The 71,493-nt window shown below is 47.2% G+C and overlaps 1 protein-coding gene across 1 annotated transcript; it reads right to left on the bottom strand.

Moving 5' to 3' along the window:
- Positions 1-33,739: 33,739 nt before the first annotated feature.
- LOC118716724 (spermatogenesis-associated protein 31D1) lies at positions 33,740-46,311 on the bottom strand. The gene is made up of 6 exons (XM_036434265.1): positions 46,183-46,311; positions 42,667-42,722; positions 38,816-39,002; positions 38,124-38,169; positions 37,522-37,582; positions 33,740-37,253 (listed from the first exon to the last, which is right to left on the bottom strand). The coding sequence occupies exons 1-6, from the start codon at positions 46,309-46,311 to the stop codon at positions 33,740-33,742; spliced, it is 3,993 nt and encodes a 1,330-aa protein (XP_036290158.1).
- Positions 46,312-71,493: the final 25,182 nt, after the last annotated feature.

Here is a 71,493-nt window from a genome sequence, read left to right as displayed (position 1 = left end):
GAGGGAACCAGCTGGGATGAAGAATGTGGAAGTATCCGGCACATGGCACGTGGCCAGGGAAGTCTTGTTTCTCAGGCAGAGAAGCACAGCATGTCTCCCTGACCTCTTGGGCCGAGCACTGAGCCTTTGACCCCTGACCACAGTCTCCTCTGCCTGTGGTGCCCCTCTTCCCATAGGCTGCTGGGAACCGGTGAGGTTTGCTGGTGTGGGGTCTTGGGTGGAGAGAACAGAGGTGTAAGGTTCAGGGAGCTGGGTTGTGTGACTAGAGGAGACCTAGAGGGCTGGTCTGAGACCTCAGATGCTGAGGCCCCAGGTGCCCAGACCAGGTGCAAACCCACACCTGGCCTCACACCTTCACTGTCACACTTCAGTGGCGCACTTATTTCCATGCAGGCTCCGGAGCCCCGCTCTGAAGAGCAGATTTGGGAGGACAGGCTATGTGGGCCTGGGACAGGAAGGCAGTCCAGGTCAGTATGAAACAGATCCTGTCTCAAACCTCTCAGCCCCATGACACTCTCCTCAGGCTGGTCCTGCTGGAGGCCTGGGAAGGGGCAGCTTGAACACAGCAAGGCTCTCTTCCAAAATCTCCACTCTCAGACGATGCATCTTATAATGCCCGGCCCTCTTTCCACACCCAAAGGGGCACCAAGGTTCTGGGGACACAAGACCTGACAGGACTGAGTAAGGGGAAATTGTGGACTAAGTGCTGGAAGGGGAGTAAGACAAGTGGGATCTAGACAATTCTTGTTGTCATGGGACTATCCAGGACTCACTTGAGCTTGGGCTCAATGTTGCATTTTTCCCTCCTGGAGGGTGGTGAGGGTAGCTCACTGCTTGCTCCTGTCTGTGGTGCTGGCCCCACCCCAGCTTTCTGACCACGCAGAGTTCCTGGTCAGGGAACAGTCACCCAAAAGATCAGCTGTCACAGACTCAGCTTCATCTATTCCCATGCACTTGCACCCTGAAGACGAGAGTGCCTAGCCAAGAGTTGATGACTCCATTTCTCTTCTCTTCTTCCAGGGCAAGGCAAATACCTCCTCCAGGAAGCCTTCCCTGGTTACTCTGTCCTCTAACGCCCCCTTGTGCCTCAGTTTACCAACCAGGTCAATCTGCCTTGTGTCATGCTTTTCTCCCCTAAATGCCCCCTGCCCCTGTCCTGAGCCAGGAAGGAGGCCAGGTAGTGATGTGGAAATTAAGAGTTTGGTTTTGGGGTCTGAGAGATGTGGAGATAAATCCAGTTCTGATAATGGGTAACCCTGGGGCAATCATTTAACCTCACCGAGCCTCAGTTTCCCCATCTGCACAAGTGGAAGCAATGTTGACTCTTGCCACACATGATTTGTTGAGAGGATTATATGAGAGATAAAGAGATGACACTTGTAATGTATCAGGGCTTTACACCGAAACACACAGAAAATGCTAGTGCTCTATAAGCCTGACTTCCTGTCATTAATGATTCACTCTCCCCACCCCTCCAAGGTTGCATGTCTGCCATCTGCCAGGTGCTGAGCCAGGTGCTGGGGACAGCAGGGTGAAGGAGAGACCTCCCTGTCACAGGAAAAGTTATGTGACAAGTGTTGGGAGGAAGTACTGGTCCCAACACATTAGCGGGGAAGGCGATGAGAGAGGGGCACCCTTTCCTACCTGTCTCGTCAGAGCGCGAAACCAACCTCTGGAATGTTGATGAAAGGCTGTGCCTGGGACCCCATGAAGTGTCAGGTGAGGGTCCAGGAAGTTCCTAGACCATGCCTAAACCTACTGAGAGGTGGGTCCCAGAAGACCCCTTTCCCCCCACAAATATCTTCAAGGAGCTGGGCTCTCAGCACAGCGGCCCTGACTCTGGAGCTTTCAGACAATTAGATAGAGAGACAGAGACCATCCATGGACTCCTAGAAGAATGGCAGGGGAGGCCCAGGTGACACTTGGGGGACTGGACTGTGCCCCTCTGGCCCTATGGGCCGAGACTGGCTCTACGGGAAGCTGGCGGCGGCCACAGACATGCCAGGCACTGGGAGGAGCGGTGCCCTCCCCATCCCCAGAGCATGTCTTATTATTAAAACTCATACATCACACACTGAAGCAAATACCTGGCGTGGGGGAATTGGAATCCTTCAGCGTGGACCAGATCCATCACCTTCTAAATCAGGTACATCAGCCCGTGAATCAAACACATACCTCTGGATTCGATGGGCTCCCAGTCGGATTAGATGCATCACCTATTGAATCAAATGCCCCTCTGATTGAATCAGAAACTGCGGCTCACCTAGTAAATCATCTAAATATTACCCACATTACAAGTTTGGAATGGCTGTCTCACCAATACGTTTTAACAGACGACATGTTAAAGCCGCTATAACATTTAAACAATTACCTGCAGAAACGAGCGCCATACATCACCCGGGCTGGCCGATCAACATTTCGAGCGGGAGAAACCGCCACCCAGATGCATGGGCTTTCCATTTCCTTCTCTCCCGACCACCCTCCTTCCCCACGGGTCCTTTCTCCTCACACACATGCTGAGGTGAGGCAGGCGGGAGTAGCGGGGGCCCCAATTACCACTTGGGGGGGGGGGGGAAGGAAGGGGGCGAGGCCCGCCTGAAACCTAACGCAAGGGACCAGATGTGGGCCCTTCCTGCGGCAGACCTATTTTGCTTAACCTACACAGGGCTTAAAAACAGGGAGTGTACCCTGACCGGTGTGGCTCAGTGGATAGAGCATCGGCCTGCGGACTCAAGGGTCCCAAGTTCGATTCCGTTCAAGAGCATGAACCTTGGCTGTGGGCACATCCCCCAGTAGGAGGTGTGTAGGAGGCAGCTGATCGATGTTTCTAACTCTCCGTAAAAAATGAACTATATATATATATATATATATATAGTTCATATATATATGAATGTTTCAAAAATCGAAAATCCACATTCAAATCCAGGATTTTTGGTTTCTCTTAATAAAGTGAGATTTGGCAATAATAGACCTTATTAACAGAGAAGTCAAGTAATAGTAACTGCTGCCAGGTGTGGCCCAGGCCTCTTCTGTACTACGTCATCTAATGCTTATAGCAACTCTAATATAGGGTTCAACCATAAACTATTATTGTTTCCAGTTGGGGAAACTCAGGGCACAGAGAGGGCAAGCAACTTGCCCAAATCATACAGCCAGGGCAGTGGTGGAGGCAGGCCCAACTAACCTGAGATATCTCCAAGTGGGGAACCCGCCCCGGCCAGGTGGCTTTCTAACCTCATCCTGACAATGGCATGTGGATGTAATGGACCAATCAGAGAGGGCCTCAGCTCCAGGCCTGAGTAGTGCCTACAAAATTGTTAATGGGACTACAGAGCTGCCCGGGCAGGACTGGAAGAGATGTTCATTATGCTATTTTAGAGTTACACCCCATTTACTATATTATGCTGACTACAGTGCCCTATCAATCAATATGTAATTTTTAAAATAAATCCTGTAATTGCATTGCAAATTACATAATTATGCTCTATTGTATTTGTGTGCATGTGTCAAAAGTGTTAATTTCTTAAAAGTAAATGCTAAAATACAGCAGTTTTGAAACTCTGCTTTGGTCTTTCTCATTTATTAATGTATCAGAAGCTTCGTGCTGGGCAGGTAGCAGTCAAGGCTTCCACCCAAGGGCCTTTGGGCTAAACCAGGCCGGCTTCTTCTGTCAGCAGCAGTCTGTCCCCCTGCCTTTGGACTATAACCAAGCCAAGTGACATAGAGGAGCAGCTCTGCATCGCATGGTCTTTGCATGCCACCTGGCTCATGGAAAAGCTTAGTAAAGACAACAGATGCGTTTTCAAAGGAGGACCTGGGGAAGGCCAGGCTCAGGTCTGCATAAGCTCAGGAGCGTCTGGAGGCTCTGTGGGCGGGGCCACCCACACTACCAACAAGTCAGGATGGGGTAGGATGCAGCCCCTGCACTGTGAGCCCAGCCCGAGGCTTCTCTTGACCCATAGGAAGCCAAAGAAAAAGCTCAGGAATTCTTAGAGGGAAGCTGGGAGCATGCTCACCAGGAGCCACATGGCCCTGCCCTTCCTTCTTACTCACCTTGCAGTTGGCCGATTTACCAGCCCAGACACTCAGAACCCAGCCTCCCAAGATGAGCGGGTCACACAGCACCTGCCTGGGTGCTGCTGGTGAGAATAGGCACATGGCAGCTCCTTTTTATTAGTTGGAGACCCCAAACCTAGAATCTTCCTTGAGAGTGAGTGTAGAATAGCTCTTTGAAATGTTTATTTTCCACATGGCACCCCTCCTAGTCAAAGGAGCCTGAAAAACTCACAGTGCCATCTTTCATAACCAGCCCATTTCCCCCTCCTACCACGTTGCCTACATTTCCTTGGGTTTGGGAGCAGTATACAGTATACATAGTAGAGGCCCGGTGCATGAATTCGTGCACGGGTGGGGTTTGGCCAGCCTGACCAGGGGGAGGGGACATGTCTGCTGGTCTGGCCTGCCTGCTGGTTGAACTCTTGGTCAAGGGGACAATTTGTATATTGGCCTTTTATTATACAGGATATATACTGAGTGGCCAGATTATTATGTGTTCAGAGATCATCATAATCTGGCCACTCAGTGTATGTCCTCTTCTACATTTTTCCTGGGTAGTAGCTGGGTGTGACTGCGTGGGCCTGTGAAGGCTCCACTGTCCCCATGTGTTCAGAGGAATGGCTCGGCCTGGGCTGGAGGCAGAGAATGAGAAAATGCCTCAGGTCTCAGGATGGAGGCCTCACACATTGGGTGTCTTGCATGCAGAGATGATAGGCACCCAGAGGTCTGGCTGTCCCTGTGGGCTGCCTTGAGAGGTAGCCTGGCTTCCACCAGGTCACTGCTCAAACCTGACACTGGGTTTCGGTTGGTGTCTGGTCCTCAGCCCAGTGCTGCTCCCTCCAGGTCCCTAAAGGAGAGGGCTGCTCCAGAAACCTGCAGAAGCCTCCCAGACCTGCCCCCCAGTGGATGGAAGACCCAGCAGCGGGGACAGGGGGAGAAGTGACAGTCAGGACAGACAGCTGTGGGGGTCCCAGCACTGGGCTGAAGGCTGGGGTGGACAGGAGACACCTGACATGCCACTGGCCACCATCCGTGAGGAAGAAAGAGACGCAGGGAGCACCCAAATCATCACCTGGATGCTTTCACTATTGGAGTCAGGCATGTCCTAGCTAGGCGCTTTCTTCCCATGCTTTATCTTACGGCATTGTGTTTATTTCTACTTTTATGTATGAGAGAACTGAAGGACAACAGTTTAAATAACTCATCCCCATGGTGCAGAGTAACGGAAGCTCAGAGTCATTCACTTGCCCAAGAAAAGTTCAGAGGTAGCAGGGGGCTGAGTTGGGGGTTAAATCCAAGCATGTCTCATTCCCCAGTCTGTGCCTTCAAGACCCGGGACATGAGAGTGAGGTTGTGGGGTGGGTCCTCCGTGAGCCACGGACATGGCCCCTGGGGTGCGGGAAGCCTGTGCCCAGTGTCCAGGAGGGTCGGGTCCCCGTCCAGGAAGAGACTGTGCTGCTCCCATCGCCTTCACTCCACCCCGAACACACCCGTTCGTACCTGGAACAAGGGATTCCTGCCTTCGGGGGACTGACATGACTCTGGTTGGCTTCTGGACCAACAGGGTGACTCTGGCATCTTTCCGAGTCCCCTTCTGGCCAGCCCTCTGCAAGGCTGTAGCTGGTGCCTCTGGAGCTGGGACCGGGGTCTGCCTGAAGCCCGGCTAGTGCCACAGAGCCCCTGCCCTTCCTCCCGCCGCCCTCTCTGCAATTAGCAGCCTCACCAGCCCAGACCTCAGCTGACAGCCTGAACTTTTCTATCCAAAGTAGCTTTCGATGTCGAGGTCCCTGGGGAGCCTCAAAGGTCACGGGAAGAGAGATGCTTCTGTGAGCTCCCTCTCACTGGACTGGAAGGTGCCTGGCTTAACATCGCCAGCCTGTATTCAAGGAGCCTCCCTCTCTGAGACCACACGCGGGTGATCGGAGGGACATTAAACCACCGCCAGGTTCTATCTGAAGTACCCACTTGGCACTGCCATAGGTTAAGTAGTTTCCTTAACTTTCATTGGCTGCAAGATCTTTTTTTCAAATGATATCTTATGAAGAAGCTCAGCTGGAAAAATAAAGGAGTAGAATATCTCTGTCTGAAGCAGGGAAGAAGTTGGGGCACCCGGGGCCTTATCTGCTGGGCCTCCCTCAGCCCAGTGGCAGGACCCACGGTCCCTCATTGGGGCTTCTCAGCCCAGTTTGAAAACCACTGGTCATTCAGGTCCTTTGATTTACCAGAAAGGAAACGGGAGTTCAGAGAGGTTTTGTGGCTTGTCTGCTCTTTCAACAGAACGTTTATCGCTGGCTGGATTATCACGGTGTTGTACCCTCAAGTTCGTTTTGTAGCAGGCGGTAGTCTAGTTGGAATTCGTTGCACTCTTTCCTTGTATGTGCTCATCACCAACCGTTGAAAACACAGCTTCAGTCCAATCGCACAGCGGCTTTAAGCTTAATAAAAGGTTACTAAGTGCCTTATGCCATGTATGAGGCACTGTGCAGTGGCCACGGTAGGGGGAAGCCCAGTGGTTGTTCTTGGGGGGCTGGGGAGGAGACTCCAAACAGGTCATTTCAGTGTCTGTGAGGTGCCACATGCTCACAGGACAGCCACTCAGTCCCGCCTAACCTGAGGGGGCCATGGAGGATGTCAGGACTCAGCTGGCGAGGTCAGGAGACAAAGGCCAAACATGTGTGCGCTGTAGCGGACCAACGACACTGCAGAAGAGGGAATGCGCTGTGGGGGAGGCAGGAAGGGTGCGGGGCCTTGGGTGACGTATTAAAGAGCTTGGGCTTCATCCCCAGCCAAAAGGATGACAAGTTTTTAGACGGAGCATGCCATGTTTAGGAAGGGGCATGCTGGATTCTGTGCAATGGCAGATTTGGGGGCGAGGAGGGGAGGGCATGCAATCGTAAACACAAATCAGACATTATTACAGTGGGTTAGATGAGCCTGGGACACAGCTGTCTTGATAGAAATTCCAGAAATACTTGTGTGGTGTTTAGAGAAGTGAGCAATTGGGTTTCCAGAAGGGGTGCCATGGGAAAGGGGGACTGGGGATATTTTGCAGTGACTCAGAAGGGCTTGGCAAGATCAGGACGTGGCTAGGCCTGTGCTTGTGAGAGAGGAGGTCTGGGACACAGCATGTCGGGGGAAGTATGTGGTTGGGGCCGGGTGCCACCAGGAGTGGCTCAGTGTGGCTGTGCATCCCCAGGCAATGGTACACCCCCTGTCCACCCCCTCCTCCTGGCTTTCCTGCGGAGGCTCTCAAGCTTAGGCAGCCTTTCTTTCTCCAACAGCGGGAACCGGCGGGCAGCTCTGTGCTCATCACCTCGGCATCTCCTAAGAGATGCTCCCTTTGGTCCCAGATGGTGCCAGCATGTGTGTCTCCCGGAGCAAGCAGAGCAAGAGCGAGCCCAGGCCCCGGAGCCAGCTGCCATGCAGGAGGCAGCCCAGCCGCCCGGCCAAGAAACTGCTAACTCAGGTCACTTTGCCCCTGACCGACCTCTCGAAGCAAGGGGTTAAATATTTCCTTAAAAACCCTGCAGCGCCTGGGAAATCCGCTGAATGGCCTTTCCGTGCAGCTCCTGAGGTCCCGGGTGCACTACCTGGCGTTCTGACGAGACATAAACGGCGGGTTTTATGGGCGGCAGCATGGGCCAGTGGGCTAAGGACAGGCCGGGGAGCCGGCAAGGACGCAGCCCCGGTGCCTCGTGGCCGCTTGACTCGAGGTGTGACCTTGGGCCGGTTGCTTAACCTGTTTACACCTTAGTTTCCTCGGCTGAAAAATGGGAGTCCTGGCACCGCTGGGCCTCACAGAGGGGCCGTGAGCGGGAGCTAATTGATGGCTGAAGTGCACCCCGGGTGTCTCCTGCGCTAGTAAATGGCGAAGTAATTGCGCGGCGCCGCAGCGCTGGCAGCCCGCACGCCGGGCGCCGCTCCCGGGCCTGCGGGCCGGGCAGCGGCCGGGAATGCCTGCTGGCTCAGCTAAATGCCAGCCGTTCACCTCGCCGAGCACCTCCCGGGCGAGCCCCTCTGCAAGGTCATTCTTCATCTGGAGGTCTTGCTCCTCGGGGCTCTGACATCGCTCTCACTCAGACCTGCTTTTAACCTTATTTTCTGCAAGTTGTGGCTTTTCCTCTCACAGACAGCCCAGTGAACAATAGGTCGTTGGAGCGGCCAGGCCACTCTGCGCTGGGCCACTCTGCCGGGTGCCTTCTGAGCTGTCTGTCTGTCCTGACCACATTCCCACGGGTATAACCCAGGGGGCTCTATGGCTCCACTTCACAGATGTGGCCACTGAGGCTCGGGAAAGGGAGGCTTTCTTTAAAGGTAGGCTTCCAGGGAGGCCTCTCTGTCGCAGGGCCCCTGAGAGGGCTGAGCCTGCAGAGTCCTGAGGGCGAGAAGGAGGATTCAAACCCAGGACCCTCTAGCTTCAAAGCTCAGGCCTCCCTTTTCACCACTGGATGCTGCCTTCCCTGTTGGCTTTTCATTGCATGTGGGGCCTGGAGGTGACGGGTGGGGTGTAAGAGCACTCTGCTGGGAGCAGGGAACCTGGGTAAGTTCGCCGGTCTCTGCCACAACCCTCCTGTGTGGTGTGGCCTCGCTGAATCCATTCTATCCCACTGATACCCCTTTATCTGTCCGGTGCTCGGACTCTGGCCCAGGGCTGTGGATTATGGTAATGGATGTCTGGCCGCTGTGTGCCTAACGCAGTGGTCGCCAACCTTTCGGATCTCAGGGACCACCAGCTGGCAACCGCTGTCCTAATGTGCAAACGTTATCACTAGATCTGCTATGCTCAGCGCAGTGACTGAATGTATTCCCCCGAAACTCCTATGCTGAGGTCTTAACCCCCAAGGTGATAGTATTTGCAGGTGGGGCCTTTGCATAGTAATTAGGTCCAGAGGGTGTGGCCGCATGGAAGGGCTTGGGGTCCTTATAAGAGGACCCCTGGAGGCTCTCTAGCCCCTCCTCCATGGGAGGACACATCGGGAGATGGCTGTTTATGAACCAGGAGATGGTCCCTCGTCAGACACCGAACAACATGCTGGTGCTTTGATCTGGGACCTCCCATCCCCCAGATCTGTGAGAAGTAAATTCTGTTACTTAGAAGTCACCCAGTCCATGGCGTTCCCTTATAGCAGCTCAAATAGACTAGGGCCAGGTAGGGCAAATAGTCCCTGTGGCCAGGGACTGTGCCGTACACCCGATTCTCTGTAACAAGTTGCACACTAGATGTGCGGGCCCTGTGTGTGCCCCGCCGCGGGGAGCAGGGCCCAGGGGACAAGACAGACGCAGGAGTGGGGCATTTGGGTAAAGTGGCCTGGGCTCTCACACAGTGGCCTTCCTTTCCCTTGGCCCGAGTTGTCAGTGGGCAAGAGGTGCTGGCCTGGGATCCCGGGGGCTGCTCCTTGAGAAACCTAGTGATTCCCACCAGCCCACGTGGGCAGCAGCTGGTGGGAGGGGAGAAAGTTGAGCCTGCCTTGGACTCTGGCCTTGTATCACCTTGTGGGGGGTTTGCCTCTGGCTCTGGGGCTGCCTCATCAGGTGCATAGGATCCTTGAGCAAGTCAGTGCTCTCACTCCTGGGACAGAACAATGACACCAAGTGTCCCTGCTGCCCCTGAAGGGCCTGGATGGGTCCCCCGAAATCCTGAGCCACACCGTCACCAATGGCAGCTAACAAAGTGATGGCGACCCTGTTTCATTCTGTGCTCCCGGTGCTGGTGACGAAGCTGTGGGAGGTTTTAGATGTCCAGACATCACACTGTCCCTGATAAGTGCCCCTAGAACAGTGGTCAGCAAACTCATTAGTCAACAGAGCCAACTATCAACAGTACAACGATTGAGATTGCTTTGGAGAGCCCAATTTTTTAAAACTTAAACTTCTTCTAATGCCACTTTTTAAAAATAGACTCGCCCAGGCCATTTTGTGGAAGAGCCACACTCAAGGGCCAAAGAGCCGCATGTGGCTCGCCAGCTGCAGTTTGCCGACCACGGGCCTAGGATAATAGCACTGAGACCCAAAGTGCCTGCACTCCCCATCTCTGGAGAGTCCTTTTCATCCTTTCCCAAGTATTCCATCTTTCCCCCTTCCCAGCCTGAATAAAGGGTTTGTAGAAATGGCACAATCCTTGTGACCAGCGGGGCCTGGGCAGGACCTGCCCCGCCCTCCTCTCCTCTGCCTCACACCCACCATGAGGCCCTGCTGCATTCCAGGCCATGCTTCTTGCCCTGTGCCTGCGCTCCCTGGAGAAGGCCTGTAGGAATGTGAGCCTCTTTTTAAATCCTGCTTTCCTGGATGTTTCTAACTAAATGGGATCAACCATCACTTCCTATTAGCACAACGTGGCCTTTCCAGCAGCGACGGGAGCCTCAGGCTGCTCTGTGGATCACTTAGAGCCATAAAACCAGCTCTGTGGGCTGCCCCTGCAGCCTGCGGGCTCAGGGGAGCCACAGGAGAAGGGCGGGCAATGGAGCACAGAAAGCTCTGAATCTTCCTCGAAATGCCTTCTCTGGGCAAGCCTCCCCGCCCCGCTCTGCCCTACTCACTCACTGGCACCCAGACTCTCCAGTGACAAGGACATGGGGGGCACAGCTGGTCAGCCCAGGAGCTGCCTCCTTTGTTATCTGTGCCAGGAGCTGCTCTCAGATCTCATTCAATCCTGCCAGCAAGTCTAAGATACATCAGAATGTGGGACCTAGAGAAATTAAGTGACTCGCTCAAGGTCATGGGCTGGGCAGAACTGGGGTTGGAAGTCACGATCTTGGCCCCTCTGCAAGGTGCCTTGGAGAAGCCACCTCCATTCTGCCTGCCCTGGACCATCCTCCAGAGCAACTCAGGTCAGAGCCAGCTGTGCCCACTCCCTCCAAAAGGTCCACATCAGGAACCACTCCAGTGTCAGCAACGCTGTCTCCAGAGTCTACCCCACACTCAGCGATTAAGAGGCAGCACACAGGCTTTACCCCTCGGCTCCAGGTGAGTGGGGCACCGCTCTCCTCCCCCCTCCTGAGGAAACCAGGGTTGACATTCCCATCTCGGGAAGCTCATATGGCCCCCCTGCACGCACCATGCTGTATTTACAAAAATGAAACCAAAATACCAAAATTCTTGATATCAAGCTGCCATGGACCCGAATGAAAGCAAGCACGTGATGACTGGATGGGAGCTTGGTCCCCTCTGGGCCCGGACACGGCCCCTCATTAATGTTTCTCAGGGTGATGCTGGCAGGGCCCTGCGGCAGGAGTGCACAGAGGCCGAGGAGCCTTCCCAGCTTGTCCTGCATCCCATCCTTCCCAGAAGGATCCTTTCCTCCTTCATTCTTTTGGTACAAGTTTCTGCCAAAGAAACACAGGTTTAGGACAAAAAAATCAGGGCTGGGTTTAGATGGGGGGCCATTCTCAGAATGGCGTTATGTTCATCTTGGAAAAAACTTAAAGAGAAACCAGGTCATCTTCGGGTTTTTGTGGGATCGCACACACGCACACACCCCCACACGCAGAAGGCTGTTTCGTTCTCATCTTCTGTATCTGTGAGCTGGTACCACTACAGCGCGGGGCAGAGGTGCGGGGCTAACCTTGAGGCTGTTCTTCCCTCCCAGTCCTGGGCAGCCCCTCTTGGACCTCTTCCTTCCTGTTTCGCTTTCTCCTGAAAGCACTGCCCCCTTTTCCTCTCTGTCTCCCTTGTCCCCAAGCTCTCCTTTCCCAACCCGACCAAAACTAGCTCTGCGCCAACACTCTGTTACTCAGATGACAGGGACAGTGATGGGTACAGCTTAGTGTGCTCCCTTCCTGGAGTGTTTGCCTTCTCAGGGACAAATGGCTGTGAATGTGTGGGATCTCTTGACTCAGGGAGTTGATGAAGAGCACTGGGTGGGGGCCTGGCTGGTGTGGCTCAGTGACTGAGCGTCAGCCTATGAATCCAGAGGTCACAATTAGATTCCCAGTCAGAGCATATGCCATATGCCTGCATTGCAGGCTCAATTCCCAGTATGGGGCATACAGGAAGCAGCTAATCAATGATTCTCTCTCATCACCATCCTCTCTCTCTCTCTCTCTCTCTTTCTCTCTCTCTCTCTCTCTCCTTCTTCCTTACTCTCTGAAATCAATAATATATATATATATTTTTTTTTCTTTTTTTTAAAGAGCACTGAGTGAGGCAGACAGGGTCCCTGGGATCCTCAAAAGCACCCCACATGGCAGGCTGCTAAGCACTTACCCAAAAGGCTACTCTGAGTATGAAGATGCTCCTTGCTCTCTGAGATCTCTCCTTAAGTCTATGTAGGTTCTTGGTTGGGTAGAAGTCCTTAGCACTGGTTCCTTCTTCACATTGCAAAAAACAACTTCACCTCCAAAAGAGGCCTACTGTGAACAGGCCTGGGTCTGGCTGTGGTTAGCTGTGTTTGCGGGGAGCAGGCACACCGGCCTGGCAGAGAGCTGCCTGGCACGGCAGCTGCTGTCCGGGAGGTGCCGGGGCCGGGCTGGGGACCTTGGCTGATAAACAATGCTCCGGCAGCAGCACAAAGGGTAGGGGGGAGGCGAAAGCCAGACGCTGAGAGAAGCTGACAGAAGGAGCATGCCTTTGCCCTTTCCGCTCTTAAGTGACTGGCGCCTGGAGTTTGAAAGCCCCCAGATGTGGCACGGCCTGACCTTTGACATCTGGGTGATGGCAACCGCCAAAATGACTGGAGACGTGGCTCAGACTGAGAAGCGTTATAGCGTGGACAAAGCGTTTCTCACATGCTCTCCTTGGCTCCTCCAGGTTGGTGTGGGCAGAATCACTCCGTTTTCAGAGCAGCAAGCTTTTCTTTCGGGGAAATGAGGATGAGTGTCATTGCCAAGGTCACAACATGTGGAGGTGATAGGACCAGGACGAGGAACCAGGCCTTCTGACTCGCAAAGGCATGCTCCACAAATTTTTTCCAGAGGTGTGGGAAGTAATCCGAAAGGTCAGGACAAAGTTTGACAACAAAGAGCACGCAGGCCAAAGGTATGCAGACATTTTCTCAACTGCTTCTACTTAACCTCCCTGCTAGCCAGCAGCTGCTCCTCAGCCGCTTCCTGAAACTTACTGACTGATGCTCAGGGCACAGAAAACGGCTCTGGCTAGTTTCTCCTCTCCAGGATGCTCTTTCCCAGCACACCAGAAGGCCCAGCCCTGAGCAGCATTCTCCAGAATATTCCTCCCCAAAATGCCCTTCCCCCATCTACCCTTCTCCATTCAGCACTCTGCTCCCACTAGAGGTGTGTCTGTGTGTGTGTGTGTGTGTGTGTGTGCGTGCTTGCCAAGAGTCAGTGGGTCTTTGTTCCCAAGCCTGTGTCCTGCTTACTTTGTGAGTCTTTGATTAAAAAAATAAAAAAAATAAAAAAGCCTTATTGCAATTAAGTAATTTAATGAAATGTTATGCAAACAGATGGTATAGTGAGAATGGAAAGAAAAGAAATCCTTATTCCTATGCAAATAAAGTTAAATACGTTAAGAGATCAATGACAATGGGTTGTTAGAAAGCACTGCTAATGAGCTAGATGTGGGTAAGCTCACATGAAAGATGAGGGGGAAACTAAACACATCTAGAATGATTCTTCAGAGTACTTGGCAAGTGTCAGTTCTCCACCACTTTAAAGAAACGGAAACTGCCAACGGTGGATGATGCATGATTGGGTGTGGTTTACTCAGGAAAGATGGCTGGATACGCCCATCCAGGGACGTGTACTCAAAGGAAAGGCCTTGGACCTACATCAAAGAACGGTGAATAGATGTACATTTATATGCTCAGGTTAAAAATAAAATGTTGAAGGTGTGTATAATTTTCTCTTATTTCCCTTTTCAACCAACTTTTTCCATTCACCGACCAAAACCTGTCCATAGCGCCAGATAAAAGGGACCCTCCTCTAATAGCTAACAGTGATTGAGCAATTATTTGGTGCCAGACACTATCCTAAGTGCCTTTATGTAGCATCTCTTTTAACCCTCACAGTCTGCCCACGAGTGGGACACCAACATTATCCTGCAGTGGCACACAAGCCAGTTTGTGCAGATCCCAGTCGCTTCAGCCTCCACCCCTCTTCCTCTCTTTGGCCATAGCCATTCCTGAATGGCATCTCTGTAAACCAGCACCCTGCCTCCTCACAGCCAGAGTTCTCTGCGAAGACTGACCTGCCCCTGTGGGAAGTGCAGTGGGGAAGGGAGTGGCTTCAAAATAGGTCAACTCTGGGTCCAGGTTTCCTCATGGATGTGAAGTGGACAGGTGACCATGCATGAACAGGCATGGGAGCTGTGAACACAGAAAGCTGGTGGTAAGTGCTCAGGAAAACTGAGCCCAGCACGAGGCCCTGTGAGGTGGGGTGATAGGTCAGGGGGGTACTCTTAGGAGCAAAACACTGGAGAAGCCCACTGGAGGCACTCAGGTGAAAGGGGGCAGGGTGGGGAAGGGGAGGGTGGAAAATGTCCCTGCCAGCATGCAGGGCAGGAGACAGAGCTTCCTGGTTTAAACCAGAGTCTATAAATGGGCATAACAGTCACAGGGGCAGCAAGAACCACCATCCGAAAGAGCAAAGAGGAGCGCCCCTTATGGTTGGTCTCATTGTGGAATCTGTGACTTTTGCAACTCACGTGCTTGCAGTAGAAATGGTGTTGGTGGACTTGGTTGGTGTTGAAGCAGAAATCTGATTTTCCTGAGGCTCAGTAAGATAAGGCCGAGCAGGAAGAGGCAGAAAGGGGAGTGTAAGGAGCCACAGATTGGGAGATGGTATTTGCTACACACGTACGTGCGATGGTATTTGCTACACACGTACGTGAAAAAGGACTGATATGTAAAGAGCTCCAACTGCACAATAAGAAGGCAAATAGCCCAAGGAAAAATGGGCAAAAGATTTAAACTGTCACTTTAAGAAGGCAAATGAACCGCCAATAAATTCAACGTCATCAGTCACCAGGAAAAGGCAAATCCAAACCACTGTAAGGTACTGCCACATTGCCCTAATCATTTTTGGCTCAGTGGATAGAGCCTGCAGGCTGAAGGGTCCCAGGTTCGATTCTGGTCAAGGACATGTACCTGAGTTGCAGACACATCCCCAGTGGGGGAGAAGGGCGGTGCAGGAGGCAATTGATCCATGTTTCTCTCTCATCGATGGTTCTAACTCTCTATTCCCCTCCCTTCCACTCTGTAAAAATTCAATAAAATATATATATTAAAGATACTACCACACAGGCACTGAGGCAGCTACGATGAAAAAGACTGGCCACACTAGGTGTCGTCAAGCAGTTTTGTACCAAGGTCAGGTGGTACAAGCAGTCTGTATGGGCAGGGAACCAGGGTGGGTGCATCGTCTACAGAGAATTTAAAAACAATGACAAAACCACGCAAAGTTGTCTGCTTTTTATTATCACCATGCATCAGCAATTCTAAACACTGTCAGCGATAAGATATTCCTCTCCAGCCCGGGAAACCCTCCCCCCAGCCACCTCCCCTAAGACCCCCGTCTTGGCCAAAATGTGGAGCTACAGTGAGAGTGGGGATGGCATGTGGCACAACCACCGTGGAGCACTGCCTGGCAGTTCCTTTCAAAATTAAAAGTTGCACTTCTACATGTTTACCCAGGAGAAATGAAAACACATGATGTGACTGTCTCTAGCAGCTTGCTTTATAATAACCCCCAAATGGAAACCATGCAAATGTTCATCAGCAGAGTTAATGGATAAACAATATGTGGTGAATCCATACAATACAATGCTACTCGGCAACTGAAAACGAACCAAGTGCCAATACACACAGCAAAACAATGGATCTTAAAAACATTATGCTGAGCAAAAGAAGCCAGACATGAAAGAATACACACTGTTTGATTTAATTTATTTGAAGACCAAGAACAGGCAAATCTAATCTATAGTGACAGAAAGCAGAACAGTGGTTGCCTGGGGCCCGGGCTGAGGTGGGTATGAACTTAGAAAGGGGTACTTTCTGGGGTGGGTAATATTCATTATCTTGATTGTCTTGGCTACATGAGTGAGCATATTTGTCCAAGTTCATCAAACCTGCACACCAAAATGTGTGCATTTTGTTGAGCGTAAATTGTGCTTGAATCAGGCTGACACAAAACAAACGTTGAAAACAAAGGGGGGAAAAACCCATAGAGTCAGAACCAGAACAGATATTGATTAATTTGAGGATGTGTCTCGGATTCTATGGGGTCATTCCTGAGTGGGACTCCGTAGGCATTCCAGACACATTCCTGTAGACCACACTACAACCTCCGATCTGGGTGTATTTCCGTTAGCCATTGTGCAAAGCTGTGCATAGTTTAATCTGTAGAAGTTTTTATTTCTTCCCTCTAAAGTGTTTTTATGCTTCTGTCAAGTTCCAATCATTTTCATTTCTTCAGATGTAGGCACAAACTACAATTTGGATTAAAATGATCATCGTCCTGACAGCTATCATTTATTGAACATTGACTGGGACCAGATACTATTTTTTAAAATATATATTTTTGTTAATTTCAGAGAGGAAGGGAGAGGGAGAGAGAGGAAAACAAACAAACAAACAAAACATCAATGATGAGAGAGAATCATTGACCAACTGCCTCCTGCACTCCCCACACTGGGAGTCCAGCCCCAAACCCGTGCATGTGCCATGAATCTAACCGTGACCTCCTGGTTCATTGGTCTATACTCAACCAGTGAGCCACACAGGCTGGGCAGCCAAGATGCTATTTTATGTAATCTTCATATAACCCTGATCCTGTGAGGTTCCCCTCCCCCCCCATTTTTCAGATCAAGAAGACTGAACATTCACAGAGATACAGACTCTTATTGAGGGTGCTCTCAGCTAGTCAGGTCAAGACTGGTGGTCTGTTTGATTTGGACTCTGTGTCTCTCATTACACTCCCGGACCTCCAACACTGGCCTAGCTGACCTAATGTTGCCAGCACATTCTGGTAAACCAGACCACATGGTGGCCCAGAAGGGGGCACTATACATCCTGCCACTGGGGAGCACATACTACATTCCTTATTTAGGCTGCCAACCTCTTCCGGGATGAACCTTCTTTGCCTTAGGCTTTCCTGAAGTCACGGTGGTGCCTGGCAAACAGGTTCATGGTTGATGAGTTCCTGTAGCTCCATTTATGGGCTGCAGCCACAGACAGAGTTGAATTGCCTTGTCCCCCTGGGCCCTGACCTTCCACTCCTGCCCAGAGCATTTCCCCCTCTCCATCCTCCCTTAGGATTCCGTGAAGCTTATTCTTTTGATCTGTGACCGTGACCGCATATATCTCTGGGTGTATTCTAACAGGAACCTGCGTTCCTTCCACTGCAGGCCTGGCGGAGGAAGTTATGCAGGGCTCAGGGGAATCCTGGAGGAATTTGCTCCAGTCTGCTGGGGTCTGTATCCTGACACACAAGTGCATAAGTGCGGCCAGGCCTGTTTGACAATCAAACCCAGGCATGAACAAAAGGGGCGGGGGCATGGGGCCCCGCTATGGACTCTAAGCTGAGCCAGGCTCCTGTCTGGAGGCCTGAGGGTTGGGGGGGGGGGGGGGGGCGGGGAGTGGGGGGGAGATAGGATGGGAGGAAGGGGGCCCCAGCTCCCCAGCTCAGGAGGGGGTGCATCCACAGAAGAAGAGAGGAGCAGATAATGGAATCCAATAGAGCTCCCGAAAACGTGTCATCCTGCTGCCGCCGAAATCCTTTGAATACGTTAAATCCTTAAGCAGAGAAGCCTAAGACTGCAATGACTACGTGGAGACATGTTAGTCCGGGTAAATCCTTGCAGGTTTCAAAGATCTGAAGGGCCCCGAACTTCCCAGTGCAGCGGCTGCCCTCTGCCCTCTCCTGCGTGATGTCATTATTGAAGTTTCGCTCTCACCACGCATGGCCTAAGTTGACATTGACAGTTGCAGCACTCGCACACCGCCTCTGGAGGATTATTAGCTTTGAAGCTATTTGGCCTTGAGCGGTGAATTCTTTTTTGAGCTCACACTGGCTTACAATATCTGAGAAGGCCTGCTCCACTCCGGCCCCAGCTCAAATGAGGAGAGAAGGCCGCTTTCCAACTTAGAACGGATGCCAGCAGGAGCAGAATGGGGAATATTATCCATCTCTGGTGGGCGACGGAGTGAGTGCTCTCGAGTCCTCCCCGCCGGAGACCTTCACGCCGAGTTTCCATTTTAACATCTGAGTTGGAGCCACGGCCTGGGCTGTCTCAGCCTGTAATCGCCTGCCGCGCGGCCTCGCAGCTGGATGCGGGGAAGGACCGAGGAGTACATGGTCCTCTGGCCTCTAATCTGTTTGTTATTAGGCGGTTGGAAACCCCTCCGTGGGGCTGGAAGCTGATGTCAGAAGAGCATAATTCAAGTATATGTTTAAAAAAAAAAATAGTAGGGGGAGGGGGAGAGCTCCCTTCTGTGATAATCTGCATGTGGTGAATGCTAGTGTCTGGGGGGATTAATTAGCTGAGCAAAGCTGGGGAAGGGGCTGCCAGCGCATTGGCAAAAATCGTGACCTGAAGCGCATCTGAGCTGCTTGCTCTTAACTTGCTCTCGGGATTGAAGCAAATGTCTTGCAAAACTTATTCCAGAGAAAAGGGGAGCCCCCGCCCGCAGGCCCAGCCTCCACCTTGGGCTTATTCGTGAAGAAAACTTGTGTTGATCACTCTCCACAAACTACGCCACTGTATACAAGGAAGCTTGGAAAGTGAGCGTTGTGGTCTCAATTCCACTAAACCACTTTCTCTGGTAAATGATGGGTCTGCGGAGAGATGCTGGAAAGCTTTCTCCTGAAGGAAGTAAGGATCTTCCAAGTTTTCAGGTTGCTGATTTAGGGAGAAGGAAAGTTTCTTGAGATTATCACTTATTTATCTACATGTTCTTATTTGTCTCGCTGTTATCACTTATTTATCTGTCTGTGCGAAGGTCAATCTTCCCCAATACTATTGATGTCCATAATTTATGGGCCGCATCTCTCCTGACACAATTGATTTTCAGGATGTACCAGCCTTGGAGCTTGCAGAAACCCAATGAGACACCCTCAGGTTCGAGCTGGCCTGAGTTTTTTGTGTTTTTTTTTTTTTTTGGTTTCCTGGAATAAACTCAGCACCACTGTGAAATGGCAAATCTGAAGAAGTAGACATGCCCAGGAGGAGATGCTAACCAAGGGGAAAGTACAACATTGGTGAGAAGGTGGTGGTGATGGCAGGGGTTGGGGGAGACCGCTGGAGAACAGCTGGAGGGAATGGGTAGGTTAGAGAAGGAAAGCACACCCAAACAAACCCAAACCATTTCTCTGCGCGATGGTTTAGTTGAAAACAAAACAAAACAAAACAAAACAAAAAAACCTACTGGGTTTATGTCTCTGATACTCAGGAAAGTAAACTATTTATTTTCTTAAGTCTGAGAGATGCTCCCCACCTCCCCTCACCATTTCTGAGATTGGGACATCTCACAGCTGCCACGCCCACTAAATGTATCAGAGCCACCAAAATACCAAAAGGTTGTATTAACACAATGGCCTGACTTACAGCCAGTGCGCTTGCAACAGGGAAATATGGTAGGAAGGACAGTATTGAATCTTTAAAAAATCCCAGGGAGCCAAAATCGGTTTGCTCAGCGGATAGAGTGTAGGTCTGCAGACTGAGGGGTCCCAGGGTCGATTCCAGTCAAGGGCATGTACATTGGTTGTGGGCACATCTCTGCTAGGGGGTGTGCAGGAGGGAGCTGATCAATGTTTTTCTCTCATCAATGTTTCTAGCTCTCTAGCCCTCTCCTTTCCTCTCTGTAAAAAATCAACAAAATATATTTTAAAAATAAAAAATGCCAGGGAGCCCTGTAACCGTTTGCTCTCAGAGAAAGCCTGCACACAGCTATGAGTATGCACATAGATAAATTGGCTCTTTACTGACGTGAGAGTCTATGAACCGGCCGGGTCTACAGTATCCGGACCATGAACCTGTGGAGCCCATGCTGACATTCCCGTTTTTAACTTAACTTAAGCAATTGATGGGTGCTCCCCTCATCAAGGCTTACTTATTTTGGCAAAATGATAAATTGCACTCATATTTTTTTCCTGCCCCAAGGCAAATTGGTGAGCTTTAAAAAAACATAAAACTCTTTGGGTCTGTTAATAATTTCCAAAGAAAAGAGCAGCCAATGGTTGAATAAATAAACCATTCTTGATGACAATTTAAGAACCACAGTAACAAATGTGTGCATATGTGTGCTTGTGTGTGCATGTGAACACACGACAATGCAATCAACTTCTAATTAATCCTATTAATTTGAGAAGTACTATACTGGCTGATTCTGTTCGAATGTGTGCATTTCTTTATACACTTATAATATTTTTTAGAGAAGACTAAAAAAAAAAAATTAGCTAATGTCCAGGGTTAAATTATACTTTGTTAACAAAACATAAGTAATTCCTAAGAATAATTTAGTAATTTACAACCATAATTTCAAAGATGGAACAGGCTGCTTTAGGAGGTAGTGAGTTCTTGGTCGCTAGAAGTGTTTGAGTAGCAAGTGTTGAAGGACCACTTGATGGAAATGTTTTGGTTGGAGTCCTTTTGTCCATTGTGGAGAATTGGAAGTGGTGTATTTTTAAGTCCCTTCTAATGACATAGAATCAGCAATAACGTCTTAAATGAGAGCATAGTGAAGGCAAGGTTACATTTTCTTTATTTTTATTTTTAAATTTATTTATTTTTAAAATATATTTTATTGATTTTTCACAGAGAGGAAGAGAGAGGGATAGAGAGTTAGAAACATCGATGAGAGAGAATCATCGATCAGCTGCCTCTTGCACACCCCCTACCGGGGATGTGCCTGCAACCAAGGTACATGCCCTTGACCGGAATCGAACCCGGGACCTTTCAGTCTGCAGGCCGACTCTCTATCCACTGAGCCAAACCGGTCCTGGCGCAAGGTTACATCTTTAGCACAGTTCATAGGACATACAACCAATGTGGATGGAAGCATGAATAAGTTGGACTAGATGATTTCTGATACTCTCCCAGCACAAAGATGGAAGTTGATGAATTAACTGCATTAGTCAGGCCTCTCCATGTACTGGGCATGACCTTCAGACTTAGTATAAGAAACTGACTCATGCAATTGTGGAACCTGAGAAGTGCCCTCTACAAGCTGGAAACTCACTGGGTGGTGTAATTCAGTTGGAGTCAGGAGGCCTTAGAACAAGGATTGCCAGTAGTATAATCCCAGTTCAAGGGTAGGAAAGCCGATATCCCAACCAAATCAGACAGGCAGGAAGGAGAAGGGGTGAATTCCTCTGACCTCCACCTTTCCTTTTAGTCAGGCCCTCAACAGATTGGAGGGCATCCACATTGGGGAAGGCTATCTACTTTTTGGAGTCCATCAGTTCAAATGATAATCGCATCTGGAAACACTCTCACAGACATACCCAGAAATAATATTTAATCTGGACACCCAATGGCAGAGTCAAGTTGACATGTAAATTAACCATCATATTAATGAGTGTCAGCCTATGACAATAATGTATGTGGGATGCATGACTTTCTTCCTCAGGGCTGTATTTCCAAACAAAGGAGCTCTTCCCTTCTGTAGTCCATGCTCTTTAAATCTATGAATCTTTGGTAGTACTTCTGATGGGAATGAGTTATATGCACAGTTACCTCACTGTTTACTTGCCTGTCCTTCAGCATTGAGTTGCCCTTGAATATAATTCTGGACCACCTTGACCACACAGTGTTATAGGCTCCTAAGGAAAGTTCTCCCAGTTCCAGCCAATACTGGTTCAACCTGAGCACTGGCTTCTTGCTATGGGCACCTCTTACACTTTCTCCCTGACAAGTGGACCCCACCCCACACTCCTGTGTGACTGGCTTGGCTCTATCTGCTAGACATCACCCAAACAGTATGCATCTCTGTCTTAACAAAACATGAATTTTACTTGCTGGCTGGAATTTGGTGGCATATGGGCGACAGGTAAGAGAACCATTGTTCTAAGTCTCTCTGTGTTGTTGAACATCTGATGGTCAGCAATAAAACAGACCAGGTCATACTTTAATCTAGAGGGCTCAAGTCTGCTGGGAACCTTTAGTTGATGCTTCTGAAGCTCTGTGTGCTTTGAAAGAAGTCAGGTGTCTCTGTGACCAAGGCATGATATTCAGAAACTTTGCTAAAAATCAACAAGGGCTGGCAGAGGCAGGGCAGCGTGTCTTCTCAGTATGGGCAACCTCATAAAACAGCCTATGACAATAAAGTCAGCAGTCAGTAATAAGCATCTTGGAGATGACACAACATGTGCAAACATTTTCCTGACTCTGCCTCCCAGATCCAGCTTTGCTCTTGAACTTCAGCTTTTAGGCATCCTGAAAGGGTCCTGGGTTCTGCCTGAATCACACAGACATGTGCATACAGCACATAAGCAAAGCCCTGCACAGCTCCAGGGTGGAGGGAGCAGTGATGTCGATGTGAATGGAGCCCGGCTCGCTAATCGTTGCTAGCTGCCTCTTATCACACATCTCAGCCTTTCTTTCCTGTGCAAACCTGAGTCTGTGTAGTTTGCTTCAACACATCATGGGTTCAGTTGAGACGTTTTCAGGGAGAAGGACTCCTGTGATTTTTCATTCCACATCTCCCACTTCCTCCCAACCGTTGGCAGCACTCTTCTTCTCCCCCGCTCGCAAAGAATGCTGACCTCCACTTTTACAGAGAGCACAGTGGGGTTTAGCAAGTCTCCCAGCAGCTTTGATTTTAATTCAAGTGATGTGAGCATCGAGGACTTCTCAAGAGGATATATTGCAAACTTCAAATTGCTATTGCCTTTCTGGGACATTAAAGAAAGTTTCTCGTGCCCCTAGGCTTCCCGGAGGACACTTCCAAACACCAAATTTGCTTTGACTTCAAGGAAGATGACATGTATGGTAAGGAGCAGCGAGGAATAAAGATGTAGCAGGGTTGAAAAATTCACTCACACTCCACTCAGATGTGCAATATCAAATAGTTTCTGTCCTTCCCAAAGCTGGTGTGATCTTCTTTTGACACCCCCTACTCGCCAATTAACAATATCTGAGTCTCTTCCAATTTAAAAGTCCTCATTTAAATTAAATATTTTATTTATTAGGAATTCAGTTTCTTTCTGGGGCTGATTTAAAATTTCCCTATCAGACATCTTGTCCTCTGTAGGTAAAAGTGCATTCTCCATCCCAAGGTGGTTTCAGGGTGATTAAAGAGGCTTCCGTGTTATTTCGTAGGAGAGGGGAAAAAAGGGGGAGGCTATCTGGGATCCTGTTATGGCCCCTTTATCCTGATCATGGTTTTCATCTTCCCACCTTCACATCCCTGTACCTTGGAATCTCATACATGTCATTGCAAGAGCCTTGCGGACCTAGAGAGCTGCCTTAGACCTCCAAGCCGGGTACCATTAGCTTCCACTGTTGTCCCCGTGCCTTACATTTCTTTGGAAGTGACCATACAAGTGACTTCTTGAGGCTTTGTAACCTCCCCAGAGAATCCCTATGGAAGTGTGACAAGAAGTGAGTCTCTACTCTCCTGATGTTGTCAGCCTTCCCTTCAGTCTATCTATGATGCCCCCCTGTTCTAGGACTTAGGACCTCAGAGGAAGGTTCAGGACCCACCTGCCTTCCCTTGTCCACCTGCCTCTTTGCCTTCTTCGTCCAGCCCCTCAGGCGAAAGCAGCCAGCTTTCCACTCCTCTGAGTGCCATCCCGATGGCATAGAGTAAATCTCTAGGATCTATTCCACCAGGTATGGCTCTTGATACACTAATGGAGCTAAAGGAATTTAGAAAATCCCTTTCCTTCTCAACAATGCCAGGCTTTGAAGACGATTTTCCTGCTTAAGAGGTCAAGAAAGTCAGCTTTGAGATTCAAACTGATCAATGGTCTCTTTGTTCTAGGCAGTATCCCAGGGGCCAGAAGCCTCATGCCTCCGCCTTGGAGGTGGAAGACTGCAGAGGAAGGTGATTTAAGAGGAAACCAAAAAAGTTAGAAGTGTAATATTTGCAAAATATTATCCCTGTTACAGAAATATGATTCTGAGATTCCAAGAAGCACAGTTAAACACTCCCTTTTAGGAAATGTCCATTTATATGATTTTCCTGTTTGAAGCATCCATAATTTTCAACTTCCTTCCTAAAACACTTTCCCCAGAGTCCTATGTACTTTGAAAGACTGTCTTTGAAGAATTTTATTCCATGTTCTTTCTCTATATTTCTGGTTAACAAACAACACTGAAGTGATAATAAATGTTACCTCTAGCAGTTGCTCTTTCTCTACTCAGGAGTCTTCCCTCACTCGGTACTCCCTTCCCTTTCTCAGAAACTACTAAGTCACAAGGGCTTTCTACAGAACAGAATTACAATCCTTGTGACTGGAAGTAGGATGGTTTGATAGTAACATGCTGGGTGGTTGCTGTGGTAATTACTAAGAAATAATTGGCAACTTGGTTATCATTAGAGGCATAAACTTGAGTTCTTTTATGTTGTCTCCACAGCAATGACCATGACCCCAAATAAAATGAACATGGCCCAGAGAGGAGTAAGTTTTTCTCATGTTTGTCAAAGCATGTCAGTGTTCTCCCACGAAGTGTGGGTACAAGTCTCCTAATGCAATTAAGCAGCACCTTCTTTTACCATGACAATGCACTTAGAAATGTCAGTCTGGCTTGTGGTCACCAGGCTGGGAAGAACTGTGTTATGGAACTTGAAACCTGTCCTGATTATATATGTTTTGCAACAGAACCCCAAAGTTCACATGAACTTTTCAACTGGTGAGTATGGCTTGGGGGTTCATCGTGGATTCACTTGGATTTTTGGACAGAAGATTTTGATTCGATGTGCTTAGTAAGGTGCTTGTCATTTCTCTCCAACCTTCTGGGAAGCACTCTCATCCCTATTGACTTCTCCACAAGCCTCTACGAATTGGATGGACTCTTCATGAGAGGCTTGAAGTAGAGAGCAGCTGGTCTCTGCTGATCAACAAGCCAACAGCCCTGCTAATTGGTTCCTCCATGACTGATTCAATCTGGGAGGCAACAACAGTTTTACCTGTCATTGGGCATGTGTGTGTGATGAAAGTCACAATTCCTTCTATGAGTATAGATATATAACAGTTACTCAGCATGTTCATTTAATTCTCATAGTTACCTAGTAAGAGAGGTAATGGTGGTCAATATAGTCCTTCAAACCAATGTACATGCAGTAGTTTTGGAAATGGACTTGTCTTGGGGATGTGATACAGTGTAGCAGCTAATGATGCCAGATTTAGAACATTCCTTCTTAGGCCATTTACAATTGTGGGGTCCAAAATAATGAAAACATTATTCATTTTGTCCCTCGTTCAAAAAGCAGGGGGAAAATGTCACAAAAAATGGTTCAGTGGTTGAGCATCTATCTATGAACCAGGAGGTCATGGTTCAATTCCCAGTCTAGGCCCAGGCCTGGGTTGTGGGCTCAATCCCCAGGATGGGGCATGCAGGCGGTAGCCAATTGGTGATTCTCTGTCATCATTTATATTTCTGTCTCTCTCCCTCTCCCTTCCTCTCTGAAATCAATAAAAATATATTTTTAAAAGTACTAAAATATAAAGCTTTTTCTTTCCTCTATGGTTTCTCTTTTGACTCATCATGTGTGTGTGTTTTTTAATTTCCTACTTAATATTTTATTTAATGTTATTCTACATAAGGAGAAATTAAAATATTAAATTATTAGCATACTTTTTACCATTCAACTTTATGTTGTGGAATGCCAGTTTTAAATGCAACCATAAGAGTACTCATGCAATTAATCAAGTACTTAACTCCAAAATTCATATTTTGTGCCTCATACATGTATTTATTATTACTAGAATAGTGAAGACATTGCACAAAACTAACTCATCTGTTTTATTTCACTTCTTGATATGAACACATTCTACCAATGCTCCCTACCTTTGGCTAACTGCTGAGTAAGGAAGGAGTAAAAAGAAATACTAATTTTATCTAAGTAATATTATACAACATTTCATCCAATAATGCAATACACATTCTTATTAAGCTCACATGAAACATTCACCAAGAGAGATCATATTCTGGTTAGAAGACACACATTAACAAATACAAAAGAATAGAAATCAAACAAAGTATGTTTTCAGACCATAATAGAATTGAACTAAAAATAAATTATAGATAGCTGGCATATTCTAAAATGTTTGTAAATTAAACAATACACTATTCACATATGGGTCCAGGAAGTTGTCTCAAATTAAAAGAAAAAGAATTTTAAACTAAGTAAAAATTAAAATGCAACTTAAAGTTTGTAAGATTCAGCAAAAGCAGTACTTAGAGGGCAATTGATAGCATTGAAGGGATCTATGTATAAAGAAAGATTTAATATCTCTCAGGGACTCTGATTCACTTATTTAATTGATATCCCTGTTTCCAAAGTAATGGGAAACATGGATTCCTTTCTAGGTAGCACAGTGACAGAAGGAGAAGCCCCACCTCACAACAAGGCTAGGAATACCTAGAAATTTGAGCTGCGATTCAGCCATGGTACAATAAAGCACCTCAGTCAAAACCTTCTTTGTGGTTTTTGCATCTTCAAAAGTACATTAGTACCTTAGGCAGATAAGACATTGAGAGCATTGTCTAAAGCAGATTTTCAGGCCCATATCACAGAGCTGTAACAGAAACCTCAAAAGTTCTTGAGGGTGGGTTAGGGGACAACTCAGGGACAGTGGACTCACAACCCATTTTTCCACCATCTAGTCCAGCAGATCTGTCCATCCCTATAGGTATGGCCCTTTATATTTCTCCAACATAACTTCCAACTTCACCCATTCAACACACCACGTATTTTAACTTAGTGAAATTTTCTATTTATCCCACCTCTTACCCAGAGCCCCTTTACTGCATGTGGTGACCTCCTTTTGGACTCCAATTACTCTTTGAAAACCTGCTGTACTCTGTCCTCAACTGCAGCTTCCCCTTGAACGTTAATAACGTGTTCTTACTTGCCTGAAACCAGAGATACACTTACTTGTAGGAAACCAGAAATATACTTAGCAGCAGCTCCCACCTCTATATCTCCCCCAAAGAATCCACATTTACTGAAAAGCATAAGAGAGCAGAGCAGCCTGTACCAATGAACAGAAAGTGTGACAGAGAGGCGAGGGCATGGCACACTCATGCACCAATGGCAAACATGCCAAAATCTTTAGTAATTCTTTTTCTGCCAGATCCCATTTAGGCTATTCACCCCCTATTAGCCTATTTAGCCCCGAGGTTCTCAAACCTCATCCTCTTCACACAGTGTCTATCCCTGCTGTTGTTCCCTTTTTTCTTTGTTAAATTCCTTCTCTCCTCACATTTTTAAATTCTTTATTTTACACAGCGATTGTGCTAGCCCCCAACACACAGGACAAACTTATCTTGATTAGGAAGTGGGCTTCTCAAGTGCATGACTGTGATTATATATAGTAATACATTTCTTAGTTTTTAAATCACACTGATGGTTACTTCTTCTATGAAAAGCTAATGGTTTTACTTTTTAATTTTTCACCAACATTCCTAAGTAATTATCCTTTGATGATTTTGTATATGTATTCATTTCCTCTCCCCATGCCAGCTAATCCTTGAATAGTTACAACCACTACAGCTTCCCTGTTTAGCTTATAAACTGCTGAAATGAAACCATGTCATTTCCTTACCTTTCTTGCCTGAATTCCCTCCCTGTGTCTGAGGAATCAGGCTTGGCCTCCGTCCTCTACCCTTTCCCTCCCACTGAGGATGTTCACCAGCAATGACAGCTCCATTCTGTGTGTGTCTTCTCCTGCATCCACAGCCTCACCATTGTCTCCATCCAAAAGCAAGGTGCACTCTTAGCCCCACCTCCCCCACATTCTTCCTTGACTGCTGGAGGTGTCTCTTCAGAAAAACCCCTCCACTTACCTTTGTACTTCTGGAATCACGTTCTTATAGCAAGACTGTCCCTGAAGGTCCTTAAGGTCGCTAGAACTGAGAGCTGTAAAAACATCCTTTAGAGATCTGCACAAGATAAGCTACATCCAAATTTTTTCTAGGTGAGAAGACATTATGAAAACGGCACGTGGAATATGTTCTTTAAAACAGCCTTGCCATCAAAAGGAAAGGCTGAGAACCTGAGACAGATTCCAGGAGAATAAAGACACATGACAACTCAATGCAGTATGTGCTTCTAAACTGAAACCTGTAATGGAGGTTTTTAAGAAAGCCACAAAGGGACTACTCAATACATTGACAAAAATAGACTATGAATGGGACATTAATTAGAAATTTTATGCCAATTGTTAAATTATTGACGGGGATAACTGTATTGTATGTAAGAGAATCTTTTAAAGAAATATACAATATTGAAAGAGAACATGCACAATACAGGAACTCAAGAATATAGGAATGCATGCATATTTTCCATATGTGTGTTTGTTCATATATAGGGAGAAAGGGGAGGGAAGGAAGGAGACAGAAACAGAGACATATCAGAGAGGAGAAAAGTCACAAATGCGCCAAAATGTTAGTGGGTAAATCCGGATAAAGGGATTATGGTTTTACCATGCATCCAACTCTTCAAAACATTTAATTTTCAAATAAGTACATTTTTTAAATGGACCAATTATTGTTTTTCCTGAATTTTACCTGACCTTTGAGATTTCTAGCTTTGATTTCTGTAGCTACCACCATCACCACCACACCCAGACCCCAGAAGTGTGCAATGCCAACTTTAAAACAATGATCTGATTCTGTCCCAGGCAAGAAATCTGACAACCACTGCACATATGAAGCACACTAACTTCTCAAAAGGATTTTACAAATTACTGGAGAACTTGCAACCCATCTCGCCATGATCCAGCCCAGCAGATCTGACCATCCCTACAGGGCCCTTTAGATTTCTTGAACATAACTTCCAACTTCACCCATTCACCATATCATATATTTTCACTTCGTGAAATTACCCCCACCAAAGAATAATTTTTTTTTTTAATTATACATAGCCAAAACCAGTTTGGCTCAGTGGAGAGAGCTTCGGCTTGTGAACTGAAAGGTTCCAGGTTCGATTCTGGTCAAGGGCATGTACCTTGGTTGTGGGTACATCCCCAGTCGGGGGTGTGCAAGAGGCAGCTGATTGATGATTTTTTCTCATTGATGTTTCTAACTCTCTATCCCTCTCTAAAAAATCAATAAAATATATATATATTTTAAATTATACATAATATAAAACAATAGCAGAACAAAAATTCAAGATGTTTACCAAATGGAACCCTTCATTTCTTGTCTGGTGCCATCAGGTCATTCGTCTCCTGGGGTTTTGTGCTGTTATGGGTCTGCCAGCACTTCCCCTGCTCTGCTAGTCACTTACCACTCCTCACCTGGATTCCCATGTCCCAGAAATGTGTTGACATCTTTTGTCTTCTCCTTTCCCCTATTTGTTCTTCTCAAGTACTTACTCTTCTTAAATATTTTACTTATTGAACTTTAAATATAGCTCACATACCATACTCATTAAAGTGTATAATTTTATGATTTTTAATATATTCACAGATATGTGCATCCCTAGTGAATTTTTAAACATTTTCATGACTTCAAAAAGAAACCTTATCATCTCTAGTTATCATCTCTCTCCTTCCCTTTCTTCCCCCACCTCCATCCCTAAGCAACCACTAATGTATTTTCTATTTCTCTAGTTCTCTCTGTTTGGGACATTACATATGAATGGGATGATATGTGATCATTTGTGGCTGGCTTTATTCAGTTAGCATAATGCTTTCAGAGTTCATCCATGTTATAGCATGTATTATTTTATTGCCAAAATATATTACATTGCATGGATATACCACATTTTATTTACCATTCATTAGTTGATGGACATTTGGGCTGTTTCCACCTTTTGAGTATTATGAATACTGAATACTACTGCTGTGAGCATTTGTTTACAAGTTTAGTGTGGACATGTGTTTTCATTTCGCATGAGTGTATACTTAGAGGTGGAGTTGCTGGGTCATATGGAAACTCTCTGTTTGACATTTTGAGGAAGGGCCAGACTATTTGTCAAAGTGGCTGAACCATTTTTCATTCCTGCCGGCTGTGTGTGAGGGTTCCACCTTCTCTACATTCTCAGCGAGACTTACCTGACTTTGTGATTCTAGCCTTTGTGTGTGTGTGTGTGTGTGTGTGTGTGTGTGTGTGTGTGTTGCTATCTCCCAGTGCTTGTGATTTGCATTTTTTTTCTGGTGGCTAGTGATATTGAGCATTTTTTCACCTAATGTTTTACTTTTAATGGCATTTTAGAAAGAAAGATAAACAAATGTGTCTGATCTGTGTTTGTCATTTTCATGCATAACAGGAAAAATTCTTCTAAATATTTGAAAATATATAGCAATGCCAATTCTTTAGTTTTCTACTTCTATACATTTAGCATGTTAGTATAGTTATTGTGTGATTAAGGAACAGCAATGCTGTGCACTGGATTTACTCTGTAAGATTACTTCTTGTATGGAGTTGAGAGAAGAATTCACTCAACTGACTCCTCAGTGCTGACTAAAAGGCAGATCAGAACTGATTGCCAGAGCCTCTAAAGCTCCATGCTGTTTACATCTGTGGTGCATAAGTGATTTCCATATATGAGGAATATAGAAGAAAAAGGGGAACTTGGACATGGGCACATAGCATATGTCTGAGAGATGAATGACAAGATGTTTCAATGGGCTTTTTCACTTTATTGTCAAAATAGGATGTATTACCCATGCCAAATGATAATTGTGAAAGTTGGGTGGGGTACATGGAAATATATAATGTTCTATCTGCACTTATGTATGTGTAAAAATTTGTTGTTAAGAAACTTAAAAAAATAAAAGACATTGGGTACCTCATAAGGAGCAGGAGGGAGGCAAAGAATACCTGGCAAGGGGGCATCAGTCCATCAAGATGGGAATTTAGCTCTCTCACAACATTCCATTGAGGTTGGGAAGAAAACCTCTTTCCATAGAAAACAAGAAGGAAAAAGGAAAGAAGGATGTGAAAGTTTTTTTGTTTTGTTTTGTTTTGTTTTGTTGAAAAGTCCCCATCTCATGGCTTCTTGCTCCTTGTGTCCAGCACATCTGTTGAGCAAGTGGAGATGGCCTCAGTTTGAGAAAAGTGATTTGCCATGGATTTGAGCAGCTTTGGGGAGAAAATGGACAAAGAAACATGGAACTAAGCTCCATTTGTTTTGTTCACATGTTCGCATGAGAGCATTGTTTGTGGAATGAAGGAATGATTTCCAGGTAGTTTTTTGGAACCAGTAGAATCAATTGTGAGATCTAATCCAGTAGTGATCAGTTAGGTCAGTTACTTATAGGAAGACATTTCTGGAAAAACACAGAGTTGAAATTTCGCCAGACAGGAAGGATTCAAGGGGACTGGAAGGGGCCCATTGTAGTGGAGCTTTTTAAATGTGAGTCACTAGATAGACCATCTAGTCTACCTTAGTGAGGGAGGAAGCCAAGAGCTTTGTGGATTGACAGGAAATGAGTAGAAAAATGAACGACCTGGAATTGAAAAATTAACAATGGGCATCTATGCTGGAAGGATAGGGGATGAGGCCAAAGGGTAAAAGGTCAGACTATATAATTCCAGAGGCAGAGGCGTTCCTGGTAATAAGGTCTGCAGTGTGTCAGTGACTGCACTGGAGTGGAAGTAAAGGACACTGAGATGAGATGGGGTAGGAACTGGGAGGCTGCGTTATTGGCTGTTTGTCCATGTGGATGTTAGAGCCCTCTGCTGCCTGCTCACCTCTTCATGTTCCCCGTCTCAGGCTCCATTCCACCTTTAGTTCCTCTTTGGTCTGCGTTTTTCTGTGATCCCTAGCTACAGACACTGTTAAGGCCAATATATACAAGTGTGGTAGTGAGAGGGGCTCTGTATTTTGTTCTTGTTTTGCTTTTTCTCTTTATACTCGGGATTGGCCTTACTGGGAAAGCTACCTGAAGTGCTCATGAGAATGCTCATTCCATTTTTGTGTTTCAGTCTGTACAGTTCTAGAAAGGGTGGATATGTATGTGGATTTGCCTCCCCCCATCCCACACCCACCCCCAAAAAACATTTCATGGAAGTCCATGGTGAGTCCTCAGCTATCTGTAAACCTGGTGCAGTGTCTAGAACGCATCTCTGGTTCATGAGCTGAAGGTGTTCTGGGGAGATTATAGCTCTACTAACACCAGGCCTTTTTGGTACGAGGCATCAGCGTGCCGTGGGGTGCTCTGACCAGCCTCAGCAGGCGGAGTTTAGGTCACTTTTAGGAAGCTGGGAGCAAGAGAGTTCCCAATGAGGGGCTGATGAGGCATAAATCTTTGTTTCACCAGCAATGTTATTCTTTTCCCTCTTCATTTGTTCTTACTTTCTCACTCACTCGAAGGTATCTTTTCCTTACTTTCAGCTTTATTTTACTTGGGAGGTAAGTGGTTAACATTGCTAACACTGATAGATGAGTGGTGCTTTTGCTCAGCAAAAAGTAAATATGAAATAAAAATAAAAATAATCAATCCCTCAGCCTGAAGAAATACCCAGAGGTGGGAACCCCATCCCCAAGGTGACTTTCAGTAGGCATACTTCAGCATCAAGGTTCAAGTATGCTTTTCCAACATGTTAACATGACTCATAGAAAGATTTTTGAGCAGTCTATGCTTTTCCTAGTCCCTACCCCAATGCAGCAATATCCCCCCAAACACTCCCATTTGGGGTTCACCCACCTGTGGGATCATCTGATCACTGATTCTAAATAATGATTGAGCCACTGTCTCTTTTTTACTGATATTTTCTGAAAAAAATATACCCACTCTGGCCTGTTTTTCTCAGTGGTGAGAGCATTGGCCTATGGACTGAAGGGTCTTGGGTTTGATTCCTGGTATGTACCTTGGTTGCAGGGTCCCCAGTCCTGGTAGGGGCACACACAGGAGGCAACCAATCAATGTGTTTCTCTCACATCAATGTTTCTCTCTCTTACTTTCTCCACCTCTCCACCCTCACTTCAAGTCTCTCCAGAAATTAATGGAGAAATATCCTCAGGTATCATATATATATAATCTGTCCTTGATGATCTTGAGATGTAGAAGGCCTGTCTTCTCTGCAGCCTTAAAGGACATAAAGCATTCCCTGAAGGGAAGGTGTGGGCTGCTCTCCATGTTCCTTAAGGCTAAGCTATGGGGGGAGACAGAGCCCATCTCCTCCAACCTCATCAGGGAGGAAGTGGGCTTTTGGGGAGGGCACATGATATATATTTCTCATCTGCCCTCTGGCTCTAGGCAATGGTCACTTTTTTGTGTGTGTGTGTTTTTAATATATATTTTTATTTATTTCAGAGAGGAATGAGAGAGAGATAGAAAGATCTCTGATGAGAGAGACTCATTAATCAGCTTCTTCCTGCATACCCTCCCACTGGGGATTGAGCCTACAACCTGAGCACGTGCCCTTGATCAAACCTGGAACCCTTCAGTCCACAGGCTGACGCTCTATCCACTGAGCCAAACCAGCGAGGGCAGGAATTCGTCACTTTTGGAAGCCAAAGGAAGCCATCAGTTGGAGCTGAACTTCTTTCTTTCCCTAAGCACAAGCCCTGAGAAACCTTAAACCCATTCCCCCAACACAGGACACAGAGAAGACATCACTATTATTTTAGAGTCATTTATTAGGCAAGCCCATACTCCTCTCCAGGGGGGGATTATTTGGGGGAGGGAAATGGTTCCCGCTGGAAATTTTGGAGAAGCATTGTGTGTCTAAATCGAGGAGACTGATGTCTGCACGCAGTGCCTCCAGCAGTGGTGGGAACAGCCGGAGGCCCCTTGGCCACTTGAAGCCTGCAGGTGGGGCTTGGAGGAGGCACAGTCTCCTTGAGGGCCACAGATTGGGGGTCCTTCTGATGTGGCTTTAATGCCACGTTTTGGGGGTGTTTGTCCTCGTTTATGGTATCTCTAGAACCCTGGCCAGCCAAGATAGCTGCGTGGCGGCTGGACATGGCATTTATAATTGTGGGAGTTCTGCGGTGAGAAGGATGCCCCTGGCCTGGCTCTGCCTGGGCCTGCACTGCTTCCTTCTGCACAGGCTTCCCAGGCTGCGCTGCCGAGGGAAGGGACTCCTGAGGGCAGTTGGTAGCTCCTGCCTGCTGACGCCCCAGTTTCTCTCTTGAAGACTTCCCGATGTCTGACACGACATGTGCTGCCCCAGTAAAGGCAGCTGTGCTTTTCACTGGGCTTCTGCTCTGTGCAGATGATAGGGGGATGCCTTTTTCCTGGGGGGGTTCTGGCATTTTCTGTTTTATTCCTGGCTGAAGCCGTTGGAAAAAGTTCTTCATTTTACCAAGGAAATTGCTATCTGCCTTGCCCACAAATGAGGAGGTAGGGAGAGGTGGTGGCACCTGTCCCGTCTGTGATATGGTTTGGGGAGACTTGCTCCCAAGTATGTCCTCTAAACCTTTATCCTGAGAAGGAAATGTCTTCCCTCCAGGTTGGGAAAGTCTCATTCTTGTATCTCCTCCACCACGCTCTACTGATTTGGAGCCTGTAAGCTTTGGAGGAGAGTGCATGGTATCTTTCTTTACATCTGCTGGTAAATTCTGGCAGGTTCTTAATTCATGCCTGTGAAGCCAAGGTTCCTGTTGCTTCTCTATACGAACTGCACTGTCCTTTGAATGGACATGCAGCCCCTGGAGCACTCCTGCATCAGCAATGGAGACATCCTGAGCAGGAGACGGGGAGGATTTGTATGTCCAGCTGTCTGAGTCACTGGAATTGTCCCAGGGTTGGCCGTGCGCCTGCTTATACTTTTTCTTTAACTTCACCATTAACTCAGCCATTACTTGCGTTTTAAGTTCTGATAAGTTAGGAGCTTGAACTGAAAATTTAGATGGTGGGTTTTCAATGGTCATAGTTGTTTCTGGGTTTATTCTTTGGGAGATTCCTGGCTTGCTGGTTGTCAAAACGTCACTCCTTTTCAGTTGCAGAGCATTGAGCTCCTCAGGCCTGACTATCTCCCTGGACACACTGGATATGAAAGCAGGTTCTGATTTCTCCCTGTTTTTGCCCATGTCATTAGAATTCATCGGTGGGTGGGCATTCTTTGTCTCCTGTCCGGTCCCTGCTATCCTTGCAGGCATCTTTGGGGGTTGAATGTTGGATATCAAAGAATGACTCTGACTTTTATTGTCACTGATGGTGTTTTTGATAGGTTTGGTTTTCAAAAATTTCTGGATTTCCTCTGAGAGTGTGTGTTGGATATTAGCAGGTGAATGTCCTTTCTTGCTCACCGGTGAGGTGGCAGGGAGAGGAAAATTCAGGTCATCAGCTGAACTTTCTGTTCCCGCTTTGTCCCCAATAAGAGATTCAGAGTTTCCTCTCAGAGGCATGAAGGCCTCCGATTTAGTGTTTACCTTGGAAATCAGTTTGGTTGAAGAAGAATAGTTGGGATTAATCAAAGAATATGATGCAGTATCTTGAGATTGGAAGTATTCTTTGGATTCAAGAGCTTTGGTGGGATGGCCTGACATCCTCATCTGAACCTTGGGAATGTGGGGTTTCTGCATCTGCTGTGTGCCATTCTCAAGCAAGGGACACTTTTGGGATGTGTCCAGGTGGTAGTGCCCACCCACCGATGATGGCACACTGATTTGCTCTACTATGGTGTGGGATTTTACAGGATTCTGCTTGATAGAGGGCTGTGAACTGTGCACAGTCCCAGGAAGCTGACCCTCACTGATTTTCTCAAATTTTTTTTTCAAATGTATTTTCCAGACATTTTCCAGTTGTCTCTGAGAAAATATTGTGTTTTCTCTTGACAGGCTCATCACCTCAGAGCCACTTCCCACATTCTTATCTGAATGTCTCAACAGGTAAACTTTGGGATCATTCTCTTGACTGTGTACCTTATCCTTCCTTTCATACTCCTCTAGTTGAGACTTCTCTGAGCTTCTCTCATAGGGGCTTCCTGGTTGGCTCAATCTATCATTTGGATTTTCACTACTCTGGTCCTTAATCACAGGAACCCAGGAGAGATCAGAACTGCTCTTTGACTCAAGAGGTGAGAGAGACCAATGGGTCCTGCAGGGCTGGCCTTTGTGGTATTGAATGAGCCTCACTCTAAGGTGACTCTCAAATTTCTCTCGAAATTCAGTCCTAAAAGGAAACTCTACAGGATCGATGGATATTGCAACATGGGCCTTAGATCTTTGAACCACAGAGGTTAAGCCCCTCAAACTTTCCTGTTCCTTTGGCAACACATTGGATTCCAGATGCTTAGTTTCAGATGAGGTGAGACATTCTGATTCATTCTTGGGTCTGTGGGAAAACACTTCACAGACCTTCTTCTGGGTAATGGGACTGGATGGTAGGATTGGGAGTGGAGATTGAAGGTGGGCCTGGGGTTGGATCTGAGTAAGATCTAAGTGCTGGGATTGAGGCAGGGTTTGAGGCAAGGGTTGAGGTTGAACCTCAGGCAAGGATGGAGGTAGGCAATAAGGAGGTCCTGGGGACTTTTGGCCTGTGAAGGTAGTTGAAATGCTATTAAAGAACACTGCACAGTCACCTGAGGCATGAACAGCAGAGGACAAAGACTCACTGTGTAGAGATGGAAGACCCCAAAAAAGCTGGGTAAGTTTTTGCTTTACATGATTATCCCAGGTCTTAGGATGTATGTGCTGCTGGGCTGAGTCATGCTCATCAGGGCTGAGAAATAAGAGGTGTCTAGGATCTATAAATTTGGCTGCAGGGTCTGCCCCAAAAGAGGTTTTTGTAGAACGCAGGGCAAGCAACCCTTGATGGAAATCAGATTGTGACAAGGTCGAAGAGAATAAGTCTTTGCGCCGGGGTGAAGAATGGTGCACTGGCGCTGGAGGCATAGTTTGATCGGGTGGTGAAGATGATAAAAAATCACCCATGGGGGTCATTGAGTTATGGGATAGAACAGAGGGAGGTGGTGGAGAAGGCTCAGGCAGAGGAGTGGTTGTTAGTTCTTCTTCAGAGATTGTTGACCAGGCAGATGACTGATTGAATGATGGTTCAGGCACTGGAGCTGTCACAGGAGCTGTGAAAGCCACAGGGTCCACAGGGGCTACAGAGGGAGTAGACTTTTCCTGGGCCTCTGAGGACACCATTTGATTAATTTCAGCAGCTGCATTATTACAGAACTCACAGGAGGGGTCTGGACATAAAAGTTGGCGAAAGCGGGTGATATCATAATTCTGGCTGCAGGAGACATGAGGTAAAAAGATGTAGCCAGGACCAAAACAAGGAAAAGAGGACCTACTGGCCTGGTGAGGGTGGGGCACCTGAAGCCTGCTGCCCTTCACACTGCTCCATATTCATGACTTCACAATGCACTCATCCCAAGCATTCACTCATATTTCCGTTCCTATGGCAACCCCTCCCATGACTAGGGAAGGTTCCACTGAATCCATGGAAATGCATAGACCATGATAAAGAGAGCTCAGAAAGAAGGGGAAAGACTAGTTACCTTTTTAGGAAAGAAATCAGCTCTCTTTTCTCCTCCGCTTGGCTGTGGTAATATCTCGAACCTGAGAACCAGGAGAGTGAATTACATGTAATGAAGGTAGACACATAGGCATTACAAAGGAATCCCTTAATGGGAGACCATTGGGATATTAGACTCTGAAAGCCCCAAGAATTAGGTCAAATGGTCAATGATGATATTAATAAGGTCCCCATATGTATGACACTTCATTTATAAAATAATCGCATTTGATGCTCAAAACCACTCTGTGAAGCAGAGGGGTCAATGGTTACAACAAAGAGGAATCTGATAATCCTGAAGCCAAAGCACTTTCTCAAAGTCAGGAGATAGAACTTCTGACTTTTGACAGCTATTGTGCAATACCCATTTCCCATGTCCATCACTGCTTCTTACCCAAGGACAGCAGAGCAGGGAATCTGAGCAGTATCTCAGGTTCTGAATTTCCATGAGCCTCTTCTATGAGGGCTCTGTCTCCTGATAGGTTGTGTTTACCAACTGACAGAGATCATGGACCTGGTACCTCATGGAAAGGAGAGAGGAAGGGTCACCCTTGGGGAGCTCAGGGGGAATAGGCAGAACCTTACCTTTCCGTGTCCCACCTTTCCTTCTCCTCTTGGCTCTGTTCTGACGCTGAGAACAAAAAGGAAAGAATGGGTCATTGGGACTCATTTCTCTCCTCCTCTTCCTAGAAAACTTAGACATATACTATCTAAGAATAATGTTTCTTTGAGTCACCCAAATACATTTTAACTGATAGAACTTTGTGTTTCTTTTATCATTTTTAAAGCTTTAACATGTTTTTCTTAAATATATTTTATTGATTTTTATACAGAGAAAGGGAGAGAGATAGAGAGCTAGAAACATCGATGAGAGAGAGTCATCGATCAGCTGCCTCTTGCACACCCCCTACTGGGGATATGCCCGCAACCAAGGTACATGCCCTTGACCGGAATCGAACCCGGGACCCTTCAGTCCCCAAGCCGATGCTCTTTCCATTGAGCCAAACTGGTCCCGGCTAAAGCTTTAACATGTTTTTAATTTTTCCTTTTTGAAAATCTCAAAGAAGGACTATGTTTACGGGGTCCACACTTGGTTTTCTCAGCATATAATCTGAGGCCTACTGTCCATCTCTGTCCCTTCAGATAGGACCCAGTAACTTAATATGCTCAGGCTGCAGCTTCTGCTCACTCAGAGGTTCTCAGAGGCTCAGCACTGCTCTGCTTTCAGGCCAACACAAAGGCTTGGTTCCACTAAACTCTCACTCAGGGTTCCTTACCTTTTCTGTATGTTCATTTTTCCGGAAGTTTGGGATTGATGGAATTCCCACAAAGGAAATGAAGAAGAGGAACAAGCTCAACACCAAGATGGAAATTGTGTTGAGATTGTCATATAAATATTCTAAGCCGAAGCTCAGATTGTCATATAAATGTTCTAAGCTGAAGCTCAGATAAAACTCTAGTAGGCTATTCAGAAATAGACTGAGATCCATTTTCCAAATCGCAATGCTTCTCGAAGCAACTGAGCTCTGAGAGCTCAGACTCCTGCCTTTATAGCCAGGCCTGCATCACAGAGCATTGTGGAGTCACAAAGGGTTTCTGTGAGTTGGGGCAGGTACAGCTTCAAGAGGGTGTGTCCACAGCCCCCCCCCCCCCCCCCCCCTCCAATCAGCCCAGCACATTCCCTCCACCTCTCTTGGACCTCTAGGTCCTGCTCCCCTACTCTCCTGTTTTCCAATTTGCCTTTTAACATATTATATGTTCACCTTAATGAATGCTGTGCTTGTTTCACCTGTAACCGAGATATTAGTGGGTTCCCCTTTAATATTTGGAGACCTTGACTTTGGTCTCACCAGGTTTACTACCTTGCAAGTCTGAAATACTCCCTGGAAAGTTTGCTTGTGCCCAGACATTTACACTGAATATCCTCAAATACAACTTACACAAACCCAGATACAGAACTTAAAGTTCTTTTAGACTTACTTGTAGATGGTAAATAGCAAATCTTAGTTTTTTTCAGTAAGTTATAAATGAATAATAAAGTTTAAAATATTATCCTTCCCAGGAATACATCTCACATATTTTACGTATATCCAACCCCTAAGTTCTGTTATAAAGCTCTCCACAGGACATTTCAGGCTGCCATGGAGGTGACCGAGTTGGTGTGTGGCAGAGTGTGATCCCCACAGAACTTCACAACTTCTCAGTTGAGGTACATCCCCACACAGAAGTCCGGTCCCAGATTTCAGGCTGCACTTGGTTATATTGTCTAAAAGGAGGAGTGTTTGCCAGAATCTCTATTGGACTAACGTGCTGCTATTTGAGGAGGCTCATTGGCTGTAAGTCATTAGTTTAGGACTTTCAATGTTTTTAGTTTCCTGGGGACAATCCTCAGTGCTCTCTCACTCCCATCCCTGTTACTGTCCCTGGGCTGAGCCACACTCCTACAACTGTTCTCAGTCCCCAAAAGTCAACTGATTCAAATGAAAAGCATGTAGCCTCTCAGGGCATTGAGCACCCCCACTTACTTAGTGGTAGACAGAGCAACCTTGTACTCATGTTGAGCCTCACTGAACTCTCACCATCATGAATCCACACAAATTCTGTGCCATGGGGGTTCCCAAATGCTGTTTGTGAAGGGAAGGGCAGGTACTCACATTGTGAATATGCTCTCTGCTGATGCCCTCTGCTCATTGTCTCCTCAGACTTCACTTACAAAGCCAAGTTTTAAGGTAAAATTGTTATGAGTCTCAAAACAATGGCAATACAGCATTAAACCCAGCACTGAGTGCTCCTAAGAGTGTCCCCTGAGTGACGGCACAAGTTGTCATCCTGTGACCTGCTCTGCAGCTTCCTTACTTGCCTCGGTTCACACCCTGGTCTTATCACACTTGACTGTGTGAACATGAGGTTCCTCTTGGGATCTCAGCTTTCTCATTGGTAAGATAGGAATGCATATAATGCTTATTTTCAGCATTGTTGTAAAGCATTTGTTCAGTGTCTATCATAGTACTGATCAATAGAAATATAATGTGAGTCAAGAAAGCCAGTGTCATATGTACTTTTACATTTTTCACTAGTCTTTTCCCAGGTGTTTGCTTCAAAAGTAACCAGCATGCAAAGCCCTTCTCTAGACATCTGTCTCTCATCAGGAACCTTCTAAGGTGGCTCCCATGAGCTAGACCCCTAGGTATACTGTCCTGAGCAGGTGGAACCTGTGATTCAGTGGGACCCAATTTCCATGATTATGTTACTAATGCTTGACTCTGAATGGAGATTACCTGGGCCTGACCCAATCAGAGTAGCCCTTAGAAGAGAAAGAAGAAGTTGCAAACATTTTCCTTCTGCCTCCACAAGTTCTACAACTGTAGGCACTGAATTATGCCAACAAACGTGTTTAGAAGAGAACCCCAAGCCTTGGATTCAACTCAGCCCTGGCTGATCCTTTGACTACCATCTTGTCTTAAGCAGAGATTTAAGCAGAGAACCATAGGCCTTGATTCCTTACCTTGAATAATGGGATATGATACATGTGTGTTGCCTTAAACCACTGAGTTTGTGGTGATTTGCTATGCAGCAATAGAAAATTGATATGTTTAAAATACACTCTCTACCAGCATTCTCTGTTCCTCTTTCCTGTATTATTTTCCCTCAGAGCAGTTTGCTACCTGAAATTATATTATGCAGTTATTTCCTTGTTTAGTCTGACTGTCCCACTGGATTATAGTTTCCACAAGGGAAGGGACTCTGGCTTGTTTACTACCGAATTCCCAGCTCCTTACAGCAGTGCTTGGCACACAACAGGCACTCGGGCCATATTTGTTGAATGAACTCATAAACAAATGTGTGTGTGATCAGTGTTTACGTAATTTAAAAACAATTCCGATAGGTATAATTCTCTTCAAGCAAACTTGGCATTTATGTATTAAAAAAGAGTTTAGTGTTGGTTTTTATTTTTTTTTAATATAAAATACAAAACTATTTACTAAAAATGCTAATTTGGTTCTGACTAATATTTAAAATTACTTACAAAATATATTTCAGTGATGGCAGTGCCCAGAACAATGTAATGGGTTACTTAAAGTTGTTAAAAATAATGGTGAATAGCTTTGTGAATTAAAAGTTATATCCAAATGAAAATGGACAAAATAAATGTGCTAATACGCAGTGTTCTCCCCTAGGTGTTCATTTGTGATGTTCAGTGATACACTGGGACACTCATTTTCATTTATTTTCATGAGGAGCAATATAACAGTTAAAACTACAAACAAGATAAAGAAGAAAGGTTTGCATTGTTTTCCATTGTGATGTAGGCAAGAGAGTGTCTGTCAGGGAGGAGCCTCTTGGCATCCTTGCCGTTGGCCTGGGGTGAGGACTCACAGGTGGGTGCCTTCTACTGGCCACACAACTATGTCCCCTTCACCTCCTGCAGCGTCCCAGCAGAAGTGCTGTGACAGCACAGATATGTCTGGAAATTCTGAGACATTTCTCACACCAGAGGTGAAGCTTACAGTTCCACTTCCGGTCCAGACACAGCCCAGGTTACAGGCTTGATCTCTGGTAGGGGCAGTATAGGAGGCAGCTGATCAATATTTATTTTCCTCTTAATGTTTTTTTTTTTCTTTCTCTCTCTCTCTCTTTCCCTCTTTTTTCCTCTCTCTCAAAAATCAATTTAAAAAAAACCATGTCTTACTTCCTGTGCTACCTGGTTTAGGTAGGTGTTTGTCACACCTCCAGTAGGGGGAGCATAGTGTCTGGGAGGCAGCCCTAGGGTGGAGAAGAGCATCTGAGGGAGCCTTGACTAGGAACACTCATTCCTGTTTTCATACATGAAATGAAATGATTTGTTGTCTCCTGTATGCACCCAAACCAAAGACTGAACCCACAACCTAGATAGGTACCCTGACTAGGAATCGAACCCACAAGCTTTTGGTGTATGGGAGGACACTCTAATCAAATGAGCCACCTGTCTAGGGCACGGCCTCTTCTTTTTAGCAATGCCACTTTGCCCTAAAATTCTAAGTGGCAGCCTTCTTAACTAGAAGGTAGAGAATAATCCCAGCCTCTGCCCACTAGGGTTGCTGTGACGACTGAATATGAAACTCACAGATGAAACCTAGTTGGCACCCACCTAAACGTTATTGCTTGGGTCTCCTGAGTCTCCATGTCTAATTCTTCTCGGGACTTCTGTGGCCAGGGAAACGAAGGGCTAGATGGTGACAGTACAGAGATTGGGCTTGATAGAGACTTGGAGCTCAGGTCTCAGTCTGATCAAGATGGCCCACAGAGGGAGGGGAACTTGGAACCATAGTCATCCTGAGGGCAGCTGATAATGGGCTGAGGGACCAATCCTGCCCTCAGCTGCCCAGCAGTCACCCATGGCTTCCTTGCTTGGCAGCTGAGAATGCCACGGAGGTGGACAGAGGTCACACCTGAGCATTGCTGCTCCATCTGTGGGCTGTTACCTGGGTTTGCGGAAGCTGGCCTTCTAATTTTTGCAAATTGCACTTAGAGCAGCGTCAGCCAAGCGTGTGGCCCCCACCCCCTCTGCATTTGGTACCTTGTATAAGTTGAGATCGGCAGATCCCCCACAGCTCCTGTGGCCCTCTGCTCAGGGGGCTTTAAAACGCTATTGCTCTCAGCAAACCCTGATCTTCAGTAATAAGAGACTTTGAAACTGCCATTCTGAAACCTAAACCCAGCCCAGATCTGTGTGTTAGGCCAAGCGCATGGGAGAGGTTGGCCAAGGTTCGAAAACTCTGGACTGGGTTTGGAGGGCACTTCCTCAGCTTGGGTTCCTTTAGGGCCTGAGTCTGTTTCAGCACATGGCAGTCTGGGTGGTAAGTGAAGAGACCGATTTCCTGAGCTTCAGCAGAAAACGTTGAGGTTGTGGGGAAAATGATTGAATCTCTGGCTCACCTCTGGAGGGAGTCTGCCCCTTTCTTCCCAACCTCATTCCAAGAAGGCTCCTATAGTTCTTTCACCCACTGCCCCACCCTTCAAGAGTCAGGGAGCCAGTGAACAGAGCTACTTTGAACAGAGTGGCTTTTCAATAATTTGGACATGGAAACCACAGAGGGAATGGTTTTTGTTTTAATATGTTTTTTAATGTTAGGCTCATGACAACACAGGTCAGTACTCTAGAAGGTAGTATTAGGATCTCCTTTCTTACTTGGAACAAACTATGATAAATGACGTCTGGGTTGCCGCTGCTGGCTGGAGCCCGGGAAGACCCAGTCAACTGTTAGCTTCTACATCCAAGCAGGTGGGTAAAGGGCTGGGAATGGTCTGATAAGCAAAATCCCAAGAAAGGAACGCCTGGGGCCCCCTTTACACCACGTCCCGTGTGTGTGTGTGTGTGTGTGTGTGTGTGTGTGTGTGTGTGTATGTGTGTGTGTAGTGCCAGTCAGGAGATTGAAAAGAGGTTAGTGGAAGGCCATTTTCAGGTATGTGGGCAGGGGCTATGGGGCATTAAAAAGGGGTGCTGAAGGAGCACCTAGGCCAGTGGTGGGCAAACTCATTAGTCCGCAGAGCCAAATATCAACAGTACGATTGAAATTTCTTTTGAGAGCCAAATTTTTTAAACTTAAGCTTCTTCTAACGCCACTTCTTCAAAATAGACTCACCCAGGCCGTGGTATTTTGTGAAAGAACCACACTCAAGAGGACCAAAGAGCCACATGTGGCTTGGGAATCGCAGTTTGCCGACCACGGACCTAGGCTAATAACAGCTGAGAACCAGGAGGGCTGAAGGGAACAGGAGAGGAGCCAGAACTCAGCTGGGGAGGGGGCTGTGGCCAATACGGGGCTCTCTGGGGCTCTCTGAGGAGCTGAGCCTTTGGTAAAGGAAGCAGCAGCCGTGTCCCTGTGGCTTCACTCTTCCACATCCTGGTCCCCTTCTGGTGCCTCCTCAGGAGTGGGCCTGGTGGTAAGCCAGCTGGCAGGGAGCATGTGTGGGGACAGCCTGTGAAGTTCCCTTCCCCTGGTGAAAGAGTCACCAATCAGTTCTGCGTCATAGTCACCTGGAGAGGTGTGGTCATGAGTGTGGATTCCCAGGCTGCCCAGGGAAGTTCCCATCAGGAGGCGGGAGGTGAGCCCAGAAAAGCCGTGCCTTTACAAAGCTCGTGGGTGGTTCTATTGTTCAGCCAGGGTAAAGAGTTCTTTCTCACCTCATAGCAACACTTATGAATGAGAATTATTATCTGATCCCACTTTTAAAATATATATGTTTTTATTTATTTCAGAGAGAGGAAGGAAGAGGGTGAGAGGGAGAATCATCAATGATGACAGAGAAGCATCGATCAGCTGCCTCCTGCATGCCTCCTCCTAGAGACCGAGCCTACAACCCAGGCATGTGTCCTGACCAGGAATTGAACCATGACCTCTGGGTTCATGGATCAATACTCAACCACTGAGCCATGCTGGCCAGGCTGGGTCTCGCTTCTGGTTGTACACTGAACCTTGACATCATGTTCAAAGATGGCAATGAAGCTTATTAATATACATATTCCATAAACAGGCCGAATACCTACTGTGTGCCAGCTCTTGGCTAGGTATGGGGAGTCCATTGGGTAAAGATCCCCCTTCTCTGAAAAGGATTCCTGAAGTCTCTCTTGCATCCGAGGGAAATTCTGCATCCTTCTTTGGCAAGTTGGAAACATTTCTGGGAGATCACCTATTATTTCTAGAAGAGGGCCCTGAGCCTCTTGCTGAATCTCTGTGCTTCAATTTCCTATTTGGAATACAGGCATAATAATGGTGCTTTCCTCCAGGGTTATTACTAGGATGGAGAAAAATAATATATGTAAGCCTTAGTCCAGAGATTTGAACATCATAAGCATTCAGTATCACTGTTACAATAACTAATTTTATCATTAGTATTCCCTAGTAGGTCTTTGTCAACTATCTTCCTTATCTCCTGACTCAACACAACAAATAAATGCGACAATGCCAGCTCTAGGTCACCACTCTCACTACTTTCAATCATACTCTTCAAAAGGGATCCTGGTTGCATCTAGTATGTGATGGGGTTGGCTACCTGCATGGTGTCCTATTCATATGTTTAGTAGAAGCATTTTTACATAATTTTTAAGACAAAAAGGAGATTTTTAGGGATTCAGGGAAGGTGGAAATGGCTGAGGATCACGCCTTTAAGAGTTGTAAAACAGGACTAATGGGGGGAATGAAAGGAACTGCAATGATGAACTTGGAGAAGAGAGAGAGCTGAGGGGGTAAAGGAACCATTATCTGAGATAAAAAGAAATTAGAGAGAAAATAATAACTGATGCTTCTTTGGAAAAGAGAGGACAAACAAAGTGGAGATTGTGGCTAGAGGGATTTCAGTATTTCAGTTCTGCTTTGAGGATCATTTCCAGAAAGAGGTGGATATGAGCTCCAGAACGAGCTATAAAGCCCTTCACTGGTTTAAAAATACAAAGGATTTGCATGAGGACTCTGGATCTTCTGCCATACTTGAATAGGCAATGGGTCAGCATTGGTGAGGGGAGAAAGCAGGTTCCACCCTCAGCCCAGACACTGAAAACCCGTGTGATGTATGGTGGCCTCAGAGGCCTCCAGTCTCCTCTGTAAGGGAAGCTTCGGGACCACGCCTGACACACACAGAGCCTCTGTGAGGCCCCAAGACCCACCTGACGCTCCCAGTCCCTGTGGACGCCCCATGTGGTGAACACCTTGCCGGCTGGCACACCTTCTGAAATGCTGCATTCCTCTTTGAAGATGAAGAGTCTTTGTTGACTGGTCAGTTGAAAATTCATCATCCCCGCATATGGAAATTGTGTGTGGCTCTCGACAGTTTTTTGGCTCGAAAATGCTTGCACTCTGCAGGATTTCCCAGGGTTTTCTACCTTTGGAGACGTACAGCAAGATGCCACTGGTGAAGAGGACGCACTAGGTACCATCACCAAGTGTCGTCCATGGGCCAGCGCTTCACTGGAGCTGCAGGGCTCTCGCTCCTCCTCTCCCCCTCCTGACTCTTGGGGTCAGCACTCACAGGCTGGGTGGCAGGAGATAGTGGTTCTTCCAGCAAAGTGCTAGTGCAGGACAATGTGCACATCTGGAGTAGAAGGCACGTTATCTCAGAAGTTCTATGCTGGGAGCCTCGCCCATCCCCGACCTCCTGGCTTGCCTAGGGTTCAACATGCCCAAATCACCCAGGAGGAAACTGAGCTTGACCACGCTGAAGGAGTAACATGCAGGGCAGTCCTGGGGCAGGGACGAAAAAGGCAACAAAGGCCTGGAAGGCTGAGAGAAAAGTGAAGATGAGGTGGGATGTCCAAATGGAAGAGGCTGTCATCATGGATATGGCTTCGTGGCCTCTCTAAGAGTCGAGAATTAAGAGTCCCAAATAAAGAAAAAACTGGAGGAAGTAAAACTCATCTGTGTGTGTGAACAAATGCTCCTGAATGCTCATTCCCTGTGTGGGTCTAGAGCACTTGGAATGTTCTATTGAACCTCAATTAAAATATTTTGTTAAGTCTAATTACAGGGGGAAGGCTGGGGAGTGTTGGGGAGGAGGTGAAAGAGATCAGTTGAAGGACTTGTATGCATGCATATAAGCGCAACCAATGGACACAAGACACTGGGGGGATGGGATGAGGGCATGCGACAAGGGGTAGGGGAGGCTGGGAGAAGGTCAATGGTGTGGGGGAAGGAGATATATGTAATACTTTAAACAATTAAAAAAATATTTTGTTAAAACATGACTAGGAGTTACCAGATGTTTTCTTATAAAGAGCCAGATAGTAGATATTTAAGGCCTGAGGACCTGTCCCAACTACAGCCATTGTAAGTGAAAGCAGCCAGGCACCTACTTAGCATAGATATGGGGAAGCAGGAGCAAATGAGCGAGGCTGAGCTCCAATAAAACTTCATTTACAAAAGCAGGCAGCTGGCTGGCTGGCTTTGGCAGGCCGTAGATTGCCACCCTCATCTGAGACCAGGGCTTCTCAAGCCTTAATATGCCTAGAGATCACTGGGGGATCTTGTTAAAATGGAGATGCTGACTCAGTAGGTCTGGGCTGGAGCCCGAGATGCTACATTTTGAACACACTCCCAGGTGTTGCTGGTCCACAGGCCACACTCTGAGAAGCCAGAGTCTAGAAGTCCCACAGGGCAGTGGCTTCAGGAGCAGAAGTGAAGGTCCTTGGGTGCGCTGGTGGGTGTGGCTGCACAGCTGAGGGCTGAGAGCTGGGGCCCCTGGGCCCTGAGGGGGGCTTGCCTATCTGGAGGACGCATCTGCCCACAGTCCTGCTATTCTGTGCTCTCTGGCAATGCCATCTGGGTGCCCAGACCGAATGGATTCATCAAGAGGATCTAGAAGTATGGTTTTTATTGGGAATAAAAAGGCCTCCTGATTTCTAAAGATGTTTTAACCTCCTGATTTTTACAATTTTTAAAGTTTGGCTCAGAAGTTTTTAAAACCCTGTGTGTGCCAAATCAAATACACATGTGGAATGGTTCTCAATCACAGTCTACCGTTTTTGCAACCCTGGTTCTTGGCCAGGGTTCTTGACCCCTTGACCAGATACCGTGAACACACTGGGCCTCCTTTGCGTGATAGGAGTGTGGGACTGAGCTCATACCCAGAGCATGTCCCAAGCTCAGGACCTCAAAGGAAGGGGTGCTCTTGGTTTTATGAAAGAGGCTGATGAGCTTTGTGAAGACAGGCGATAGGACTGCCATTCACACTTGGGGCTGTGTAGGTAGTAAAAGGCTCTCCCTCAGGCAGCCCCCTTTGGACAGATTAATAGCACAAAACCCCCTTTATGCAGGGCAGAAACCCCACACTTGTAGGGGATGACCTGCTAAGCAACTTTCCCGAAGTCCCTGGGCTAGTCATGAAGAAGCTGGAATTGGAGCCCAGGCCTTGCACATCCCCAATCCCACGCCCCCTCCCCCACCCTCTGCCTCCACTTCTGATGGATATTTGCAAGTGAAAAAGCTCAATGTCTCCTCTCCCCCAAGTCCAGGCACAAGCTGCATTCGTGAGACACAGGCACAGCCATTTGTGATATTTTTATCTGAAATATTTACAGGTGGAAAGGATTAAAGCAAGTGATAGACTATTGAAGGTTAATGCCACCTTTTAATATGGAAAAACTACTCTCTCCACGAGAAATACACTTGTGGGATAATCTTGAGATATGTGTGTGCGTGCTCAAAATGTCAGCCAGAGTTTCATTAACTTCAGCCTCCCCCTAGAACACTATGTTATGGTTCTGGGCTGCCTGGTGGTGTGATGACACAGGCGGGAGCGGTGGTGCCCGGGCCCTCGGGGGTAAATTTATGGTCTGATGTGTGAGGAATCCATCATGCGATTTGGCCCGTGGTCCCGGCTTCTTAATGAGAGATGGGAGATGCGAGACGAATATGGCCTCCATGGCTTTGGGTGCTGTGTCTCGGCGTCAAGCTTTGATGCATCTGGACAAACATTCCCACCAGGCAGGCCAATTAAGTCAGTGGCGTAACACCCAGCCAGGCGCCCGGCACACAGAGCGGCGCTTTGCCCTCAGCTGCTCCCAGGCTGTTACTTAACAATTCTCTGGGCTACAGGGTCGTGCCATTGCTCTCAGGCAAGCAGAGGGCCCTGTGAAGGTGGCTGAGACGTAGCCTCATTTACTCCTGCCGACTTGTGAAGATCACGCTCACAAATGAGCCACAGCCGGTTCCTCAAGATTATGGGTCCAGCAGTTCCATCAGGGGCGTCTGCTTTAGGAGCCCACTTTGGGGGTTCATCTCCTCCTAGGGTAGCACAGAGATTAGGAGGCAGCTTCTAGAGGCTGCTGGCCTTGGGCTGCGCCCCCAGCTCCTCCAATTTCAAGCTGGCCCGGGGAACGACACAGGCTTTACCTGCTTCATCTGTAACGTGGGGCCAATGTTCCTCCCACCTGCAGCCTTGCTGGGGATGTGCGAGATACTGTGCACTTGGCACTTGGTAAACCGCTGCAGGGCCGTAGCCTGTTTGCAGGTTTTCCTTTCTGTGGTTTGGCCTCTGGGGGGCGTCCTGGGTGAAGCACGAACCAGAGTGAGCAAAAGGACCAGGGTTTCTGAGTGTCTGCTCTGCCCCTTACCAGTGTGACTGGGGGGAGTGGGGGGGGGGGCGGTGGGGGGAGTCTTCATCTTGCAGAGATTTTCCTCCTCGCTAAAATGGACACAGCACTGGTGCTTGCCTTGGAGGGCTGTGGTTAAGACTGAACGCCTGGTTGTATATAAAATGCTTATGTTGCAGTGCCTGGCATATACTAAGCGCTCAATAAATGTTTGTTATAAAATTTAACAAGGATCTGCACTTGGGAATTTGTGGGGATTTGAGCTACATTTGGAAGGGTATGGTTACACTCCCTCCTCCAAAATATATCCAAGAAATCCAGAAAGTCTAGTGATGTCAGGTAGCTTTGTCTTTAAGCTCCGAGATCATGCCAAATGCAGACTGACTTGCACTTATTGGGAAGATGACTTTCTACGGTGTAAAAGGTGTGAAATAAACCTTCTGCAGCCCAGTTCTTTCTGAAATACGCACATTTGCCCAGTGTTGGGGAGCTGCATAAACTCAAACTGGAATTACCGTTTATCCAACAACTCTATGTGTGGCTCACAGAGCTGGGGGATGAACCCTGAGTCCGTAGACCCTACAAAGCTACTCCTCTTCCATGTCTAAAGCAGGAGGAGCTGCAAGCTCAGAGATTGTAAAGCCCGGGTCTCAGAGCTCAGAAGGGATACAGCTGCAACTTGACTGGTCTTACCCCAGACATTGTACAAAGCAAGTGCTCATGTGTGTTTGTAGCCGAGGAAACAGGCTCAGGGAGGTTGTGGGACTGCCCTGGGCCCACACAGTTGGGGGCACAAATGGGGCTCCCCCCTCTTCACCATGCCTGTCCCGTTCTGCGCTCAGAACCTGGAGTGCCACCCCTTCCCAACCCCAGACAGAACCCCCTGTGAATATGTCTGGGGGTGTGCAAAGGAGAGCAAAGCGTATTCAAGAATCCCTTAAAGAAGTTAAATTTTCCCATGATTGCTGTCATGCTGGCCACACGTGTCATCTTGAGAGGAGACCCGGAGATGGGCGTGCAGGCTGCGCTGTGGCCCCACAGACAGCACCAGGGCAGGTTCTCCGGGATGCCAAGACAGCTAGCCGGGCTCTGCGAGTACACATTTCTCACTATAAAGCAAACAAGCCGACTGGCAGAGCACTGTGGGGAAAATGACATCACCACAGAATTTTAGGGCTAATCATTTAGCTGGATTAGCCCCAAAGTGCTGTGTCTAAACTCAGCATCCCTGCCTCTTTATGTACTCCAGATGAAACACATTAGCAGAAATATGGCAAGGGACACTCACAATGCTCGGTTCTACACTCTCAGCACTTTTTGCAAATCTGCAATTAGTCTAAAGGGCCTGGGTAAATTAGGCCTCTTGATAAATGAGGCACCTAGACAGGTCTCAGATTTATTGGAGCCGCTGCCCCGCTGTCCGGGGCCCTCGTCAGCTCTGTGCAGAGTGGGGACTGTGCTGGGGGAAAGAGAACCAACGCGGGTCTGGAATTGCCTCCAGATCTTTGCAAAGACTGCTCGAGGCTCCTGCCTCTTGGGCCTTAACTGTCTCTGCCAGAAATGTAGTAGGTGAAGCAGGAAGCCTTTGCCAGAAAGTTCATGCTGAGGCAGAAGAGGCTCGTTCTCTCGGAGGGCTGTGGGGAGGCAGTGTCACGTCCCATTCTGGGCCACCCGGCCTCCTCCTGATCCCCAGAATTGGCAATGGGTGCTGATGGGGGATGCCCGCCCCTCCTTCTGGGGCTCCTACTCAGGGTTCTGGTTCTTAATCCTTTCCTTCTCCAAATGCTGTTCCCCATGCTTCACATCATGGACTGCATGGGCCTTTGGACCATACGGGGCAGTTCAACATGTTCCAGGAAAGAGCCATCCCCAAAGGGGTGGGTCTGTGGGCAATGCCTTCACACACACGTCCAGGGGCCAGCAGGCTGTCAGTGGCTGTGGCTCAGCGAAAGGGGACATATGGGGAGGGGACGGCTGGGCCTATTATCCTGATTTATGTCTCGGAGTCACGGGAAGCGGTTCACAGCCATATTGGGGTGACACCTGCTAACTTCGCTGCTGTTGCTGCCGAGGCTGCGGGTGCTGAAGTCAGCTGAACCGGGCCCAGCAGATGTGCAGATGTTTTGGGGTGGCAAGAGTTATTGTTCGTTAGGTCTCTCTGATTTATTTATTTTTACACCGTTTTCCTTCCTGGTTGCTAGTCATGAGTGTTTTGGGGTGGTGGGTACACAGTCTGAATGTCTTAATTTAAAAAGTTGTAAAGCCATCCTGGCTGGTGTAGAGAATCTAGAATGGGGTGTGTGTGTGTGGGGAGGTGGTAGGGGTGTCCCTCTCTCTTACAATCTCAGGATCTCAGCCACTCTCTCCTCACAGGGAACAGGCAGGTACCCTGTGGCCCTCTTGCCCGTTAGCTCCATTCCCCAGTTGAGCTTTGTCACTCACTTGCTAGCAGTCCGGGCACAGAGTGGACATGCTAGTGAGGTGTCAGCGGCACCCCAGGGTCTGAGCTTTCCAGACCCCATTCAGGAAGCGCCTCCCGGAAAGTGCCGCCTGCAGCCGGCTGGATTTCGGTCTCTGGTCCGCACATCACTTGAGCGATTCCCCTGTCAGCCCACATTGATTTCCGGTAGATTACATTACCTCCCATGACAAAAGAAATTGTGCTCCTTTCTCGGAGTGTCTGGGCAAAACGAATAGCAAACCTTTTCCTGCAGGCAGCTCGGCTCTCCCATCAGGTACCCCCGACACCCTCTCACCATCCCTCCCGCCTCAGGGACAGTTCCCAGGCTGAGGAGGGCATCAGATCCCACCTGGCGTCCTGTTAGACTCAGAGAGACCTAACAGGATACCCAGTGACACTGCCAGGGGGTCCTTCTGCCTCTTCCGACCTTCTAAACTTCTAAACTCTATAACAGCGGTTCGCCTAAGACCATCGGCAAACACAGATATTTACATCACGGTTCATAACAGTAGCAAAATTACAGTTATGAAGTAGCAACAAAATAATTTTATGTTTGGGGGTCACCACAACATGAGGAGCTGTATTAAAGGGTCTGGGCATTAGAAAGATTGAGAACCACTGTAAAGTATGAAAGTTACGGGTTTAGATGAGGGAAAAGAGCCGGTGACAGCAGATGTGTTTGGAAGTCAGAATGTGCTTTCTCATATGTTAAAAAAAGATCCTTTGAATATCATCAAAGGGATTGAACAATTTTTGTTCCTTTTAAAAGTTGCTTTACGTACTGATTGGAGTCTCTGGTCTCTGGCTTGTGGATAAATGCGTGTGTGTGTGTGTGTGTGTGTGTGTGTGCATATATGTGTTTGTGTGTGTCTGTGTGTGTGAGTGTGTGAGTATGTGTAAGTGGCTGTGTGTGTGAGAGAGAGTGCGTGTGTATGGCATACAAGGGCCTCTCTTACTGTTAGGTTGGTGCCAGGCCCACCTTCCGAAAGCTTGGTGTGAGGGAAAGCCTTGCTTGTGTGGGCAGCTTTGGCACAGAGTCCTGGCATTGTGGATGTTGAGAGGCGTCAGCACTTTTTAAACAACAAACGAGCAGCAGCAGGCAGGCGCCAGTCTCCGAAGTGGGCTTTGTGGGAGAGGTGAGGTCTGTGTCTGGCTGCAGAGGCTGGGGAAGAAAAGGCACACGGCGCTTGGAAAGTAAGGCAGCATCTGCTCACTTCTCACTTCGGGCACCGGGTTAGCCACATCAACATACCTCTCCACCACAGGGCAGGGTTTCTGTGAATCCATGCGAGAGCAATGAAAAGAGCAATTATTTTAGTTAACAAGTTAACCAATTTATTGAGCAACTATCATGTACCAGGCACTGGGGAAGTGCCCTATGATCTATATAACTTTCCATTTATCATGTAAATTTAACCCTCCAAACAATGTATCATCCCTGTGTGTGTGTTTTTTAATTTTCTTTATTGTTGAAAGTTGAAAGTAGTTTAGATGTCTTCCTTTTCCCCCCATTGAACCCCTCCATCCTGCTCCCACCCCCAGCCCCACCCCCACCCCCAGGTCTTCACCACACTATTTTCTGTGTCCATGGGTTATGCATATATGCATATAAATTCTTTGGTTAATCTCTTCCTTCTCCCCCCTTTCTTTTGAAATTCATCAGTCTGTTTCATGCGTCTATGCCTCTGGATCTATTTTGTTAATCAGACTTTATTTTACTCATTAGATTCCACATATATGTGAGATTATGTGATACTTGTCTTTCTCTGACTAGCTTATTTCACTTAGCATAATACTCTACAGGTCCCTTCAGGCTGTCTCAGAGTAAGAGATCTTCCTTTTTTTACATCTGCATAGTAAAAATAGTGTAGATGTACTACAGCTTTTTTATCTACCCATCTACTGATGGGTACTTGAGCTGTTTCCAGATTTGGCTATTTTAAATTGTGCTGCTAAGAACATAGGAGTGCATATATTCTTTCTGATTGATGTTTCAGGATTCTTAGGATATATTTCTAGAAATAGGATCACTGGCAGTTCCATTTTTAATTTCTTGAGGAAACTCCATACTATTTCCCATAATGGCTTCACCAGTCTGAATTCCCACCAGCAGTATACAAGGGTTCCTTTTTCTTCACATCCTCACCAGCACTTGGTGTTTGTTGATTTGTTAATGATAGCCATTCTGACAGATGTGAGGTGATACCTCATTGTCATTTTAATTTGCATCTCTTGAATGATTTAGTGACTTTGAGCATGTTTTCATGTCTCTTGGCCAACTGTATGTCCTTTTAGGAGAAGTGTCTATTTAGTATCATCCCTGTTTTATTGACCAGAAACAGAGCCTTAGAGCAGTGTTTCCCAAACTTCTCTCATGATGAGAATCACCTGGTGGAGTTGTTAAAATACAGATTCCTGAATCCCAACTAAGAAGTGCTAAACTAGAATTTTTGGGAACATATAGGTAAAATTGTATACTTCCCAAAAATTCTAGTTTAACACTTCTTAGTTGGGATTCAGGAATCTGTATTTTAACAACTCCACCAGGTGATTCTCATCATGAGAGAAGTTTGGGAAACACTGCCTTAGAGGATGTATGTTGCTTTCCAAGGTATTATATGGGTGGACTTGTGTATTCCCAAAACGTATTGAAGTCCTAAGCCAGGACCTGTACTTGTGAATGTGACCTTATATGGAAGTAGGGTCTTTGGAGTTAAGATTAGGTCATTAGGGTAGGTCCTACTCCAATATGATGGCTGTCCTTATAAAAAGGGGGAATTGGACCAGAGACTGGGAAGATTCTTCCCTCAACCTTAGGAAGAAAAACAGCTGTCCAACATCTTGATCTTGGACTTCCAGCTTCCAGAACAGAGACCATACATGTATGTTGCTCATGTCACCCAGTTTGTGGTACTTTGTTACGGCAGTCCCAGGAAGTGCATACACAAGGGCACAGAGCAGGTCAGCGGTATGGGTGTGTATGTATCCAGGCCACGCTGTCTGTGACCCAGCGCAGGCTGCACAAGGCCATTCTCCACGGAGAAGTTCATAGCACCTAGGCTTGCTCAGGGAGCTTCAACTCTTTTGTAGCTGCTATGATGGGGTAGTTGTGTGTGTGTGTGGGGGGAGGGGATGAGTCAGAGGCCGAAGGGAAAATTTATTAAGAATCTAGTGTCTTATATATACTTTAGCTTGAGAAATCTAAGAACCTGTTAATTTGAAAATTTATGCAAAGGGCCTTAACATGTTCATATTCTTTGTGGGAAGAATTATGGTTGCTTCTGGCTTTCTTTACATTTTTTCCCCCAAGCATTTTATAATTAATATGTAGTAGTTTTATAATAAGGGGAAACTCTCACACTATTTAGATAAAGAAACAATTGGTCTCAATCTAGAACAGTCATACATACATGAATAATAAGTAACTGATATGTGGCACTGAGTTGGGTAGCTCAGTGGTTTGTTAATTCATTTATTCTTTGATTCATTCACTAGCCCAGGAATGGTGGTACAGGCAGACTGCATTTTCTACAGGAGTGTGTGGTGATGGGGACACTCTATCTAGAATCATCTTGGAATAACTTCATACTTTTCAGTGACAACTGGCATTTCTGTTTGTAATTACTCCTGGGGAAAAACATCTAAGGCAAGTTACTCACACTGGTTGAGGAATACTTTGCAATTGCTATTTTCCCACCACTGCCCCAATAGCTTGATAATTTTTAGGTTTTGAAATGTCCCATTGTCTTTGTTAGCAGAAACAACCAGCTTCTCATAAATAACCAAAATGAAGCAACAGAACCCTTGGCTTGAATTCACTTTTCAGCCTGACATGTTAGAAGGCGCCTGATGCCAAAACTCTCTCTCTCGAAACAGAAGTGTGGCCCCGGGAGACCCAGCAACACAAATGAACCAGAAACCCTGATGGTGGGAATCCCCTCCACTAACATTAGAAAGAGAAATTGCTCGAGGAGGATCATCTCAGCATGTGGCATCGTCACCAGGGGCACATTGACTGGCCCTCTCCAGCATTCTGTGCTGGTAACAAGGCCAAGGCTCAAATAGGAGATGAAGAGCGTGGGGAATTAATGAGGTTGTGCAGAAAACCAGGCCAGCCGGCCCTAGACTGAAGGTGACGTTGGCATGACTTGCTTTGGGGCTCCCTCACCTTCTTCTCCTCTGCCAGCCCCTTCCCCTGCTTGGGTGCTGGCCCTGGATCTCACCTATTCCCAGTTAATGAAGAGTTAGGGTGTTGGTTTGATGTGTATATTCTCAAGGGTGTTTGCATTTCAATAAGGATTTATAAAAGCTTTAAAGATAGCAAAGAAGAGTTTACTAACAGTAGGAGGCCTTCCTCTATGTCCCCCAAATCATCTCCTTCCAATAATCTGCACAATGACTCTGTGTTTTTTGTACAAGTGTTCACCTGGCTCAGAACAGGCCCCAAGAATTCCAATCTGTCAGCCTTAAATAGGTGTGACCCCAGGAAGCTCTCAGGCACCCCGATGAAGGGGAAGAAGCTCTTCTTTTTGAGATTGGGTATGTTCAGGCAAAACTAAAATTGGGTCCGTGTTTTTAAAAATTTATTTTAGAGAGAGATGCATAGAGGGATAGAAACATCAAGATGAGAAAGAAACATTCATCTCCTTCCAAAAATCTGCACAATGACCGTGTGGTTTTTGTACAAATGCCTCCTGCACACCCATATTGGAGCTCAAACCTGCAACCTGGACATGTGCCCTGACAGGGAATCAAACCAGTGATCTTTTGGTTCATGATTGATGCTCAACCCCTGACTCACACCAGCCAGGCAAAGAAGGGTCAGTTTTAATTTTTGATTTTTAAAATACACACAAACTTAAAAATTATGAAACATAAGAAATAAATGGATAACCATAAAACTTCTTCCCAAGTAAAGGTAAGAACACTGTCACCCTCCACTCCATCCCTTGAGTCCTTCCTCATGTTGATCCCTTTCCTTCCTTCCTACCTCCCTCTACACTTGGCAAATAAACACTATCTGAATTGTGCTTTTATTATTTTTTAAAAACATCCCTTATTTCTACTTTTTCATTAAAGTTTTACCACATAATCACTAGGAACACATTATTTTACATTATCTCAATGTAGTATTCTTTTGTGACTTGCTGTTTTTATTCAACATTGTGTGTTTGTGATTCAACCATTTTTAGGCCTATAGCTTTGTTTCATTCATTTTCATTCCATTGTATTTCCGTCATAGGAATAGGCCATAAATTAATCATCTTTTCTTTTATTGATGGAGCAGCATTCGTGGTATTTTTTCACCATAAGATTTGGGGTTTCTTCAAATAGATGTAAAGATGCCATTGGATAAGACTCGGTGTTTGGGCAAAAGGAAGTAGGAAAGAAGCATTTTGAGGGCACCAGGTTGTAGTCCCAACTCTCCCAATAGTTTCCTGAGAATGTTATGTCACCATCTTCAGAAACACTTTCCCATAAAACAAAGGAGTTGGATGGATTTCGGGTTTCCCTCTGAGGCAAGCCTTTAATTCAACGAGCCATTCACTCACTTAACACATGGTGAGCACCTGCCGCTTGCCCATTGCTGAAGATTCCGTGGGAAACAAAACAGATGCAATCTTGGCCATCACAGAGCTTTCAGACTCAAAAGGTGTTAGAGAACAAAGGCCTAGGCCAAGGTTACCTTGTTGTTTTAATCACCCACACATAACCATCTTTAGTGCTATGTGCACAACCTGGAGAAATGGAAATGCATTTATTGGTAATTAGAATCATAGGAACAACAACACGAATAGTTCATACTTATTAAACTTTTGCTGTGTTAAAGTTGTTCTTAAGTTGCAAACTATAGTAAATATAGGCTGGGAGCAGCCATGGGGTGAGGGTGCAGAGCTCTGGGTAGGACTACTCAAGACAGAACGGTCAGGAAGGCCTCCCAGAGATGGCTGTTAAGCTTTGGAGGAACAGGCCATGCAGTCAGGAAGAAGAGAATTCCAGACAAATGAGCTGCAGGGCAGGTAGGACTTGGATTTTGAGCGTTCTGAACCTGCAGGGAGTGTGTAAGGAAGCATGGCTCCGGGTGAGCCCCAGACACCCCTGTGGTGAGGGTTTGGGATAATGTCCTGTGTGCAAAGGGAAGGTGTGAGGAGCATTTTAAAGTAGGGGAGAGCATGGCCAAATCTGTGTTTTTAAGAAGATTGCTATGAAGAAAACAGGTGGGAGGCGTCTGCAGGGAAACGGGCTCTCTCGTGGGAGGTGACAGGGGCTCAGACCGCAGCAGCCGGGTGGAAAGGAGGGAGAGGGAACACACTGGGTCCAAAATGGTTGGGAGTCAGGAAAGAGGCATTGTTACAATTTGTTTTTAATGAGAAACATAATCAACCTCAGGAATCAAAGGGGACATAATCAGACTCCAAGTCACTTCACTAGAGAAGAGAAGGTTCAGAAAGATGAAAGTGATAGTCCTTCAGTGAGGGAATAGCACAGACCCTCCTTCCTTCTCCCTCCCCCTCTCCCTTCCACCTTCTAATTGTTTTATCCTCAGAGCATCTTTAAAACTCTAGTCAGCCCTAACCTGGTTGGCTCAGTGGATAGAGCGTTGGCCTGCAGACTGAAGGTTCCCAGGTTCGATTCCTGTCAAGGGCATGTACTTCTGTTGCAGGGACATCTCCAGTGGGGGGTGTGCAGGAGGCAACTGATTAATGTTTCTCTCTCATTGATGTTTCTAACTCCCTATCCCTCTCCCTCTCTGTTAGAAAATGAATAAAAAATATTAAAAAACAAACAAACAAACAAAAAAAACCCCTCCAACACAAAAAACTCCGTTCAGTTTGAAGAAGTCCTTTTCTACCAGAATGCATCAGATAGGGACCACTAACCCCATCTTCCTGCGGAAAGAGGACACCTTCCCCACCCTCATCCTTCACCGCCAGACACACATGACACATGTCTGCAGTGACAGTGTCCCTCCTTCCCCCATTCCTCCCCATCCTTCCTGCTCCAAGGGGCCTTGTCAGACTCTACCTCTGGCCCGGACTCGAAATCTCCCTAACAATATACTGCCCACTTAAAGCGCCATGAAACATGACCGAGAGGGGAATATCCCTGGCTGTTTAGTATGCTTTAAAATTCTTTAATTTGCTGTACCACAGTAACTTACACTTTAATAAAAGCAATCTCTCGTCTTAATAGCCACACAATAAAGAGTTATTTATAAGGGGCAGTGTGCAGGCCTGAGCCGGCCAGGTGTGCCCCAGATTTCCAGGGCTCGGAGAGCTCCGGGGATGGCGCGGGCCAAGCCGCCTCCTTCCTGTGGCCACTGCGCCCGCAGCCCCGGGCGGCCCCCGGCCCCAGGCCCCGGGCCCCGCAGCGCCTGGGCGTGCTGCTGATTTATTTCGGTATTAGGTTTAATTGTTTCCTTCTTGTCGAAGCCCTAACATGCGAGGCTTGTAAATCTGACCCGAATCCTCCATATGGCACTCTGGTTTTCCATTTTCAAATGCATTTGCCCCGGAATAATGACTGCGGCATAACTCAATTTGAGTCCTGCTGCTGGGGACTTTATTACATAATGCTTTCTAATTGACCCTCATAGTTTAATAAGACAGAAACATTTCACCAGAACATTGACAAAAGTTATTAATTTTCACTTCAGCAGAGACCCATGTCCCAATTAAATCCCCGGAGGATGCCCAACTGCCTGACTGACCTCATTAGGGCTAATGCTGATTAGTGCCTCGCCGAGGACAGCATTGCACGCCGTTAGAACGCCTAAGTGGGCACATGCAACCGTCCAACGCGATTACCACGTCCAACCATGACTAATCTCCCTCCCCTAATCCTTGCCTGGTGCTATGAGTGTGGTGTGCCACCGTGGTACCCCAGATCAGCAGCCAGGGCTTGGGGGGGTGTGGTCAGGTGCCTGAAAGTGGCTCAGCGGTGCCCAGTTCACTGGCATCTGCCTGCTTAGGGACCCAGTTCAAGTGCATGGGTGCCTTTCAATGCGGAGACTCACTTGTGCCCATGTCTTCTTTAATGTGGAGCAACCAGTGTGTGTTTTCTGGGTTTTTGTGTGTGTGTGTGTGTGTGTGTTTAGACAACTTGAAAGAAACAGAAAAGAAAAAAACAAACAAACAACAAAAAAAAACTAAAGAAAGGAAGAGAGAAACTATCTCCATCAGTGGCAAGTAGTCATTCCAGCCTCCTGCTTGGGTCGCTCAGACTCCCTGAAGTGGATTTCCCCGCTAAGTCAGGGTGTATTTATTTGCACATTTTCTCTCAGCTTTCATTTCGCAGGAGCTTCCAGTCACCACACCTGCCTTTGTCATCAGCTTTGATGCCAGGGCACCACTGGTACCAGCCTGTTTCGCCAATGACAGGACCACCTCCTCAAGCTAGGCCCCTGTAGGGTGGAGGGGGGGTCGCCGGAAAAACCGGCTGGAAGGCCCGTTGGATGAAAAATACGTGTGCTCGTCCAGGCTGGTAAAATGGAAGGCTCAGAGTGGTGAGAAATTGAAAGCAAAGAAGCCGCCCAGTGTCTGAGGCTGCAGCCTGTTATCTGACCTTTCTTTCCCTGGTCTCCACGACAGTGTTTATCTTCGAGGCGGTCTGACCATGGCGCGGCGTCTGCTTTTCCAGTGCATTGTACACACTCCCCCTGGGCTGTAGGATTTGACACATGACAACAATCTAACAGCAGAGATCAAACTTCTCCTCAGACTCTTTGCAACGTGACATGTAATGTGTATTGACACAGCAAAGTGCACTCTGGAAATATGAGTGGTTGGGCGGGCACCCGGCCTCCTCGCTCAGCTAGAGATAGCTTAAATCATAGGCTGCAGTGGCCCCCAAAGATAAAGCCGAAATTTAAATAATGATAACCAGCTGGGAGCTGCAATTCATTGAACTCCTTTCTCTCCCTGCTCTTTCCCTTTCCCCCCTTGGGTACCCTCATATGGAGAGCAGGAATTTGGTGGTGAAAACAATAGTAAAAATAGCAAAAGAAAGAGACAAAGGCAAAAGAAATTAAACTCAACCGCCCCAGGCTATATGTGAAAGCACTGCACATTCCCCTGAACCCCACCCCCCATTCTGCAAGCATCCCCTGAGGCCCTCCTTTGTATCAGGCCCTGCAAAGGAGACCCCTGTTCCCAGGAAGCTCGGGTCTGGTAGGCAATATGGTCAAAACTGAAATGCGGATCCAGGGCGATTGCTTCTAGTGATGACAAAGGTTTATGGCAGTGGTTCTCAGCCTTTCTAATGCCCTGATCCTTTAATACAGTTCCTCATGTTGTGGTGACCCCAACCATAAAATTATTGGTTGAGAACCGCTAGCAGGGTCACCTAAGACCATCAAAAACACAAATACTTACATTACGATTCATAACAGTGGCAAAATTACAGTTATGAAGTAGCAACAAAATAATTTTATGGTTGGGGGTCACCACAACATGAGGAACTGTATTAAAGGGTCAGGGCATTAGAAAGGCTGAGAACCACTGGTTTATGGGAATCCAAAGAGGGAGCATTTAACCCATATTTGGGGATGGAGGAATGGGTTAAAGTGGTCCAAAAAAGGGTTTCATGGAGAAGGAGACCTTTAATTGAGCCCCAGTGGTAAGTAGGAGATAACTGGGCAAATCGGGGAGGAGAGGTTGAGCTCCAGGTAGAGAGAACATTAGTTCTTTCTGGCCTTCATTCATAAAACCAGTGGGCCTTTAGCCCTACTATGTGCAGTTGCTGTTCAGGCTTCCTTTCTGCACCTGATGCTGAAGAGTGCCTCCTGGTGGGTTACCCAAGATGTGTTTGCTTCTTCAATGAGAAGAGGATTTCAGGGGTAATCAGGGCACAGAGGGACCTCAGTCCCTTTTTGTGGAGTAAATGATTGAGAGAATGCATACTGTGGAAAAGCGAAGGTGTTCACCAAGTAAGATGTTCACATGCTCTCACTCCACTAGGGGAAATGATGAACAACATAGACTGATGAACAAGAACAGACCCAGAGACAAGGAGGCATGGATCAGACTGTCGGACCTCAGAGGGAGGGTAGGGGAGAGTGGGGATAAAAGGGAGAGATCAACCAAAGGACTTGTGTGCATCCATATGAGCCTAACCAGTGGTCAAGGACAACAGGGGGATGGGGGCATGCGTGGGGAGGGGTTTGGGATGGGAATGCGGGCATGAGGACAAATATGTGATACCTTAATCAACAAATAAATTTAAATAAACAAGCAAAAAAAATGTTTAAAATCTTTATGGAAAACATTGCATTGCTGTTACTCAAAGCCTGAAAAATGCTCGATACCACAACACAAAGCTCAGGTCAAGGTCAGTTAGCTTCATGTCTGAGGGCCCTGCCTTCTATCCAGAGCAGTCTGGGGCCCTTTAGGATCATTTTGTATGAAGAGAGGGGAAGGGAGTCTTCGAAGTCTGTTGAGAAGATTCCCAGTGAGCTTCTGAAGTAATTGCATGGATGAATTTCAGAAATGAGAGAGCCAGGAGGCTAGCCAGCCTGCTGCTCTCAAAGGGGAATGTCCTGCAGTCTGGTGCCAGCTGAGTTTGAAAGGCTTGATGTACAACTAGACAGGGTGTCCTGTTGGCAGCTGGAAAGGCCGGCTGGCTTTCAGGAGAGAGGCTGAGAGACTTCTGAAGTAGAGCTATGTTATCAGCAAAGAGATGGGGGCTGGATCCATGAAGGTGAATGGGATCACTCAGGAATTGGATGTATGATGAGGAGTGAGGGGGGAATTCTGGGAGCACCGACAGACAACAGACCAGCCTCAGGGGAGGACACAGGAGGGGCTCCAGAAGAGAGAGAAAAGGGTTGCAAGAGAGGTGAGAGAAGTATTCACAGAGGCGGCCTCCCAGGAGCCAAGAACAGAGACAGTTTTGAGAAAGAAAGAGCAGTCCACGCACAATGGAGTTGTCACGTAGGATGAGGAATGAAAATTAGCCTATTGATTTGGCAATTAGGATGTCAGTTTTTCTACCGAAACTGCTCCAGCGGAGGTCACTAATGAAGCCAGCGAAATAGAATGATTTGCCCAAAGTGGACTCGGTGATGAGCCCAGCATTAGAAATGGAGTTGCCTGACTCCCCGTTAAGTGCTCTTTCTCTTCCATTACACCCACGTGTAGGCTGCCCCAAACCACAGAACCAGGTTTTCATTTTAGAAGAACAGCTTTGAGGAGTCCTTTATGGTCAGATGCAAACAAATTCCAGCTGCCTTTATTAAGTAGGTTTAATTGGGATCATTTTATCCCCCAATTAAAGTATCTTCTTAACTATTGTAATATTCTGATGTGCTGAGATCTCCTAATGAAGAAGGAAGCAAGCCATGGTGAGGAGTCGAGTCAAGACAAGCACCACCCCCTCTCCTGCAAATCATTTCTGGCTCTCGGCCTGGCTGGAGACTGACTTTCATTTCTCGCTCCATGCCTGCCCCACAGCAAGAGGTCAGAAGGCCAGACTGAGACGTTGGCTAGCCCACCAGTGCTGTTTCTCTCATCTAAAGCGAGGGGGAGCCCTCTCAGGGAAAGGCCCGTCCTGAGTGGACCTCCTTATCCACCCTGAAGGCCAGAAACAGCCCGCATCTGTGCCCTCAGCAGGCGCTATGGTAGCCAGAAGTTTGAACTCCATTTCCAGACCAAGGCACATGAAGGTCACAGGATCTCTAAAAGTCTTTCTATCAGCATGAGAGACGTGGGTTCAGAGGGAAGCGAGGGCATCCACTTTGAAATTCTTGACACTGAGCTGAGTCTGAGATTTCTCTCTTTCTCTTTCTCTCGCTTTCCTCTCTCTTTCTTTGCCTGAAAGCAAAGGTCAGAAAAGTGAGACTCTGAGGGGCAAAGGTGTTAGAGGCAGGTGTATTTAAGCCAGCTGATCCCCCCGGCGATCCACACTTCTCGGTACTGAGGTTACAGCAGCAGGTGTATGGCAGAGACCCTCTTGCGAAACGTTCTGTCCCTGAGAACAGAAAGTGAAGCGAAAAGACCCCCAAGGCTGTGAAACGCCCCTCGCCACCCCCTGCCCCAGGACGACAGGGGGTGAGTCTGCTGCTTGCCGATAGAACTGGCAGGTGGCAGGAAAATCTGGGGTGTTTGCCAGGGGCCACTGCAATCCGTAGAGATAAATGGTCTAAACAGAACAAGAGGTTTTTTTGTTGTTGTTGTTGCTTTTCCTGAGAAAATGAGCATTGATGTTCTCTCCTGTGGAAGGAAGCTGGGAGGAGCTGGAGATAATTTTTCTACGATGGACAAGGCAACAAGGGCTTCTGGCTGATTAAAGACAGTAGCTACCATTCACCGTCTTTCAGAAGAGGGAGCATAAAGGAGAACAGGCAGCCAAAATAAACAGATGGCTGGATCGGGAGGGGGGCGCTGTCATGAGCAGACACACAGGTAGCACGGGCCCCAGGCAACCACACAAAGACATTAAGAGGAGCCAAAACTGAGCAAAGAAGAGTTCTAGAACCCTGGAAACAGCATGTGCTCTGCCCTGGGGGTGTCACCTTGGAACTGTCACCGATCCAACAGTAGTGAAGTTTGCACAGAGCAGGAGGAACCCAGCAAGCAAGCAATCCTGGTCATCAGGGAGGTCTGAGAAAAGATGGGACTGGAGTGAAGGGAGAAGTTAGCAAAGTCAGCATAAACTCTAGGAGCCCGTCGAGTGCCTGGAAGATGGAGCGGCAGCTAGCATGGTGTGCCAACTGGCAGGATGCTTCCAGAACCAACTCCAAGTCCCTGAGGCAATTCTGCAAACATGGACCGAGCACTTTTGGGTAACAGGCGCTGAGACACAGTACTGCCTTTGAGGAGGACCTCATGGTCTGGGCGGTGGCGTGTTTTTAAGTAGATCATTATACCACTATGTATGTAATGGGGATGAGCAGAGACATGGAGGATCATGAGGAAGGGAGCTTCAGGGAAGACTTCTAAGAGGAGGCACCAAGGAAGCCAGGTAGTGAAGACAGCAAGCACTGGCCATGCCAAGAAGGAACACTAGCATCAGAAAGCTGTAGCTGGCTGTAGCTGGTGAAGTCTAATAGTTAAGGCTCAGGTTGCAGAGCAAAGACATCTAGTTAAGCTAGCTGAAGTTCAGAGGAGTGTTACTACACCAGATAATTTTACAGAAACTTGAGAGGAAAGACGTGCTGTTGGACTTCATGAGGTCTGGTTCCAGGCAGTCACGAGCTGATGGGAATCACCATGTGGGCTCAGGGACTTCGATCTGCCCCGCACTGTGCACCCGCCCCAGCCCTCTGCCTTTCCCAGGTCCACCTCTCCCTGCTGATGTGTGTTCCTGGAATCCCATGCCTTTGTCCCACAGATGGCCCTGATTTGCTCTGATATCAATCTCAGGGCCCATGTTCTCTGACCTTTCAGTCAAGTGCCCATCATCCAGGGGTACACCTGTCTCAGTCTCAGTGTTCTCCTCCCGAGTTCCCATGACAGAGAATCCCACTGGCCCAAACTGATATCTGCTTGTGGCTTGGTCCCTGAGAGTCAAAAGTGGATAATGAAAGTGGTCCATAGGGTCCCCCTTCTGAGGTGTGAGTGGGTGTGGACAGGGAGGTGATGACTGGCATATTTAGGAAGGAGAGCTTACTCAGGTAAACTCTGGAAATACCGGGAATCTGCCATAAACATCCAGGATGGACTATCAGCTCCTTCTCTGTGCTTCTGTTGCCTCCCTTGCAAACCCTCATTTTAACTCCAGGAACGTTATCATTAAAATTTATCTCCATGTGGATCCCTTCTTTCCCGGAACATAAATTCTAAAGTAAATGTAAAAGCTTGAATCATATTTATCACTGTAATTCTAGGAGGTACCATAACACCTGGCATGTGTGAAGCTGAGTAAACTTTGCATCGATTGCTGTATCTGCCATCACCTTCATCCTCTAGTTTTCATTCACTACAGCTACCTGCTACCTGCAGCTTCCCATGGTGGGAGAGAGACGGGTGTGGGATGCTGTTTAAGTTGATAACTGAAAACAGAGGTTCTGTTGGACGATGGCAGTTATTGGAACTGGGCCCTAGTTGGATCCAAAGGCCGTATTGTGCAGTGGGTCCTAAACTGTGACTGCTGTGGTGTGTTCACCCTAAATCCTTTTGCAGGTAGAACTAGAGAGCGCTTACAGGAGGCCTCATTCTAAGGAAGATGGGATACATGGGCAGACGTTGCCTCAGTGTCAAAGGGACAGACAGTGTCTGAGTGTCCTTGGCCCACGCTGCACAGAACCCTTGTCTAAGAATCAGGGAAGGGTCAGGGAAGTAAAAATCATATATGTTGCCTCACTAAAAGCTGTAGGAGACCAAGGCCCATGTGGACAAAGCATCATTGGGAAGAAAGAAGGCTTCTACCCACACACAGTGTGGCTTTGAGATATGGGGAGCTACAGTCTTGGCCATGGCAGTGCAGGTGCCTGGCAGCAGCTAGATGGTGGCGCCAGTCAATGCTACGATACACAGCAGTGATGGCAGCAGTGCCTGTGGACAGAGAGGCATCCAGAAGGTATACAGTGGCCAAGGAGCCCAGCAGGATCCCATTCACACCTGACTGGCCTTGTTAGTGAGCCCACGGGATCCACACAGTTACCTGGGCATGCACTTGGTAAGGGTTCAGATCTTGCCTGTGTGTGCAGAATGCCACTGTAAGGCGGTTCAACTTGGGAAGATTTGAGTGACATGTAGATCGAGGCACCTAACTCCCTCTTCACGGCAGTCCAGTGTCTGGGGCAGCTGCTCATCCCGGCAGGAATTGGGGCTCTCCTATTGGGACATGCAGGAGACCCAGAAGGAGTAAAAGTTGTCAGCTCCTACTGAGAAAATCCAAGGGCACTAAGAGATTGGGAAAAACAGCCGCCGATGGAAGAGTACAATCAGAGAGACATGAATAGAAACTGCCCAAAGAAAAATGCGTGCTCCTAGCTACATGAAGCACAGAAAATAGGCCAAACAAATAGCTCTGTAAAAGATGTGGTAGCGGAATGGGGAAGTAATCAAAACTAGGAAAGCGAGAAAGCATGAAAAAAAAGAAAAAATCACACAGCGACTCAGCCCAAGAAATTATAGTACAAAGTTAAGAAAGTGTAAAAACATGATAAGGAAAGCAAAGGTGAGGCATGAAAAGAAGATTTCAAGAGAGGCTAAGATAAATAATAAGATGCTTTTCCGAGGACAGAAGGAGTCTGAGGTCAGTGAGAGAGTCAATGGAGCCTCTAAAAGCTGGGCGAGGTAATTTATTGACAGAACATGAAGACATTGCTAAAAAACATTAATGGGCTTTTTTCCTTTCCCCTCCTTGCCTCTCTTTTCATAAAGGAAGATGAGGACATATGCCAGAACAGACATACATTTCCCAGGAGTGGAAAAAAGACATATTGAAGGAAATCGGGATCGTGTCAGCACAGGTGATGGAGGAATTAGGACGTCAGAAAAGCTGCAGAAGGTCTAGGGCCAGGCCAGAACCTCCTGGAATGAGGGGCTTGGGGCCAGGGAGGCCCAGAGCCAGGGGACAGGAAGCGGAGGAGGGGAGAAGGTTCTGTGGTGCAAAAGCAGAGGGCAGGGACCCGCACGGAGCTGGTGTAGGAAGCTGTTTGGGCTGTGCCTTTAAGCCCATCTTGAAGGTGCTTTGTAGTCACTGATATGCAGGACAAATTTGGGGTTTAATCAGGACTTTTGGACTCCAAACTGTTGGCATCTCATGATCCCCGATGGGTACTGGTTGAAAGTACCCAGCAGGATCCACCACGGTTGGAGCCAAAGTTCCCTTTCTTTCCTTTAAGAAGATTCCAAACCAGAGGCAGAGGCCTGGGTGGTGGACAGGGGAAAAGTTCAAGATACAGGGATTGGATTCTCTGTTTAAAAGCACCAGCCCTATTTGAAATGCATTCCATTCCAGTCCTGAACTGTCGTAATGTTGATTGGATCTTGCAGCAGTGAAAGAGAAAAACTTCATCCTCGGACTTCCAAAGCATTGTTTCCTTTCCTTTTTTAAAAAAATATATATTTTTTTTATTGATTTCAGCAAGGAAGGGAGAGGGAGAGAGAGAAATATCAGTGATGAAAGAAAATCATCGACTGGCTGCCTCCTGCACTTCCCTCACTGGGGATTATGCCTGCAACCCAGGCATGTTCCTTGACCAAAAATTGAACCATGACCTCCTGGGTCATAGGCCAATGCTCAACCACTGAGCCTCACTGGCCGGGCTGTTTCCTTTCTGGAAAACAAATCAAGCTCTTGGTCTCAAAATGAGCTAATGCTGAAAGAGAGAGAGAAAATAAGTGGAACCAGAAACTTCTGACACTTTGTCTTAACACAATATTCGGATGAGAGAGAAGTCAAGTTTCATTCCATCAGTGCTGATTGAGAAGCTCGGAGTCTCAGGGCATGGCCAAAATAAACACTACCTGGTCCTGGTCCTTCACAGACGCAGGGCCTCTGCTTTAAATCTCACTATTTGAAAATGGCTGTGTGCCTGGCAGAAGGGCCTTTGTGGCGGTTTTCAACAAGAAATGAAGCAGAAGCGGTCCGACTTCGTTTAGGATATCCCAGCATTAGAAGATGAGCATTTTTTTTAAAGTAAGTGAATCTTCAGATATTTGTGAGGATGTGCCCTGTAGTCTTAGGTGGAGTAAATCAAGGCAAGAAGTCTGCTGTGCGGTGGGGAGGCCTGCAGGGGGAGCCTGGCTTGTCTGCTCCCCAGCTGTGTGATCTCCATGAGAGAGTGGGTGTCTCAGTCTCCTCAACTGTGAAGTGGAGCGAATGGCACTTTCCTTGTGGGGCTGCTAACAGAGAACAGAGAGAGCAGGCCTTTCTACTGGGAGCCTGGCTCCTGCCGGGGCGCCAGAGGGACTCCCTTCCCCTTCTGGTGGGAGACATTTAAAACTACCCTGTTTCCCCGAAAATAAGACAGTGTCTTGTATTAATGTTTGCTCCCAAGATATGCTAGGTCTTATTTTCAGGGGATGTCTTATTTTTCCATGAAGAAGAATACGGTACACATTTATTGTTAAATGAAAATAAAGGAAATTTTTTACCTGTATACGGTACGGTAGTACGGTAGTTGTCAACACAAACCAGACAAACTGTGAATCCTACAGTATCAAGAATTTACTCATTTATTCAATGACAATCATGTCATCATCTTCTGGAACATCATCATAACAATCCAATTCCTGAATTTCCTGGGGAATTTCTTGTGACTTCATTTCTTTCAGAATCAGTGGACCAAATCTCTCATGGTTAGCCGGGGGTGGGGGTGGAGCTTATTTTCGGGGAGATGCCTTATATTTCACTCAGAAGGAAACCTGTAAGTAGGTCTTATTTTTGGAGGATATGTTATTTTTGGGGAAACATGGTAGGTGGCTAAAGGATGAAACATTTGCAATATGCTTGTATCTTCCTGATAATGCCAGCCTGACATTTTGTTTTTACTTTCGTTAATCCTTGTCCAAGGATATTTTTCCCCCCATTGATTTCCAGAGAGAGTGGAAGGGAGGGAGGGGGAGAGAGAGGAACACCGATGTGAGAGAGACTCATGGATGGGTCACTTGTGGGAAGCAGAAGTGAGCCAGCCTGTGATCAGGCGGCAGGCATCTCCAAGGGGAGCTCTGAAGAAAAAGTTATTTGCCTCATAGCTTCCCATCCCGGAGAAAAGAAACCTCACTGGCAGGGGGAATACAAACCCCCAGGCATTTCCCCCTCTTTGTCTCACAGGGTAGTCCTGCTCCTCTTCTTCCCCCTTCCCCCTCTTTCCTTCTGTTCCTGATCCTCCTCTTCCCCCTCTTCCTCCTTTTCCCCCTCCTCCTCCTTCTCCTCTTGCTCCAGGGCCTGCAGGTGTGGCTAAGAGCACAGCACAGCTGGCAAGGGGTGAGGAGGGACACAGAAACTGTAAAAAGGGACCTGAGGCCCACTAGGGGAACCCTGACATGGCACTATTGGGGTGGACAAGATGACCTAGGGAGAGACAGTGAGAAGAGATGATGCTCAAGGCCTGGGCCGAGGCACTCCAAGGTCACTGCCGGATTAGAAGAGATGCTTATAAAGGAGCGGGAGAAGGACCTACAAAGGAAGGGGCAGAGCCAGCATTATTTTCCCCATTTTAAGGATGAGAAAGAAGATCAAGGCTTGGGGAGGTTAAGTAACCACCAGGTTAATGGGAAACTTAGCACTAGAGCACAGGTCTCCGGACTAAGTTCTTTCAAATGCTTTCAGGGAAGGCTTGACAGTGCTCATGGGCCCTGCAAGGGAGCTGGTCCTCTTTAGCAGATGTTTGCAGATGCTCATGGCTGGACATGTGCCTTGTAGGACTCTCAGAACCAGGGAGGAGAGAGGAGGAAGGATGCTCCTTCAGTGAATCTAAGAATCTATTGTTGAGAGTGTCCTTCAAAGCCCTGGGATTATGAATTTGCAGGTGTGAGGAGGGGGAGATGGGGTACAGAGGGTTAGACACTTAGCCCAAGATCTGGACCTTGAATAGCTAGCAGTTTGGCAGTGGGGAGGGAGGCCTGGAGCCACCCCTGCCTGCATCCCAGGAGAGACATAGGTGGGTGTGAGGAGAGCTTAGGGGGGCTGTGCAGTCTCTGCAGCTCAGAGCTCAGGCCTAGCTGTGCCGTGTATGGGGCTCTGAGTTTACTCTCTAGCTCTTGGGGGAGGCTGCTGTTGACTGCCCATTAAGCAGGCTTGCCTGATGTCTGCTGACCCCAGCTTCTCTGTCCCCTGAGGAAGCCCCACCTCCTCAGAGATCCGCAGCAGTGTGCTAGTTCACAAGGCTTCCTTAGTCCGCAGGGAGGGGGAATGGGGTGGAGTGGGCTCCAGGCTGGGACTCAGGGGCCTGCCTGTGGGACACGGAGCATGACCCTTTGTTTGCTGAGTCTCTGGCATACAGAGCAGCGAGGAAAATTGGAAGCAATAATACCTGCCCCTTGAATTGCCTGGGATTAATTAGGAGAGTGATAATGCACCGCGTGTGTCTAGGATGAAAATGAGTTATCGTCTTGTTATTAATATAGCTGGATGGGTAATTGGTTAATATAAAACAAGGCCACTTCTCACTAAGCCAGAGGTCACCAGCGCTGCTCATCGGTTGACTGAAGGGAAGAGCCTAGGGGTGTATTTGCTAGGGATTCCCACCGATTCCCTGGAGAGCCGGCAAAGCAAAGCTGCTTTGCCCAGTTCAATAAGTAAAACGCAAAGACGCAGCACTATGCTTTGTTTATTCCTTTTCCTTAAAGAAAATATTTTCCATAGACCTGGACACTCACGTAAAAATTAAAAAAGGAGGATGGGGGAAAAAGAAACCCAAAACTGATGTCAATGGGAAGCAAACTCATGTTCATTTCCTGTGGAGGAATTTTCTATTTTGTAATGGAGTCATTGTGGCTTTTTATTTTGGTGTGAGGCAGTCAAAGCATGAGGACTCA

This window comes from Pipistrellus kuhlii, unplaced genomic scaffold (genome assembly GCF_014108245.1).
Source record: "Pipistrellus kuhlii isolate mPipKuh1 unplaced genomic scaffold, mPipKuh1.p scaffold_m20_p_12, whole genome shotgun sequence".
NCBI lineage: Eukaryota > Metazoa > Chordata > Mammalia > Chiroptera > Vespertilionidae > Pipistrellus > Pipistrellus kuhlii.
Note: the sequence above shows the minus strand (reverse complement) of the source record. Positions and strands in the feature narration are given on the sequence as shown.

Coding starts and splice junctions, on each gene's coding strand:
- LOC118716724 (XM_036434265.1), bottom strand. CDS start 46,311: ATGATGAATTTTCAACTGACCAGTCAACAAAGACTCTTCATCTTCAAA. Junction 42,723..46,182: donor ACAGGGACTGGGAGCGTCAG/GTGGGTCTTGGG, acceptor CCCTGGCCACAG/AAGTCCCGAGAAGAATTAGA. Junction 39,003..42,666: donor ACCCAAGCAATAACGTTTAG/GTGGGTGCCAAC, acceptor ATTTCTGAATAG/CCTACTAGAGTTTTATCTGA.